Genomic DNA, 71,813 nt, shown 5'->3' on the forward strand with positions numbered 1-71,813 from the left:
CCATAAATTTGTTTTCTATGTTTGTGAGCTTCTTCCTTTTGACAGCCTTCCACTGTGTGCACTTCACAACTTGAGCCGATCTGACACATTTCCTGTGGTTCTGGGTGTCCTTCAGAGCAATAGCAGGAATTTGATCACCTCTGAATCTCTGGCATTGTGCCTGCCACATAGTATAAACTTAGTGGACATTTGTGAATTATTGAAGGTGTTTCACTGCCTGGACGCTGGGCCCTGGATGCTCACCATCATTTTGTCCTAACATCTCCACCTGTCACCCTTAGAAGACAATATCTGATGAACAACAGCTGTGGACTAATTGACCCTTCCCAGGATGGAAGTGTGTTTGCCTCTAAGGCATTGAAGGGGCCCACAGGGTACTTTATCTTGAGAAGGTGAATGTAGAACTCTTCCCTAAGTCTTTTTTGACTTAGAAAAAGAAGTCAATTTAGTTGAAAGATAAGAGTTGGCCAAAGTGTTTAGTTTGAAGTTAGAGACTGGGAGGTCTGCATACCTTGTCCTTAGAGATTTATCATGTTGGCAAGAGAGTCACTTTCATCACAGAACAATCTCAGAGGCTGGCAAATTCCATCCAGCCTCATTGCCAAGGCTCTGGATTTATGAATTCACCCATGAACTTGAGACTCCCCACTTTGTCTCCTCTGTTTGTGATAGCAAATCAGCAAATATACCACACCTGCAGCCACCTCCCTCAAATACATCTCCCTCATAGACAGCTCCATACAAAGAGGGGCAGAAAAGTCTTCTACCTTAAACTCCCTTAAGTGTCTCAAGAAGCGGAAGATGCTCTCTGGGAATTCCCTGGCTGTCCAGTGGTGGGAACTCTGTGCTTTCACTGGTTGGATTCCCTGATCAGGGAACTAGGATCCTACCAGTCAGGCAACACAGTGTAAAAGAAGAAGTGGAAGCTGCTTTCTGATTTCCTGATCAGAAGATGGGGGTCTGAAGCTCAAATACTTTACCACCTGATGCGAACAGCCAACTGATTGGAGAAAATCCTGATGCTAGGAAAGATTGAAGGCAGAAGGAAAAGGGTGTGGCAGAGGATGAGATGGTTGGAATGCATCACCAAGTCAATGGACATGAACTTGGGCAAACTCCAGGAGATGGTAAAGGATAGTGAAACCTGGCATGCTGCAGTCCATGGGGTTGCAAAGAGTCGGACATGACTTGGCGACTGAACAACAACACAGGTGAAGGTCTAGTTATGTAGCTCATTGTTAGGGAGTCGTGGATATGCATGTTTACTCAACAGATAGTATTTACTGAACCCCTCTGTCCCAGGCACGGGGTTAGGCAGTGCCTACCTAACTAGAAGATAGTTCTTAGTGGGCTTCTCCCATTTGTCACATCTTGTGAGTGAGGCACAGGCTGCCTTTTGTTCTGGACCATCTTTGCAAGGATGTTTATAGAGCAAACAGCCTCAGAGGATGGAGATAGTGCCTCCCTCCAGAGCAAAGGGTGGGTATGCATACTGCCCATTTTAAGGGATTTAGCCCAGCATTTGCTTTCAGAACTTAACTCACTCGTGCGGACATGCAGCTGTTTGGGACTACCCACATCTCCAGTCAGGACTGGGGGACAAAGAGAATGGATGTTCATGTCCTAGCTGTGTTCTGAGTGATGAAGCTCTCTGTCTCTGACCAAGGACTCATACCTTCTGTCTACACCTGCAGAGTTGTTATAGGCTGCCCATTAACTCGAAAGTAGGTAAAATTTCAGCGCCTTCATGGTTGCCAAGAAGCTTAACTCCTTATTGAATTTTATATTCAAAACACCAAAATGCAAATGTCTTTATCTTCATTTAATTCATTGAACAAAAACAGGGAAGTTAGTAACTCTTCCTGGGTCACAGAGCTAGTTCATGTCACAGGGGAGATTTTTGTTCAACTCTGATTCCAGAACCATACTCTCTCTACAATGTGTGGAGCTATTACACAGCAAACATGAAATTGCCTGTAGTTTCACTGTGGCCCTAGGGCAGTTAAAATCCCGTTGGCCCCTTAAATCACCCCTGTTGCCATGATGATAAAATATCCTCAGCAAGGAGGCAAAGAATTGAGCATCCTCTCCTCCAAAGGAACGTAAACAAGATAAAACATCAGTTCCTCCCATCGCAGAAGAAGTTTTGCTTTAATATTTACACAATTGGCTCCAAGCCCTGACCTACTGCCCTTTCTTCTAGGGAGCGGATGAGATCCATTTCCCACCGGCAGGATGGGTTGAGTCATGTGAAATCCAGACTAAACACCAGCGTAGCTGGCATGATGGGTGTGCTCAGGGTGAATGTCTCGGCCCCTGGGCCGTGTCCAGACCCCTTGATATGAGCTTGGAACCCTTGTGCATTTCCACAGTGCACTGTACTCATGTCCCATTGAATCTGCTCATTGCCACATTGCTATGATGGGGACTGACCTATTCCTTCATGGTTCTCTATTGCCCATGGGACAAAGGCCAGATTGCTTAGCCTGGGTCCCAAGGCCCTTGCTGATCCATTCTTGGTCTGTTGTGTGGCTGACCTATGCCCCGCTTCCCCTCTAAAACCTTTTCTATGTCATTTCCCCCCAGGGGAAATCGGCACCTTCCTACCTAGGGTCCACACTATCTGTATCACTTCTCTTACAGCCTCACTAACACTTTTCCATGTACACTTAGGTGCTTACCTCCTCCGCCAAACCACGTACCCCTTGAGGCAGGACCTATTATATCCAGCTCTGTCACCCCCACACTTTGATGGCTACCTCATGCATGCTTGTAGGTTGCAGCTATACTCTCAGACTTACACATACATATATGACCCATCTCTATCTCTGGGTCTGAAACGTTATCATTAAATATGCTCATTTTGGAACTGAATACTTTTTAAAAGCACAGATCATCCAAGCAGGGAGGGTATGAATAACATGATGTCATCTAGTTGATCATTTTCCTCTTTTTTTTTTGGTAATTAATTTATTTTTTATTGGAGGCAAATTATTTTACAATATTATATTGGTTGGTTTTGCCATACATTGACATAAATTCGCCCCAGGTTTACATAAGTTCCCCCTCCTGAACCCCCCTCCCACCTCCCTCCTCCGTTTATCCTCCCTCTGGGTCATCCCCGCATGCCAGCCCCGAGCATCCTATAACATGCATTGACCCTGAACTAGTGATTCGTTTCACATATGACAACATACGTGTTTCAATGCCATTCTCCCAAATCATCCCACCCTCACCCTCTCCCACAGAGTCCCAAAGACTGTTCTATACATCTGTGTCTCTTTTGCTGTCTCTTATACAGGGTTATCATTTGCATCTTTCTAAATTCCATATATACGCGTTAGTACATTTTCCTCTTGATAAGAGTGACTTTGGTTCAAGCTTCTGGAGTGTTTGAGGTGTAGGTGAGGTGTGATGGACCTGAAAGCACTGACTGTGTCTATCTTGTTAATTATCCCGCCCAGGACCAGCTCCTGTGGCTCAGAGCTGCTTCTGGCTTCAGCCAGTCCTCAGGAAGAATGAAGATGTTGACACAGGAGCCCAGGCCATGGCTGGCCATGCCTGTTGGGTGGCAGAGAGCTGGCCTGAGTGCCCCAACTCCCTGGCATTCCTGAGTCCTGCTGCTGCCTGCTTTGCTCCCAGGAAGAGCACCTGCTGATTCGCCTCAGCCTGTAGAGGGCAGGACCTCCCTTCTCCAGACTGCTGGTCAGACAGGCCCGTATTCAGATGCTTCCTTGGCTGTTAGAAGCTTTGTGACCGGCGGCAAGGCCTTCCTCGGTTTCTACAGGTGGAGAGAGAGGATGAAGCCATCCTCCCGTGGTGTTACTGTAAGGATGAAGGAGGACTATGTGCAACAAAGGTAGGGTTCACACAGAGCATGAACCCTAGCTCTTCTAGCTCTCTCCTCCACCCTTCCAACACCCCTCTCTTCCTTTCCCCTCCTCTTCCTCCTTCTGACTGAGCAGCCCTTGGAGACTTGGGGTGTGTGTACTTTCTCTTATTTGCCATGATAACATCTGTTGCAGGCCCAATGCAAGGATGCTCCAGTCCCTCATAGGAGGAGGAAGCAAAGATAAAGCAAGGATGCTCCCTGCCCAGTGGGAACACTATTCGTTTGCATACCCACGTGTACTGGATGCCACCTGCCCATGCATGGGCCCTTTCTGTCCCTAAATTGCTCTGTCCTTGTGTGGTTGCTTCACTTCTGCAGTCAACCTGTGACTGCTCCCTCCCAGATGGCATCTACACAGAGCTTCCTTGGCTAACCCAGCCTTGCACTTCCGTATCACTGAAATAGGAGGATGGGGAACAATCTCTAAAAGAATGACATAACCCTTAAGGACATGACATAAACTGGTTAGAGCCAGGTAGCTCCAAGGTGGTGGAAGGTTCGACTGCCAGTTGACTGTGAACCTCATTATATGCTCATTGTAATACATTAGCTAAATGACACACCCACAGGCATCATGACAGGTCTGAGGCTGACCATAAAAGGCCAAAACGTGGGTGTTGGCCCAATTCCTGGAAATCTTTGCCTCTTCCTCAAAACGGTTAGAATCCTCCTATTCATTAACCTATGAAATTACCCAGCCCATAAAAACTAACTCTCTATTTATGGGCCTCTCACCTTCCAAGGGGGAGAAGGCAATGGCAACCCACTCCAGTACTCTTGCCTGGAAAATACCGTGGGTGGAGGAGCCTGGTAGGCTGTAGTCCATGGGGTCGCGAAGAGTCGGATACGACTGAGCAACTTCACTTTCACTTTTCACTTTCATGCATTGGAGAAGGAAATGGCAGCCCACTCCAGTGTTCTTGCCTGGAGAATCCCAGGGACGGGGGAGCCTGGTGGGTTACCATCTATGGGGTTGCATAGAGTCAGACATGACTGAAGTGACTTAGCAGCAGCAGCAGCACCTTCTAAGGAGAGGCTTCACAGGTGGTGTTAGTGGTAAAGAACCTGCCTGCCAATTCAGGAAACATAAGAGACACGGGTTTGACCTCTGGGTTGGGAGGATCCCCTGGAACAGGGCATGGCAACCCAATCCAGTATTCTTACCTGGAGAATCCTATGGACAGAGGAGCCTGGTGGGCTATGGACCACCTGAGTCCATATGGTCGCAAGTCAGAAATGACTGAAGGAACTTAGCACACACACACCTTTTAAGGTGGCCCATACTCTATGGAGTGTCTTTCTCCCAGGGCTGCTCTCACCTTTTGAGATGGACAATATTCTGTCAATGGGATGTGTATTTCTCTAAATAAATCCACTTCTTGCCTATCACTTTTTCTCTCACTGAATTCTTTCTGTGACGAGACATTAAGAACTTAAGCGTCATTAAGTTCTGAGACCAGGTGTGATCTCAGTTAAGACAGTGGTTCTAATGCTCATCTGGGTTGTGGGGCTTCATCATTGCTTCTGATTCTGGCTGGGCCTGGGGCTCATTGGGCTGGGGAGGAAGATGTGCTTCCATAAAGTTTTCCAGGACACTAGGTAGGCCAGAAGGATGAGGCTAAGGGGAGGGGATTGAGAAAGTGACGGGCCAGGAACCCAGGTCCGATGGGCCAGTTCACGAAGTTGCAGTCAGTACAGGCTTCCTGGGACTGTGGAATGAGGGGTGATGAGGATTCCTCTTCCACACAAGCACCGGCCCTCATGGAGACCCACGGGCTCATTTTTTCCCTGGAACCTTTTTAAAGGAAGGCATTTCTGAAACCGAGCAGGACCCTGTGGGGCTCTTGAGCACAGATGCCTTTCTGTGTCCCCCATTTCTTGTTTGTAGGGAACACACTCCAGGCTCCATGACCTTCCCTGAGTTCCAAAGAGCAGGTTCAAACAGTTAATGATCAGGGGAGGGAAGGGATGTGGAGACAAAGAAAGAACAGCTAAGAGACAATAGTGCAGCCTTGGAGCAGGGTCCTGGTGCCACTTCAAGGGATACACATAACAATATCTTTGAGCTTTTATACAGAACTAAGACCCTCAACAAATGGAAGGTGAACTACTTGATGAAGCTTCTTCATTCTAGAGTGTAGGTCACAGTTTGATAACTGAGAGAACCATAGAAGCTCATCAAGACATCACCTGAGGCCAAATTAAGGCGTGCAGGCCCTGCACACACTCTGACCTTTATCAGCAAGTAGTCTTAAATCATTTCTATAAAACTCCTCACTAAATCCCTCTGGATTGGGACACAGTTTTCAAGGGCACGAGCCTGCTGTGTTTCCCTTTGCCTGGCAAAACAATAAAACTGTTCTTTCCTACTTCACCCAAATTTTGTCTCTGAGATTCAATTTGGCACTGGTGCACAGAGGCCAGGTTTTTGGCATCACTTATACGTGTGGGCTCTGGGTGCTTTTTCTGTGCCCACTGGATGGTGATCTGTGTTCACATTCCTTAAAGATGAGGCCATGTGCCCACATATTCTCAAAATCCTAAAGTGATGACACAATAGGAAGGGATATTGTTTCCTAAAAGTGTTCTAAGGAATTCTTGGTCCACAGTTTGCAAGAGGTATTCTGGGAAGAAATAGGGTTTCTGGCCAAATACATTTGGGCAGTGCTGCCTGACTCTCCCTGCCTGTCATGCATAGGCTGGAATACTGGAGATGACAAGAGGACTTGCACTAGTTTAGGCTTCTTTAAATAGACTATTTTCCATACCTTTTTGGTTTGGGCTATTTACAGCCACTTTGCCAAGGTGGTGTTTGGGACACGGACACAGCCAAACCCTTTATTATACAGAAGAGAATGTGGAGGGCCAGTGAGCTTGGGTCACCCAGGAAAAGGCCTCAGTTTCGGATCAAGTGTCTCCTATTTCTGCTTCTTTCTGTTGTGACTTCTAGCTTCCTTAGATGGTGGTCTTTCCTGCCTGGGCTTGGATCCCATTATTTCCCTAGGGAGAATCCTGCAAGATCTTTGTGCTGACTCCCTGTACAAAGATGACTCAGCCTTAAGAAACTTGAGCCCTGGGGAGTTCCTGGTTGCCTGGGCTGCAATCTTTTATCTTGGAGCTTCTAGTCTCTAAATGAGTGGATTGTTGAGCTGCTGGGACTCTTAGAAAGATCCTCATGCAAGAGGATGGTTAGTAACTTCACTTTAATTCATGGTTACTCCTGAGGAGTCACATCTACTTCTTCATTGACTACCCTAAAGCCTTTGACTGTGTGGATCACAAAAAACTATGCAAAATTCTTAAAGAGATGGGAATACCAGACCACCTTTACCTGTCTCCTGAGAAACCTGTATGCAAATCAAGAAGCAATAATTAGAACCAGACATGGGACAACTGACTGATTCAAAATTGGGAAAGGAGTACGTCAAGGCTGTATATTGTCACCCTGCTTATTTAACTTATATGCAGAGTACATCATGCAAAATGCCAGGCTGGATGAAGCACAAGCTGGAATCAGATAGCCAGAAGAAATATCAATGACCTCAGAAATGCAGATGACATCACCCTTCTGGCAGAAAGTGAAGAGGAACTAAACAGCCTCTTGATGAAGGTGAAAGGGGCAAGTGAAAAAGCTGGCTTTTCTCAGCATCCAAAAAATTAAGATCATAGCGTCCGGCCATCATCATCAATTGTTATCATGGGAAGGATGACGTGATACTATGACTCATAATAAATATATATTTGGTCATTCAGATAACCAAAATGTATTTCTCATATATTTTGGTCTTTGTCCACTGCTCCTGGCTTAGAGCTCCCCAAACCCTTGGAATTTCTTAAGTGTTGAGAGTGATAAAGGTGTCTTTTGTTGTTTGAATAAGGTGACTTTTGGAAGCCCCTAAGGTTGTGGGCTGTTTGCCAGGGGAACCAATCATACAATTAGAAGTTTGTAACTTTTAGTATTACCCCCTTGATTTCTGGAATGTGAATGGGTCTTGAGGTTGATGGTCAGTCACCACTGATGGATTTTTTTAAAAGCCATGATCGATGGATTTTTTAAAATTGAAATTTAGTTGATTTACAATGTTTTGCTAATTTCTGCTGTACAGCAAAATGATTCAGTTTAATATATATACATTTTTTTCATATTCTTTTCCGTTATAGTTTATCGTAGGATATTGAATATAGTTCTCTGTGTATAATGAGGATCTTGGTACTTATCCATCCTATATAATAGTTTGCAGTGTGGGTTCAATAACCTTTTATAATAAATCAGTAATCTCAGTAAATCATGGGTAAATGGATTTTCCCAAGTTCTGTGAGCCCTTCTAGCACATTAATTGAAACCAGGGAGGGAGTAGTTGGCACCTCCAGTTTGTAGCCAGTTGGTGGGAAGCACAGGTGACATCTGAGATGAGGGTGATCCTGGGGGACTGAGTCCTTTACCTGTGGAGTCTGATTCCATCTCTGGGTAGACAGGGTCAGAATGTTGCTGTGGGGAAGCCTTCCCACACACCTTGGAACTGGGCTTGGGAACGCTTTTCTGATGAGTTTCACTCATATTTTTAGTAGGTCCATTCTGTCTAATACTAGGCATTTGGGAACCAATGCTTCAGCCAATGCCATGGGGGCTGGGACAATCTATTTCTAGAGGGACACTGCACCCCTATATTTGTTTCTTGAAGCTGTGATCATGTGGGGAATATGCCTGCTGGTCACTGGTCCCTCCCTCCCTCATGGGGCCCAGAAGCCACCTCCATAGACTGTGTTCTCTGACAACTGTCCGGTGGAGCCAGGAGCTGTGTCCCAGCAATCAGCTCATGGAGTTCATCAGAGAATACAACAATCACAGTCATGTCATTTGACTCTGAATGCTCTGTTACATTTCAAATTTATTTCCAATCATTCAGAGCTGCATCTATGGGAGATAAGGGTACCCTGGAGCTCTGGCACCTGCTGTTCCCCCCAGACGTCAAGGGCTGACATTTGATACCATTGCCCCGTCAGCATGATGACAACTCACTCCTTGCTCCCCCAGGCCACCACCCCACTCACACCCAGTAAGGACTTCCACCCCCACGCAGATGGTAACCTGTACAGCCCTGGAGGACTCAGACCTCCTCCCTCTGGCTGAGCATGCCTGGGTCCTGGGAGAGGACTCTCCCGCTGGATTCCTCCTTCGATCCCCACCCCCACCCCGGGTGGCACCCAGTGTCCCACATGAGGTGCGTGTCTTGGTGTGTGGGGGGCGCTTGAGGGCTGCCCGGTGCTGCGGGTGGTGGGGCTCTCTTTCCTGGACGGGGAGGCATGGGGGGAGCTGAGTCCTGGTAAAGTCGTTCAGATAAAGTACTCCTTTTTGCTGCTGCCACCGTTGTCCTGGAGGGATGGGTCGTCCTGCAGGGCCACGTCTGCGCTCTCGGCAAACTCCGTGCCCTTGGCCTCGTTGGTGTGGTATGTACCCTTGTGCCGGTACATGTAGTGCAGCATGAGCAGGAGGAGGCAGACCAGCACGAAGGCCACAGCCGCGATCACGCCTGCAGGAGGGGAAGCACACAGCTCAGTGTGGGGGGCAGGGGCTGGGCTGGGGTGAGGGAGGGGCAGGCATGCCCGTGGGGGTGTACCAGGACTGACATGCTGCTGGACAAGCACCAAGCCTAGACAGGCTGACTCCTTTCTGCCTTACTGTTGCCCTGCCCAGTGCACTTGCGCCTCCCTTGTGCCCGTCTAAGTGACCCCTGACCTCCCCACTCCCTCCACTCAGCACCCTCAGACTGAGGCTGGAATCATCTCAGAACTGAGCCTGTTCTGAGGCCCTCCTGGTCACCGAGGAAGGCAGACCTCCAAGCATCATCCACAGAATTCAACTCATGGTTTTGCCTAAAACTGAGAAGTTCATGGGATTTGAAACTTTTATTTTTTTAAAGGGATAAATAAGTTTAATTTCAAAAATTAGGTGTTTTACATATAGATATTAAAAGAGTGAAAAAATTTATTTTATAAAGTCATGCTCATTTTGTAAAACCTGGCAAATATAGAGAAATATAAATGGAAATGAAAATGTCCTTAATCCTTCTGCTCAGAAATCACCAGTTAACAACCTGATATCTTTCCCTTCCAAGAAGCATTCATGTTTAATCAAAGTTCTCCTTCAATCTTCAGATGACTGCATGCACGCTGTCACTTCAGTCGTGTCTGACTCTATGTAACTCAATGGACCATAGCCTGCCAGGCTCCTCTGTCCGTGGGATTCTCCAGGCAATAATACTGGAGTGGGTTGCCACGCCCTTCTCCAGAGGATCTTCCTGACTCAGGGACTGAACCTGCGTCTCTTACGTCTCCAGCATTGGCAGGCGGGTTCTTTATCACTAGTATCTCAGATGAATGGCTCCCTCTAAAACCTTGTTACACGTCAGTATTAAGAATTTCCAATCATTTTCAAACTCTTCTTACCGGAGTCCATCTGGTTGATTTGTAATTCTCCAAACACTTTATTTGACCATTTTCCCATGTCTTTGCAAATGTTCTGTCTGCTGAAAATATTTTCCCCTCTTATCTTTCTGGTAAACTTGGATGCTGCCTTCTGAATCATGAGTCTCTACCACTTCCTCTAAGAAGATTATCCTTCCCCTGCAGAGTGCATCACTCCATCCCTCAGTATTTCTCTTATACTTTACAAATCTGAGAGTTCTCAGTTTTAAAAGCTGGACAGTCCCAACCGGGCATGGGACTCAAAGTGCATGGTGTTGGGAAGACCAGCTGAACTGGCTGTCCTCTGGGCAGGAGGAAGGAGAGGAGGCGAGGGCTGTCCACGGTGTTGGGAACAGGTTGGGTGAAATGTGGTTTGTGCTCCTCACCCCAATCCAGTTCCCCTGTGCTCCTGGGAGGCAGGTTCTGCGGGAGGGGTCTGGTGGTGCAGTTCCAGGGCTAGTCAGAAGGATCAGGTCACTCAGGGTCTCAGAGAGATAGGATGAGTGGGAAGGATGGAAGAGCTAGGGTCAGACTAATGGAGGCACTCTCACAGCTTGGGAAGGGGTTCAAGCTCAGGTGTTTGCTTTAAAGTGCAGAAGAAACCCTCTGCCTTGACTTCGAAGGTAGGTTTACTGAGGAAGGGGCTGTTGGAGAATATATAGAGGCTATAGCTGAACTCAGTCTCAGCTTTGTGGTACAATTTTCTCAACTTCCCGCTGTCTTTAGGCACTTCTGTCTGCATGATGTTAATGATATTATCTAAGAAAAAGAAGATTCAGCTGTCCAGTGAGTAGGAGAACACCAGCGTGATTGCCTGCTTTTATCTATTTATATTTAATCATGAAGTTCCCTGAGCTATGATGAAGTAGGGGAGATGTGTGAATGTCAGGACACCAAAAGCTGTATCTCACAGACTTAGCGGGTCCTGAAACAGTTTGGGGTCACAGCCGTGACCAGCAAGGGCCAGTATGGGGTTCAAAGCAAGGCTGGGGCAGGGTTAGAATGGAGGGACGGGAGTGTAAGACATCGCAAGGAAGAGTGTGGCTGGAGGGAGCTGGGGAAGAAGTCAGGGAGCCCTGGTCAGCCCCTCAAGCCCACCCAGACCCGCACATTCCTAACTGGAGTGGCTCTCCCTCCAGACTCCAACCCTGTGGATCTACCACCTGACAGGCCCTGATTTGGCTGTCTTGGCCCCTCATCCACCAGGATGCTGTGTTGGACATTTTCTTACACAGACTGAGTCCCCGGCCCACCTTCTAACCACATTTGAGGGAAGGAAGGTTAGGCCATGGCAGGCCCTCCCGTGAGTCTTTCCTCTGACCCTCCCGCCTGCTTGCAGGGCCCCAGGACCGCATACCTGCAATGACAGCGATGTCCATCTCACTCGAGGCCATCCGAGGGTCGGGCTCTGTAGACAGAACAGAAGAGCCCGAGGTGAGAAAGGATGGTGCTACCCACACCATGCAGTGTCTCCACTGAGCTTGTGCCCTCCACTCGCAGGTGCACTTGCCCTGGGTGCACAGGAGCCTGCACGGTCCATGGACAGGCCTCTGGCTGGGAGCATGCAGAGCAGTGCCCAGGCTCTGCTTGGCTGCTGACCATTGCTGTTGAGCACTGAGTGAACCCTAGGGCTGCCAGACGCCATTATGGCATCTCCAGGACGTGAGGGACCCCTGCTGCATCCCTACTGCACCTCTGACCCAGAGCCCTGCCTGTCCCTGCTCACCAGACACCTGTGGAGGGTGTGATGACAGGTCCAATTGGGTTTAGTGCAGCATCACCGGAGAAGGCAATGGCAAGCCACTCCAGTACTCTTGCCTAGAAAATCCCATGGATGGAGGAGGCTGGTAGGCTGCAGTCTGTGGGGTCGCTAAGGGTCGGACACGACTGAGCGACTTCACTTTCACTTTTCACTTTCACACATTGGAGAAGGAAATGCAACCCACTCCGGTGTTCTTGCCTGGAGAATCCCAGGGATGGGGGAGCCTGGTGGGCTTCCGTCTATGGGGTCACACAGAGTCAGACACGACTGAATTGACTTAGCAGCAGCAGCAGCAGCAGCATCACCGGAGAAGGCAATGGCAAGCCACTCCAGTACTCTTGCCTGGAAAATCCCATGGATGGAGGAGCCTGGTAGGCTGTAGTCCATGGGATCGCCACGAGTCAGACATGACTGAGCGACTTCACTTTCACTTTTCACTTTCACACATTGGAGAAGGAAATGGCAACCCACTCCAGTGTTCTTGCCTGGAGAATCCCAGGGACGGGGAAGCCTGGTGGGCTGCCGTCTATGGGGTCACACAGAGTCGGACACGACTGAAGTGACTTAGCAGCAGCAGCATCACCTGCCCCTGCAGGCCTTAGCTTTTCTCACGATGATGGTAAAAACAGACCACCTGTGGGGTGTCTGCATATGTCAGCTGTTGGTTTAGCTGCTGTCCATCTAGTACACCAGGTGCGTGGTATATTGGGGGCTTCCCAAGTGGTGCAGTAGGAAAGAATCTGCCTGCTAATTCAGGAGATGAACAGGAGATGAGGATTTGATCCCTGGGTCAAGAAGATCCCTGCAGGAGGAAATGTCAACCCAGTCCAGTATTCTTGCCTGGAGAATGTCACGGATAGAGAAGCCTGGTGGGCTGCAGTCCATGGGGTTGCAAAGAGTAGGACACGACTGAGTGACAGCACCACCACTTTATTAGCCCATTTCACAGGTGGGCCACTGAGGCTCAGAGAGTGATGTGCCCACCATCACATAACTGGTTGGTGGTCAGGCTTGAGGCCGGGACTCAGTCTGCCTTCTCTGAGGGGCCCTGTGTCTCATCTCTCTTGAAGATGCCCCTCCCAGAGATCCCTCTCTGAGACCCTACACAGGCCTCTGCATTCTTCTGTGGGAGAGGAACTCTGTGGGACTATCCAAGTTACTGAGTGTGTTTTTCCAAAGCTCAGTGATCTAGACAGAAGGCTAGGATGTGCAGGAGAGCAGGAACCTCCCCTCTGGGAGATGCATGAGAGGAAGGATTTATTAGAGCATGGAAACTTCAGTGTTCACATGGAAATCCCATGTTCCCATTTAAAGGGCGCCTCCTATTAAAACAGAGAAGGCTGCTTCGTAATAGTCATTTCCGTTCAGAGAGTCGTTTTAATTATAATGTGATGAGGTCATTCTCCCCAGAGAAGCTGCCAGATGTCTCTTTCTGATAAGAAGCTGGCTGGTGGTGGGAGGAAGCAGGGGTTCCAGGTTTGAGGCCCCCGGAGGAAGGAGGGCCAGGCTGAGGGCTCTGGGGCCAGCACAGAGCCTGGAGGTGGGGGAGAGGAGAAAACAAAGCCTCAAGTCAGCAAAGAGACAGAGCAGACGTCAGGGTGGAGGAGGGAGTCATAGACAAGGGATGGTCAAGTGGATGCTGGACTCCTCAATCCAGGGTGATCAAATGCAGCTTGGGACTTAGTATCTAGCACATAGTAGGCACTTAATAAACATTTACTGAATGCACGATTCCTAGGATAAAGGCATGCATACAAATGAATGCATTCAGAGGCCAGCATTCTAGAACTTACTAGATTACCGAGGCCCTCAGAGTTAAGAAAGGACAGAACCTTCCTTAAGTCAGCGTGGATGGGTATAGAAGCTCAAGTACCCAAGATTGCCGTGATGAATTTTTTGGGTGAAAGCAAGCCTTTCTTAAGTCAAGTTTGTCCAATGCAGCCAGGGTTAGAAAAGACTGTTATTTCTCTTTTAAAAACAATTGGCAATTGTTTGCCATTTGCCAGGAACCGTTCTTAACACTTAAGGTATTTTAATTCAAATAGTCCCTGTGACAATCCCATTCAGTACTAGTTACTATTATTCCCGTTTTACAGATTTGGAAGTTAAGCTCCAGAAAAGTGTACTCCAGTCCCTGGGTTGGAGTCTCTCCTGTGTGAGCCTGAGCAGCTTTGGGTCGGCATGCTTAAAACCCTGCAGGTCCTGCCCAGTGATGAGCCTAGGTGAGCTGGGTGAGGACCAGAGGTAAGGGCTTGGATCACTTTAGGGGCGAATTTCTTGGGTTATGTGTAAAGACCAGAGATTAATTTGTTCAAGTCACACCATGTGACTGACTCCACAGTACTGACACATCAGCCTGGCCAGACCTGCCACATAGGTCAGAACAGGCACAGAGGAGGATGCTCGGGGATGTCTGGGAAGGTGGGGATGGTGTAAGATGGTTCTCAAAGTGTGGTCCCTAAAACAGCAGGATTTCCTGGGAGCCTGTTAGAAATGCACATTCCTGGGCTCTACATTTTTGTGCCAGAAATGCTGGGGTTGGGGTCCAGGTGATTCTGATGCACATTCAGGGCTGAGAACTGCTGGTGTAAGAGAAGGCTTTCCAGAGAGCGTTTATCAAGATGGGCTCATGAAGGATGAATAGGAGTTTGCTGCACAGACAAGAGTATAAGCATTCCAGGCAAAGAGCTTAGCCCGTATAACAGTGCTCACTTCTCTCTAGTTCTGTTTTCTCCCCAAATAACTGCCTGCCATCCATGACACCAAGGGTCCTAAAACCTGGGCTTTGATCTCTTGTCTCTGGAGATGCTTCACTGAGAGTCCTCACTGGCTATACCACCCTGTGCTGTTTCAGCTGGCATCAAGGACATGGGATATCTGCAGAAGGCTAGTTGGAATAAGCTCAGACCCTGTGCAGGAAGTTGATGGTTAGTATGCAACTGGATTAGGAGCCTGGAATGAAAGGTCACACATTGCTGAGGCTCAAGAGTACATATGAGCTTGAAATTAGGATCACTGTGAACTCAGGATCTGGGGTAGGGGTTGATGGGTAACTTAAGGTAGTGGGGTAGGGGGTGTTTATGGTAAAGCAAAGTATTATTTATGGTCAGGGGTGGGTCTGAGATCAGAAGCAGACAGCAGTCTAGTCCTGAGACTGGACAAGTATGGGTGGCCTCCCCACTTTCTGTAGAGACCCAAAGTACCCTGTGTTTTTCCTTTCTAGCTCTCCTTGAGACTGCAACGCCTTCACCAGAGATGAGGGACTTCCCTGGTGGCTGAGCAGTGAAGAATACTCCTGCTAGTACAGGAGATGTGGATGCAATCTCTGAGTTGGGAAGATCCCCTGGAAAAGGAAATGGCAACCCACTCCAGTATTCTTGCCTGGAGAATCCCCATGGAGAGAGGAGCCTGGGGGCTACAGTCCATGGGGTCGCCAAGAGTCAGATGATTGACCAACTAACACACACATGTGGTACCTAGCTCAGAATAGGTATTTATCAGTTGTAGTCACTGGCTTGATTCTGAGTCTTATTATTGATATTACTCTGGGTTCATCACCTGCAGCTGGGATACTGTTTAGGGAGCTCTGACTTCTTGTGCACACACGCACTGTGAGCATATCGATCTGAGTCACAGTGTAAAGTGGGTTTCTTACTGAAGGTATCATTCACCGTGATGTTTATAGACTGTGATTTAGACAACTAAAGAGTCTCTTGATGAGGGTGAAAGAGGAGAATGAAAAAGCTAGCTTAAAATTCAACATTTTCCTATCACTTCATGGCAAATAGGTGGGGAAAAAGTGGAAAGAGACAGATTTTATTTTCTTGGACTTGAAAATCACTGCAGATGGTGACTATAGCCATGGAATTAAAACATGTTTGCTCCTTGGAATGAAAGCTATGACAAACCTAGACAATGTATTAAAATGCAGAGATATCACTTTTCCAACAAAAGGTGCGTATAGTCAAAGCTATGGTTTTTCCAGTAGTCACGTATGGATGTGAGAGCTGGACCATAAAGAAGGCTGAGTGCCAAAGAATTGATGCTTTTGAATTGTGGTACTGGAGAAGATTCTTGAGAGTCCCTTGAAGTGAAAGGAGATCAAGCCAATCAATCCTAAAGGAGATAAAATCAATCAATTCTAAAGGACATCAACCCTGAATGTTCTTGGATGGACTTCTGCTGAAGCTGAAGCTCCAATACTCTGGCCACCTAATACAAAGAGCTGACTCACTGGAAAAGACCCAGATGCTGGGAACGACTGACGGGAGGAGGAGAAGGGGGTGACTGAGGATGAGATGGTTGGTTATATGGCATTACTGACCCAATGAACATGAATTTGAGCAAACTTCGAGAGAGTGAAGGACAGGGAAACCTGGAGTGCTGCAGTACATGGGGTCACAAAGAGTTAGAAACGACTTAGCGACTAAACAACAACACGACAAAAAAGAATAAGCAAAACCCTTTGTCCTATAGTTCAAGTGCAGCCTGATCAAGAGATCAAGCGAAAAGCCGACAGAAGGAGAACAAAGCACAGCTGATTTCTACTTCACTTGCACCATATCTGTGAAAGCTCTTGTGTGTGATGGCTGTGGAATGGCCAAGCAGTCTGATACCTCTGGGCTTCTGAACCCCCTGTGTGGTCACCCAGCTGCAAAACTTGCCAGAGGGGGCCAGGTCAAGGGTGGGGACATCAGGTGTTTCCCGTAGCTGTGGATCCAGAGAGGAAGGGAAGGGCTGTTCCTGCCGCAGTTCTCATGTAGGGTGTCACCACCTCCCATGGAGGTGGGGTATGGGGTAGGGATCAGGGGAGGCTGATGCTCTAGTGAATCTTGGGAATTTTCAGGGGTGGGCACAATGTTCTAGGACTAGGGAAGTGCTGACACAGGTCGTGGGGGCTCAGCCTTGGGGTGGGGGTGGGGAGCAGGGGGAGGAGGTCTTACTAGGCAGAAGGCACTGTGTGAAGATGCCTCTTAGCTCTGAACAGCAAGCCAGCAAAAGGGAAGCCTTTGCCCCTTTTTGTGAATTACAGATAATAAAATGCATGCCCAGAGAGCTCAAGTAAGAGGTCAAAGTCTCACAGATGGAAGGAGCAGCGCCTGTGTTGTAACCTGGGATGCCACAACTCTAAAATGTGTTCTCTCTCCGCAGCTCCAGCTGCTGAAGTTGGAAATGGCCTTGCTCCTGCACCATATGTAATTTGGCTGCAGCCAACTCCCTGCTGATTTTCCAGGTCTGCAGGGTGGTCAGTCGCCTGTCCCCTGGTGGAAGGCAGCAGACCTGGGAGGCAGCAGGGTGCAGAGGTGCTGCTCCTCCACTTAGGCGACATTCTCCGTTCTGCCTGGCAGCTTGGACACAACTAACAGGGCACAGCCTTAAGCAGCAGCTGGATTCTCAGGGGTCCAGTGGTGTTTCTCAGATGTCGCAGTGCTTAGGCACGGGCCCCAGGGACACAAGTTGACCCTCCTGTCACCACCAAGGGCCTCACTCTCTTGTATTTTCCGATAAAGCTGTGCTGGGAAGTTCTTTTTCCTGCAAGGCTTTGGCTTCATACCTCCCCACCCACTTCTATTGATTTTTCCTCCTGCTTCAGAGGTCCTGGAAGAAGTACCCCATTCCTGTTTCCCACTGCCCACCTGGTCCAGCCAAGAAAAGAATTCGCACACAGGGCAGAGGACTCTGGGAAAAGAAAGATTATTTTAGGCTTAGAATCCTGAAGGGACACTTGGTGTGTCAAGAAGCCATGACAACGGTGTGGATGTCAGCAATGCAGTGGCAGCCACATCTGTTGCTTGATGGTATTGGGTCAGAAAAGTCACTTTACCCAGCGAATTCGGGGGAAAGGGGCGATGGCTTTGCGTCAGTCTGACTTGGGTCCAGGGGAAGGACAGGAACCTTTGTGGCTATAGATAATTCTCCTTTGCTTGCACTGGAGTGTCTCCTTCCTTTTCTACATTCTGGCCTCAAAGGCCTGATGCAAGTGAAGTAGAAATTAGCTGACAACTGATGTTTACTAACTGACTTTCCTTTGGGGTAAGAAAAAGGTCAAAGACACTTATTTACTTTTCTTTGGTCTGTTATTAATCTTGCCCTGAAAGGGAGTAGCACTCAAGCTAAAGCACTCCAAGGAAAGAAACGGATAGCTTGTTATCCACTTTCTGTTTCCTGCAAACCAGCATTTGCCCAGCCCCAGGCTTCATGGTATGTGGAAAGGATGAGGTCTGTCCCCAAGATACTTATGACATGGTTGAGACCAGATACATTTATGTGAAAAGTTAGACTCTGTGTCTTCGAGTGTCAGTATGAACAATAAAGACGTGCCTGGGAAACAGAGTCACAGATGCAGAGAAAAAACTTATGGTTGCCAAGGGGGAAAATGGGGGAGGGGAAATGGGGAGAAGGAAACATCGGGAGATTAGGATTGACACACACACATTATTATATATAAAACTGATAACTGATGAGAATCTACTGCATAGCACAGGGAACTTGACTAACATTCTGTAATGACTGTAAGGGAAAAGAATCTGAAAAACTGAATGTTTGTACAGGCATAACTGATTCACTTTGCTGTTTACCTGAAACTAATACCACACTGTAAATCAACTATACTCCAATAAAAATTAATAATAAATAAAAGACGTGCCTGGGGCTGCTCTAGAGCGAACTCAACCATCAGACTCAGCCCCAGGATGCCCAGGTTCTAGGACGTGAGGAAACTCCGGATTTTGTTTATTCATTCTTTCCTTTGGCAAACTCTCTTTAGCACATACTACATCCCAGCAAGATGGCAGATAGTGAAGGCAAGGTCCCTGCCTTCAAGGAGCAGATCCTACAGCAGAGACAAGGATGTCTATGGGAAACTTCAGAAAGGATAATTCTTTGGGTTCTCTCAAAGGCTTCCTAGAGGAGGTGGTCCCCAAGACTGGCCTTCTGAGATGCTGAGTGGGCAATGCCAGCAGCGGTGGTAAGAGAAGGATGCGAATGGAAAGGTCGTGATGGGAGGTGACGCTGGAGGACCTCCAGGTGGGTCTGCCTGTTGGGGTACCTGGTCATCGTGGGTCAGGGTCTGGGCTCCCGGGAGCTGCTGGTTGTATGCTGGAGGCGGGGAGTTACCTGCTTGCAACTGCCAGCGGGTCACCCTTCCTATCTGTGCAGAGAGCCTATGTCCACTTACCCAGGCTCCCAGATCAAATTCTCAGGACAAAGTACCTGGCCAGGTGAGGCCCTTGTGAATCTGATGTGCCTTGGTGATAATGTGTCTGCTAGTCTCAAGATCAAAATGATTGCCCTCATGGTCCCTTGTGTTCAGTTCCGTTCAGTCGCTCAGTTGTGTCCAACTCTTTGAGACCCCATGGACTGCAGAACGCCAGACTTCCCTGTCCATTACCAGCTCCTGGAGCCGTCTCAGACTCATGTCCATCACGTTGGTGATGCCATCCAACAATCTCATCCTCTATCGTCCCCTTCTCCTCCCGCCTTCAATTTTTCCCAGCATTAGGGTCTTTCCTAATGAGTCAGTTCTTCGCATCAAGTGGCCGAAGTATTGGAGTTTCAGCTTCAGCATCAGTCCTTCCAGGACTGATCAGACCCAGGACTGATGTCCTTTAGAATGGACTGGTTGGATCTCCTTGCAGTCCAAGGGACTCTCAAGAGTCTTCTCCAACACCACAGTTCAAAAGCATCAATTCTTCAGTGCTCAGTTTTCTTTATAGTCAACTCTCACATCCATAGATGACTACTGGAAAAACCATAGCTTTGACTAGACAGATCTTTGTTGGTAAAGTAATGTCTCTGCTTTTTAATATGCTGTCTAGGTTGGTCACAGCTTTTCTTCCAAGGAGCAAATGTCTTTTAATTTCATGGCTGCAGTCACCATCTACAGTCCCTTGTGTGTCACCTTATAAACAATCTCCCCAATCCCAGGGCTGCCAAATCGCCGTGCAATGTCATCACACTGCTCTGAAACCCCATCCAAAGATTCAGCCATATTTGCCTCCTCCTGACTGTGATCCAGCTTTCCCTGTTGCCCCGGTGCCTGCTTATACTGTATAAAAACAAGGACAGGTGTCTGGTGGGTACTGAAGCCTTGCAGGCTGCAACATACCAGCCATATCACTACACACGGGTGAAGCAATGGGACTTGGGATGGGGTGAAGAGTGGTGTGCTCCCTGCTCTGGAGAACAGAGCCATTCCTGGCATTGATAAACTGGACTTCTCCAGTTTATATGAAGACTGGGGGCAGATAAGGGGTCTTCCTGCCTCTGGATCCTTACTTGGGGAGTTTTCATATCCAGGCATTGCTGTTTCAGGGATGTGCTCAATGGAGGGGAACTGAAAGCTGAAGATGCTGTAACTCACAACCCAGAGCATCTGCCTTCCTCCAGCTATATTGCCCTGCTAGTATTCCTGAGGTTTTTTTTAATAGAGTCTTATTCCAATCCAGAAGTCACCACGGTCCACACGTGGACGCTCCTCTGAGAGGAGCCTTGTCAGCTTTGGGTTGTGTGGGGTTTGGGGTTTATTAAGGGGGCAGCAAATAGCCTCGAGGCAGAGGGAGGAAGGGAGCCACCGTTTCCTCTCCACACCGTACCCTTCTTCCTGCTGAAGATCTGAGGATTTCTAAGGCAATGGAATTTAAAAGAGACCAGAAGAAGGGGAGGAAAAGACCCTAGACTGCTACTGCGTGTGGTCCTGGGCAGGAGCCTGGAACTTGGTCTCCACCTGCTGCTCGGGCGAGGGCAGGGCCAGAGAAGTGTCTGGTCTAGCAAGCACCACCAGAATCTCAGAAAAGACAACACCAAGACCACCAAAAGGAGCTCAGAAGGTTTGCTCTTCCTGGGAGGAGAAGAAAGCCTATGCTCAAAACAGCTGGTGTGGCTTTAGCACGCTGGAAAAGGAGGGAGGAGAACCACCCATCATAGGATTAATATATGCATATTGTTGCTGTTCCCTTATACTGCAAGGAGATCCAACCAGTCCATTCTAAAGGAGATCAATCCTGGATGTTCATTGGAGGGACTGATGCTAAAGCTGAAACTGCAATACTTTGGCCACCTCATGCGACGAGTTGACTCACTGGAAAAGACTCTGATGCTGGGAAAGGTTGAGGGCGGGAGGAGAAGGGGACGACGGAGAATGAGATGGCTGGATGGCATCACCGACTCTCTGGACATGAGTTTGAGTGTACTCCGGGAGTTGGTGATGGACAGGGAGGCCTGGCGTGCTGTGATTCATGGGGTTGCAGAGAGTCGGACACGACTGAGCGACTGAACTGAACTGATTGTTGCTGTTCAGTCGTTCGGTTGTGTCTGACTCTGCGACCCCATGGACTGCCACACACCAGGCTTCCCAGTCCTTTACCATCTCCTGGAGCTTGCTCAAACTCACACCCACTGAGGCAGCAATGCCATCCAACCATCTCATCCTCTGTCGTCCCCTTCTCCTCCTGCCTTTAGTCTTTCCCAGTATCATTGTCTTTTCCAATGAGTCGGCTCGTCACAGCAGGTGGCCAAAGTATTGGAGCTTCAGCTTCAGCATCAGTCCTTCCAATGAATATTTAGGATTGCTTTCCTTTAGGACTGACTAGTTTGATCTCCTTGCAGTCCAAGGGACTCTCAAGAGTCTTCTCCAACACCACAATATATTGGCTGCACCTCATCCGCATGATGGAATCTTAGTTCTCCAGCCAAGAATGGATCCCCCACCCCACCCCCAGCCCCACGGCAGTAGAAGTTGGATTTTTAACCAACAGACCATCATAGAAGTCCTTTTTTTATTTTGTCCTCAAGGGGATGGCAACCCACTCCAGTACTCTTGCCTAGAAAATCCCATGGGCGGAGAAGTAGGCTGCAGTTCATGGGGTTGCTAAGAGTCGGACACGACTGAGCGACTTCACTTTCACTTTTCACTTTCATGCATTGGAGAAGGAAATGGCAACCCACTCCATTGTTCTTGCCTGGAGAATCCCAGGGACGGGGAAGCCTGTGGGCTGCCGTTTATGGGGTCGCACAGAGTCGGACATGACTGAAGTGACTTAGCAGCAGCAGCAGCAGCATAATATTTATAGGCTTCCCAGGTGGCGCTAGTGGTAAAGAATCTGTCTGCCAATGAAGGAGACACAAGAGATGCGGGTTCCATCCCTGGGTTGGGAAGATCCTCTGGAGAAGGGAATGGCAACCCACTCCAGTATTCTTGTCTGGGAAATTCCATGGACAGAGGAGCCTAGTGGACTACAGTCCATGGGGTCACAAGAGTCGGACACAACTTAGCGACTAAAGCACTACCATACACACATACATGTATGTATACACACATACATAAATATAAACATATATATGCATACACACATATATACACATGTATACATGTAAACATACATATATGTATGTATATACTATTTAAGTTCTGATTTACACAAGTCCCTTCATCAAGCCCAGTGATCTTCATGTTGAAAGAAGAGAAGGTGGATTCTGGCTGACAGTGAGACAGGGTCCCTGCTCTGACCAAGGTCAGGATTAGGCTCCAGAGCCCTGCAGCAATTGGGGGGAATTTGCCGAGTTGTGGATAAAGAAGGAACAGATGAATGTACTCACCATCCACTGAGTACAAGAAACAAGGCCCGAAGGAGGGGAGGCAGTAAATACCCTTAGGAATCTTACTAGTCTCCTCAAATGGTATGGTACTCCACCCTTCTCATCTAGAGGGATGATGACACCTGTGGTGTAGGAAAGAATTTTGCAGGCAAGCCACCCCATGTCTCATAGCCCCCTTTACTTATCTGTAACACAGAGATAGTAAATCCCCAGCCTAAAAGACTGACAGCTGAGGACCTGGTTCTCACACTTGAGTGTGCACGGGAAGTGCCTGGGGCACGGGATTTGTCACACCCTAGCTCCCTGGGTCACTGCCCCCACCACCCAGATTCTGAGTCAGCAGGGCCGGGTTGGACCTGAAACCCCGCATTTCTCACCTGTGACAGGTGATGCTGCTCTGGTCCAGGGGCCTCCCTCTGCAAACCACTGAACTCATGACCGTAAGTGCTACTGACAGCGCACAAGGCTCTGTTCAAACACTGTTACACACAGTCCTTTGAAAGGGGGACTGCAGGGGGGGCTGGTACCCTCTCAGCAATGCAAACAAGCAGCTACAGCCACAGCTGCCTGAGCTACAGCCTCAATGCCCTTTCCTTCAGGACCAGATGATGGAGCTGGAGATCTGGCACAGTGACACAGTCTGAGCATTTGTCACCTCTGCTGCCTCCCCTGCCTGTCTGGGTAAGGGGACAGGGGACACTGTACCGAGGTCTGGTCGCTACACATGCCCTCTGACCAATGACTAGTCAGGAGGCTGCAGCACTGTTCTCTCGAAATTCTGGATGGGTCCTCAGCTGGCCCTGGATGCCCGTGTGTGGGCTGAGTGAGTGTGGTGGCACGCAGGAAAGGAATGAGAGCCAAGGCTGATTCAGCTAAGTACACCCGGGCCCCGATGATGTAGCGGACGAGGGCGTCTCCAGAGGAAGTTGTCAGGGGCACCAAAATGTCAAAGGAATTGGGTTCTTGGAGATGCTCTGAAGAGCCAGAAAGCGACTGTGTGTCTCAATTAGCATGGCCTGGCTTCCCAACTCCCCACTCCTCCAGAGCCGGCTGGAGCCCGAAAGTCTCTGGATGTGCTTTTTCCAACCCTAGCTACATCTAGCCATGGGGATGATGAGGGTGTTAGAAAGCCCCACCTGCTAGATGGGAGCCCCCTGGGTACCTGTGAGCTGAGCATGATGACCTAGCATGGAGAGGACAGGGGACGGGAGACGAAGGGTGGTCCCGCAGGGTGACTTGAGCCCCCGCCCACCACCTAGACCACCCTGGGGAGTGCCGCGGCCTCTCCAACCTGTTCCTTGGTGTCAGCTGGAACGGTGCTACTCTGTAGTCACCATCTGTAGCCCTCTTATGAGTTAGACTAGCTATTGGAGTATTGGAGTATCACTTACTATCCTTGTCCAAAGTGTTGACACAGATTCGGTCAAAGTGGGGTTCTCACAGTGCCTCAGGATTTAATGAATCATGCCTGTGCAATGAAGTCTCCATAAAAATCTTAAAAGGAGAGAGTTCAGAGAGCTTCCAGGTTGGTGAAGTAGAATGCCTCCATGTGTTGTCATGCTGGGCTCCAAACCCCCAGAGGGCCGAAGTTCCTTTGTTTGGGAACTTGCCCTGTGAATCTCTTCACTGGCTGTTGATCTCTTCCTTGTCTTCATCTTTACCCTGGGGAGGCTGATCCTATTCTGCAACTCCTGAGCTTCCAGGCAGCTGGTTTCCATTTAAGTTGGGAGATGGCAGCAGGAAACTGGAGTTTTGGAGGACAGAGAGAGATGATTATGTTTTGTTTGCTGCCTCCATGACGACGACTCTTAACCAGATGGTCTTCCCTTCACAACTTCCGCTGTAACTCTGAACACACCATCCCCACCCTTGTTCCATCAGCCTCTTTTAACTATGGCTGAGAGAGACTAACAAGACCAAATTTACATGGCAGTGCTTGATCTCCTGCTGAAGCTTGAGTTCTTAACCACTTGAAACTGTATCTGCTTCTTTTCAAGAACAGAACAACTTCACGCAATGGAAGAAGTGGGTTGCCAACTCAGAAAACCAAGGGCTGAACTACTTTTGTTCTAGATACCAGTATATAGAAGAATGCACTATTTTAAACTTGTTGTGAAGATAAAATTAAGAATGTACTTTATAAAACATAAAGCGCTACAAAAATTTTCGTGATATTTCATGTATTTACATGCTATTGTCTAAAATACATGCTGTCTAGATTGCTTAAAAAAATGTGAGATTCTCAAAAATGGGCACCCTTCCTTCTCTCACACATTCTTTGGCAAATATTTCACCCCAAGGATCAAACTCCATTTCTAGTCATTGATGCTGGAGAAATCACCTGGAACAGCAACAAAAATTCATGCTTGGCAAAGTGTATTGCCATTGGGTTTAAGATGGAAAATACGAGAGGACTATCTAAATGTTTTGCGTCAAGAAATTGGTTCTGTAAATTATGATACACCGACAGGACAGACAGTTCTGCTGCACTTACTGAGGGACACATGGGAATTCTTAGTGACAGGGGGAAACGCTCAATGATTTAATTGAAAGGAACAGGACTCTAAATATAAACTATGTTAAACATTCTAGAAAACAGTCAGTAAAAGGAAAGAAAGGAAATACATTTTCTTGAGATGGTGACTTTTGGGTGGTTATGGGTTAGGGGGTAGGTTATGGGGGTATCTTTTTCTCCTAATATATAGATTTCACACACATCCTCATCCACACATACGTTCATGCATGCACCTGAGACCTGCAGCTCTATCAGTGGTCTCCCTGGGCTGATGCAAGTACTTCTCTAAGGCACGGTCCCCAGTCTTCACTGGTGGTGACGATTATGCCCCAGCCAGGGCCAAGCGTGTGGATAGTGGGCAGATCCAGTTATGATGGGGAAGACAGCTCTGAAAGGAGCAGCTGAACTGTGGAGGCCCAGGAAATGGGCCAGTGATGCTCCTCCCAGCCCTGATTTCAGGCTGGGGGACCAAAGGGGGGACCAAGGACCTGACCTCTCCAGCTTAGAAAAGAGCAGAGGCCAGGGTTATAAAGCTTCTCCTTGCTGGGGGTCGGGGAGAGACATCTAGCTGCTCTGAAGATTTATCTGAAGAGAATGTCTCCTCCCGCAGATCCGGCGAAAGCAGAACCAGCCCCCTCCACCCCCCACCCCCACCCCGTGACTCTGTGTGGCCTGCGTTTGTTCCCCCAGTCATACCCTGAGGTTGCTGCTGTTATGCGCCTGCCTGGCCTGTCAGTTAGATTTGGTCATAGACTTTCTTATCACAGGAAAGTCAGGCAGTAGGTGGAAGAACTTCCTTATCTTCACTTCTCCTTTCCTCCCCCTTTCCTGAAGACAGTGTGGCCCCATAAGGAGGATCAGGGGCATCCATGGACCACCTTGGGGGTGTGGGTACTGCAGGGACCTAAAGACCCAGGTGTAGAGGGAGCTCTCGCCTGGGGACCAAAGGGGAGTCTCCGTCACCGCTGCCTTCTCTGTCCCTCTAGAAACAATGGCATGAGACAGCTGTGGGCATCCCTACTTTAGAAATGTGGAGAGTGAGCCCAGAGAGATCCGGGATCTTACCCAAGGCCTCACAGCTAGAGAGCAGCAGGGCCAAAACCCCACCCCAGCTAGGCAGGCCCTGGCTCTCCCCCTGCCCCAGTGGTACTCAGCATGCCCCTCTCCTACTCCCACATCACCACCACCAGCAGCAAAGGCAAAGTATTTTGTTGACTAAAAAGTTCCTTCAGGTTCCCTCTATCTGAGGGAACCTCTACCACTTCCCCCAGTGACTACTGTCTCCCTTCCCACTCAAAAGCCCTCCTTTCTGGATATGCATAATGATATAATCACCACCACTTAGGGGCTCACTTTGTAAGTTCCTATATTGGTGCAATTTCTCAGGAGAACCACTGAACTGGATGCAATAATGCCCATCATTTTACAGTGGAGCAAACTACAACCTGCCTGAGGTCACACAACGGCAACATGGGAGGTGGGAATGGGGTCTGATTCCAAAGCTTCCTCCAGAATCATCCCTTCAGAGAAGGTTTACTGAGGGTCCATCACATCCCCTTCATTACAGTCTGAAGGTCTAACAGTGAACTGTGCTAAGTGAGACTCGCCCTTGGGGTTTTCCATTCTACGGTAGGGAGAGAAAAAAGGGAGTTAAAAGTAGGGGTTCATGATTTAAGGCCAGAGAGGTGATAAATCCTGAAGACATAAAGGAGAAAGGGAAAAAGAATAATTGAGGAGGTGAGCAGGGAGGTCACCCAGAGGAGGCAACTGTTGGGCTGTGCTAGACTAAATGCTTTTGGCCCTTCCGCTGCCCCCCACCCAATTTCATATGCTGAAACCTAACCTCCAGTGTGGTGGAATTAGGAGGCCATTGGAAGGTGACTAGGTCATGAAGGTGGAGTCCTCGTGAATGGGATTAGTGCCCTTATAAAAGAGACCCAGAGGGCTCCCTCAGTCCTTCTGCCACATGAGGACACAGAGAAAACGCCTGGCTATGAACCAGGAGGTGGCCCCCACCAGACATCAAACCTGCTGGCACTTTGATCTTGAACTTACTTCTCAGTGCCCAGAACTGTCAGAAATACATGTTTGTTCCTTTAGCCCAAATCTGTGGCATTAGGGTAGCCAGAAAGGACTAATACAGGCTGAAATATTGGAGCCTGTGAGCCCTACAGACAGTTGCATGAGGAATGTCCCAAGGAGACATTAGCCAGGTGATGTGTTCCCGGGTGAGCCAGGGACCTTGTGGCCACTGCAGAGTGAGTGAAGGGCAGAGTGCTAGGTGGCGCAGTGATGACAGGACAGGCTGGACCCTGCAGCACTCTGCGAGGGATGGGAGGCCAGGACGGGGGTCCAGCAGGAGCCGTATGAACTACATATGAGAGAGAATCATCACTCTGACTGCTGCGCTGAGGACAGACCCTGAGTAAAGTTGGGAGAGGCTGCGGCCATGGTTTAGGCAAGCGCCTGGATAAGAACCATGGTGGTACAGGTGATGAGAGACAGGGAAATTTGGGGTATATCTGGAATGTGGGGCAAATAGAACTTGCTGATGGATTAGATGTGGTGCGTGCAAAGAAAGAACAAAAAAAGAGTCAGAGTTTTGGCCTGAGCAAGGAGTTTACTACAAGGGGCGTGTGGTGTGGGGTAGGGAGGGGGACAGAAATCAGCGCTGGTTGAGGATGTTTTAAGCTCAGGGATATATTAGATGTGAAGCACAGGTGCAGCGCAGGCCATCGGAGAGAGGAGTCTGGAGCTCGGGGATAGGTGAGGGCTGAAGGGGTAGCTCGAGGTAGGGGGTTGCTCCAGCATCATGACAGTGCACACAGACATGGGCTGGGGCCACATCCCAGCAAGTGTAGATGAAGGAGAAGAGCCAGAGCTAAACCCTGGGCCTTGGACTCATGCAGCAGCACTGGAGCCCAGGACGAAGCAAGCAGTGAGCCAGGAGAAGCCCGGGGGTGGGCGCGAGCCATACCTGGGAGACTGGGCCAGGCTCCCCTGCAGTGGCTGGGCAGCCCTGTAACAACTTTCCTCCTGCTCAGTCTATGACTGCCCTGTGCTCCCCAGGGCCTGTGTGTGTACGAGACTCCACATCCCCACACACTATAAACGTCACCACTGAGACCTCCCCTCTCTCGCCTGCATCATCAAATCGGCCCCTCCCAGCAGATCACCCCTGACAGCACACAGTTCTGCAAACTGAAGAAAAGATAAACCTCCCTTCTTCACACCTTGTCTCCCTCCCACTCCTGGGCCCTTTCTCTGCTTCCCCTTACAGCAAAACTCCTCAAAAGGATTTCTATACCTTCTTTTGATGTTTCGGAGGTTTCTTTTTCAGTGAAATAAGCCTCCCTCATAATTGGTGCTTGGAGGGAAAACAGGCCGAGGGAGGAATTGGATGGAGAGGGGTAGGGCCTTGTTGGACAGAATTTGGACTGGGGATAACAGCACTGAGTAGGGGGGACCAGCCAATGTGAGGATGTGTGCGTGTGAATAGGGGGTGCTCTTAGCCAGGCTTGAGTTCAGCTGCACAGGATGGGGAAGAGCTACATTTACTGATCTAAACATGGGCGAGTAGGAAAAAAGGAGAAAAGGTTAAGAGAGGTTCATTCAACAAAATTCATCTGGGGACATAGCAGTTAAAAAAAAAATACAGCTGAAATTCTTCTCTTTCTGGAGTTTACAGTCAAGGGAAAGGATACAAACAATACAAAGGAGAAAAACACAAGCTATGGAGTATACTAGACAGTGTGGAGACAAAAACAAAGGACAAGGACCATGAGTAGGAGTTACAAATTTGAGTTAAGTGTGGCCAGGGAGAGGTGGCATTTGACTATAACCTGAAGAGGGTATGGGAGAAAATATCCCGTGGATATCTGGAGAAGACTATCTCAGACAGCAGGAACAGCAGGTGCAAAGGCCCTGGGGTGGAAGCAACTCCAGTGTATTTAAGGACCAGCCAGAAGGCCAATGTGGCTGGAGTGAAGTGAGCCTGGGATGAGCTGTAGAAGATGCAGTCAGAGAATTAACAGCAGAGGATAATGAAGGGTCTAGAGAGCCCTGGATGAGCTTCAGTTCTTACTCTGAGGTATACAGGGGAAATAGAAGGATTCTGAGCAGACGAGTGACGTGAACTGATTGTCATGCTGTCAGGATCGCTCTGGCCACTGTTCAGAGGAAGGGGACCAGGTGGGGGCCATGGTACAATCCGGAGAACAGAGGATGCTGGCTTGAACTTCAGTGGGAGAGATGAGAGGTGATGGGTTCGGAATGTATTTTCTAGGAGGTCTGATGATGGGCTGTAGGGTCTAAGATGCTCAGCGGGGAAGTGAGTAGACGGAAGGTAATGGACAGGGGAAATGGTCAGGTACTGGATTCAAGATGCCCACGTGTCTGAGGAATTGCTGGAGTGAAGATGTGGAATCAGCAGAGGCCTGAGCTGTCGGAGAGCAGGCCGCTTGAAATGAAGACTTTGGAAGTGCCCCGTGAATGTCTCGTTCTGGTTATGACTGCAGGAGCTGATGCCAAAGCGGCGAGCTGAGGTTGGTGTGTGTGTGTGTGTGTGTGTGTGTGTGTGTGTGTATGGACAGCTCACAGAATGATGCTGGTGAGACAGGTGAAATGCTGAGACAGCAGATGACTGCTTGGAGGAGGAGATCATGATATGTGTGTTCAGGAAGGAAGGAACAACAGCATCTCCTGTTTCCACACTGTGCCCAATTTTAAAGCCAGGTGTCCGCTGCAAGGGAGGGGAGGCGTGTTCAGCCAGGTTGGGGTAGGAGGCTGGGTGGTGCAACCTGTGGTCCCTGTGTTCTGAGATGTCAGGGAGATGAAGGGATCTGGGCACAGGGATAACTGGAAGGCCTGCGTGTCCAGGCGTTTGTATGCCTTCTTCTTTCCCTGCAGTTGCTTTCCTCTGCCACATCGTTCAGTCCCTGGGGTGGACCTACTGGTGATTCAAGGGCTAACATCCCTGGCATCGAGACCACAGGGGCATGAGAAGCTGAGTGGTCTGTCCCTCCCCATTGTCTCGGTGTTGGGGATCAGCCAGCCACATCCGGTCCTTTTGTTGTACAGTGGGACAGGTCCACATCCCACTGCCTGACATTTCAGAATCTCTGGACTTTCCCAGGCAAAAATCCTCTAAATTTATCCTTTATGGTTTCTTGTGTGTGGTGGACTGGTTGGCTAGAAAGAAGTTCCTGGGAGATGGAGATGCTGTACCGTGCTATTGACACTCCTGCTTAGCTATGAAGTTCAAGTCATGTCACCTCCTCTGAGAAGCCTTCCCTGATTTCTGCATAGGGCTCATCTGCTGCTTCCTCTATTCCTGCAGGAGCAGCAACCTTTCTCATAAATATTTTAGACTTTTCAGCCCTTATATGGTCTCTGTTGCATATTCTTCTCTGTTTTATCGGTTTTTCTGTTTTTTCAAACAATCCTTTAAAAATGTGTAAACCCTCAGCTAAACAGGCACAGACTGGGTTTAGTCTGAAGGCTGTAGTTTGCTGAACAACTTGTTCAAATCATCACTAAAATGCTTTGTGGTCATCTATCTCTAACTCATTTTTGAGCTATAAAGAGGAAGGATTGTATTTGACTCCTCGCTATCTGACACAATGTTGGGTTGTTGGATGAATAAGTGATGCTGCATAAAATATCCTCTGACATGTCCCAACTGACTCTTTTATCATTATTTTTTCTACACACCTGCCTCTCACATGTTAAATAATCTTTCTGAGAAACTCCAAGTGAGCCATTAAACAGTCGTCACTTCACAGAGGTACACGAAGCTCCCAGTGATATTAATGGCTTTCATTTATTAAGTTCCTGGTTTGTAGTAGATCACTGTAAAGGTGAAGCTGACATCTCGTGTGTGTGCAGTGCATGTATGTATGCCTGAGCATGTGTAGATACGTGCATATGTTCACGTGGTCACCCATGTGGTTCAAGTACTGGCCACTTGGCCTCTGTGCATCCCATAGTCATGCTGACATGCCTTCCACGGTCCCTGCTCTCCAGCTAGATCACGTGTGCTAATCCTTGCCACTTCTCCAAGGACTTAATTCACTTACAAAATCATATAATTGCATTTTCAGCACAATTAGGTACCTAATTACATGACTAAATGTCCTCAATCAGACTGCATGTGTAAATGATGATGATGTAGTTAGCCACGCTTTGTTATTGGGTTCCATAAGTTGGAGAACAGGAGACAGAAAATGCTTTTCTCTTCCCTTTGTGAGCTTTGAGAGGAAGGATCCACAGAGACCCATGTCAGGCCCGGAATGTGAAAAGGATGGTGGCAAGAGGTGGTAGGGGGACTTGTGCTGCCCTGGGATCTGGTCAAAGCCTCAGGGAGAGCCTGTCAGATGAAGAAGTTGGGTGCTTGCATTCTACAGACAGACACTAGCACTTGCTCTAGGATATACTAAGGGGAGTCCTGAGTGAAACAGAGATACAGGATTTTCAATTCATGAACTCAAAAGGTGAAAATGGAGGGGATGATCCTTGAAGGAAGGAAAGCACGTTCCCCCTCCATTCCCTGGAATTCTTCTCCTCTCAAGCCAGGGAGGGGGCTGCATCAAGGGACTCTGCCGTCTCCTTACCTTGGGTGGAGGCATGCTGGGCTCACTATTGCTGCGTGTGCCATGGGGTCATGAGAGAGCCTACTTCTGAGGGTATTTGTGAGGATGACATGAAATGATGCATATGATGGTGTCTGCACACACACACAGATGAGTCTGGGCACAATACATGTTAGCTGATACTATGAGTAATACCACTATAGATTTTTTTTTACCTGCTGGAATAGTGTTTGAAAAGCATGCTAGGAAAGAGAGGGTGCATTCTGATCTAAATACTGGGAATGTGTTGTTCGAGGCGGTAAAGAGAAAAGAGAATGCACATCAGCAAGCTGCTCTTTACAAATTGTCTGAAAGTGCTTCAAGGGAGCACCTTGAATGTGAAGGGAGGGTGGACTGCAATGCCAGAGAGAAATGGTCATGTATCATGGCTCCTCTACTATGACCATCTCCAACCCTCATCTCACTGATCTGTAAAGGATGCATCTGTATGGTTCCCAGGAGGTATGTATCCAACACATGACAGCTCTTCCTATCATTCCTACCTTTTTGAGAATAGCTCCTTCTTCTCCCTCTCTGTCTCTTTCACACACACACAAGCTTGGCTTCTGGATGTAGGGTGCCTGGGGGGGCAGGACAGAGGACCAGTTCCTGTGACTCAGGGGCCAGGGAGTGTCTGTCTCCTGGAAGACTTGGGCTTCCTAAGAACTTCCGCTGTGCTGTTAGCACCCTTTTTGGCCTCTGGCCATCAGGGCAGGAAAGGGGCTTCAGGAAGCCATCAGCTCATCTCTTCAGTTTGCATCAGCCAACGGAGCTAAGCAGTTGCCTGGCTCTAGTTCAAGCCCCTGCCTAGTCTTTGTGCTTGGGGAGGAAAAGCCATCTTTCTTCACTGCTCCCACCCCACCACCCCGGTGTCCCATCCTCGCTCTGTTTGCCTCCCTGATGAAGATACTTTACAGTATGTCTCAATCCATCACCCTGACACACTCCTGCTCTGTCTTTCCAGCATCTCTCTCCCCTAAAGGTCTTGTGATTTATGTTTCACTAACATTAATCTTTTAAAAGCAAAGAAGTTATAAACACACACATAACTCTTCCTCCTGTCAGTTGAAATTCCATGACACAAATCAACTGCCATCTAAATTAAATGTTTCTTTCACAGAAAGTGATAAATGCCCTGGAAACCTAATCAAATAAAGCCAACAAACTTAAACTTTGTTTCACTTCAGAATTTTGTAGGTGGTTTACTTAAAGTCCCACAACTGGTTAATGTCTAATGACCAACAGGAAGGGTGAACTTCACTCTCCTGTTATTTTAATGCAGCTAATATAAACAGAAGGGATTGTCCATATTGCCTCATCAGGGATCCCGGCACCTCAAAACTGGGTTTGAAATCTAACACATATTAGGGGGTTAAGGGTAAGTATAAACACAATTTACTATTCTTGGACAGGTGTACCGATTTCTTAAGCAAACCAAGTAAGAAAGCAAAAACAGAGTTAGCAAAAAAGACATTAGCCATCTACAGGGTTGGATCTATTTGAGTAATCAGGATTAGGGAGGGACTATCAGATAAGCCAGATGGTCTAAGACAATATAGATTTGAAATACTTTTATCCTTTTTAGTATGAATGATCTTACATGAAAACAAATGTGATGTTTAATTTTATACCTCCTATTTGGAATAGGAGAAGGAAGGGAAAAAATATCAATGACTAAATTCAGTACATGTTTTTAGTTTACTTTCCTTTCTTCCTTTTCCTTGTCTTATTACATCTTCCACCATCACTATCCCATTTGATATCATTAATAAACTTTATCACTCATCTGCTTCGTGAGTAATGAGTAATGAAGAGTCTTAAAGGTGAGGTTAGATAAACTGAGTCTTCTCTTGCAGGCAATGAGCAGATGAGAGATTATAGAAAAAGAAAATCTCTAGAAAGTTTGGAGTACAGGAATGGAGAGGAAAGTCTTCTCTCTTCTAAGTTTAGAAGAGCCCTTTGGAGATACCAAGAAAGCATCACCATGACACAATAAGAGACCAACAGGACTGAGGGTAATGGACATGGAGTGGAGGTGTAGGTGTGAGGTGGGGGTTCCAGGAAGGCACACTTGACAAGGCTGGGAGTCTTGAAGGTTAGAGAGTTTGAGGTTCTGGAAGGAGTGTGGTTAAAAGTTAGTGAAGGAGACATGTGTGTTGGGAGTGGTATAAGCATGATGAATAAGGATTTACTGCTTTGTATTTAAGTATATCCAGTCATTGAATCACTTCCACAATTACATCACTTAAAATATTAAAAATTAATTGGCTTCGGATTTTCAAATGTATACAAAAATAGGTTTTTTACATGCTGTGGGAGGCATCCATGAACTAGATGGAAAGGATGAATAAGAAGGAAATCTCAAAAGCTTCCCTAAAGATGTTTTTAAGAGTGGGAATGCTTCATATACTCAGTCTTTGCAGTTAGGGAGCTCGTCTGGGGCTTGAGACAGTGAGCTTGCTCAGAGCAGCAGGAGCCTCTGGCTCCTGGTCCTCAACTCTGACTGGACAGTAGCTTCTCATGAGAGCCTTTGAAAAACACTCATGTCTGATAAAATGCAGGATGCTAATTAAATTTGACTTCTAGATAAATAGCAACACAATTTTTAGTATGTCCCAAATAATGCATGCCAGCTCCATGGACTGTTCAGTTCTTTTGTAAACTTAACAGATGCACTGTAAGTTCCCTTATAGGGATCCACCCAGAGGGGACCACTGGGGGCTCCCAGGCCTAAACTCAGAGTGACGGCCACAAGCCAGTCCAAACTCCCACATTGTCATCTCATTCATTCACATCGTTCCTGTCCCCTCTGCCTGGAATGTCCACACCACCTGGCTTATCTGGTGCATGTCCACACATCAATCCATACTGGTCCAATGCCACATGTAGAGGGCATCTGTTCTGACCTTCTGGAAGAAAGTGACCTTCTGTTTCTATGGACAGACTCATCAAACACATCAAAAAACTCTGGGTCACAGTGAGGGCTCTGGCATCTTTCTTTTGGTGTGTGATATTTTGCCAGGTGACCCACACATGGTAGGTGACCATCTAGGTGATCATCAAAAGCTTATTGAGTAAAAGCTCCTCCCAGCAGTGCAGTGAAACACAGCAGGAAATTTATCCAGATAAGTAGTTACAGAAGCAGGAGCTGGCAGTGATCGCAAAACCCACTGTATCAAGCATCTACTAGCTGCTGGGTGTGAAGACCACCTCTCTTGCCTTTATCACTACAGAGAACATTTATACATGCTGGTCCTCTGGCTCTCAGGATTACACATGAGGCTTTGATTGATTCTAGGGGAGAGATTTGAGAGTCCTGCTGTTTCTTCTCTAGACACAGCTCATGAGAGCAGCCACCCTGGATGGTCCTATTGCTCTGCCCCTCAGCCTGCCTTTTCTCTGGCCTTGAGTATTTGTCAGCCTCAGTCATGGAAAGCTGGTTTCTTGATATATCAGGTTCCTCTGGTTCTTCTAATCTCAGGTCTCCAGCTTGGTGTCCATCTCAGGGCAAACCACCTGTGTGGTTCTGTTTTAGGGACTAAGAGTCAGGAGCTGCTGCTCCTCCCGGCTGTGCTGCCAGCCCTTTTTAAAAATGTATTATTTATTTGGCTGCATCAGGTCTTAGTTGTGGCATATGGACTCTCAAGTTGTGACCCCCAGGCTCCAGAGTGTGTGGGCTCAGGAGCTGTGGCACACAGGCTTAGTAGCTCTGAGGCATGTGGAATTTTAGCTCATTGACTAGGGACTGACCCCATGTCCCCTGCGTTACAAGGTGGATTCTTAACCACTGGACCACCAGTGAAGTCCACATGAGGTTTGCTTTGACAGCATTCCTGCAGGTCATCTGAAGACAGGCTGTACCCCTCTGCACCCACCCTGCAGGCCTCTTCGGTGGCTGCACATCCAGTCACTGGCTCAGGATGCCAAGTGGCCCTGTTGGACCTGCCTTGCATGGAAGCCTGTTGTCTCTGCTTGTCTTGGAGGGATCTTCAACCTCATATGTATCCATGTACCTAAGTGCCTGGAGCAGAGGGCAGCCAGCAGATCAGCTGGGCTCCTACTACTGCTTTTTATGGGTCTGCTCTGTGCTGGGGATTCACTCACATCATCTCACACTCAAGATGCTTCTCATTCAAAACCGTTCTCATGGGACAGCCACAAATCACAAGTAGCTCTCACGAACTGAACTCACGCAAACAACCTTGCCAGATTGGCATTTCCACCCCACCCCTGTTTTTTTTTTTTTTTTTTAAATTGGAGACAAATTACTTTAAAATATTATATTGGTTAGTTTTGCCATACATTGACATGAATCTGCCCCGGGTGTACATGTGTCCATCCCTGTTTTAAATATAAAAAGACTGGAGCTCAAAGACAGCGTCCAAGGACAGAGCCATGATTCAAACCCAGACTGAGGCTCTACTGTTGACCTTGCTGCTAGGCCCTGACCCTGTCTCCCAGTGTAGGGCAAAGCCTGGTGGTGGAACCCTGGTGACCAGGAGAGGCAAGATGCCCTCCACCTGTGAAATCCTGGGTACTCCCAGCAGGGCACTGGACATAGGGATGACCAACTCATTTTACAAATGGGACAAATAAGGTCAGAGAGGCCAAGTCACTTTTCTTTCTTTTTACATATATTATAATCAATTTTTATTGCTTAATACAGGAAAGGTATTTTCCTTTTTTAAAAATATATTTTTTTAGTTGGAGGATATTTGCTTTACAATGTTGTATTGACTTCTGTCATATAACAAAGCAAACCAGTCATAATTATATATGTGTATGCCCTAGCGCTGGAGCCTCCCTCCCCACTCCCATCCCCCGCCTTTAGGTCATCACAGAGCTCCAGGCTGGACTCCCCGTGTTATACAGCAGCTTCCCACGAGTCACCTATTTCACACATGATAGTGTATATGTGTCAATGCTACTCTCCCAGCTCGTCCCAGTCCCTTTCCCCCGCTGTGTCCACAACTCCATTCTCCATGTCTGTGTTTTCATTCCTTCCCCGCAAATAGGTGCGTCAGTGCTATTCTTCTAGATTCCACATGGCCAAGTCACAAAACAGTCAGCTAGCCCAGTCTGTCCTACCTCAAGGACAGGAAATTTAACAGTGACCCAAGCGTAAAGGCAAAGAAGTTAATGTTTGAAGGTAGAATTTCTGTCTTCAAATGGGGTGTGTGGGGGGTGGTGGGGTGGGGGGATGAGCTCTTTGATCTCCTTCAAACCAGAGCTCCCAGGAAGGGAGCAGGCAGCTTGAGCTTTTGGGTCTGGCAAACCTACTTCAAATGTGATCACGCCATGTTAGACCAAATGCCTTAACACCGTCCCTTCCCCAGTCTTGGGGTGTCTTATCCAGGACTAAGAACAGTAGGGCTTTGCAGGGAAGGGCTCAAACCACACACTTGATCCTGATACACCCCTGGGAGGAGTCAGCTCCCACTGTCCTGTCAGAGCCCCAAGGCCTCCTGGGGTCCTTTGTCCCATCAGCCTCATTGCCAAATCTCTGTCCCCAGTGGCTTCCTATCAGGTCCTGTTGCCTGTGGTCACCGGAAGTCAGCTCTATTGCCTAAGAAAGTAAAGCAGCTTCCTGGGTCTGGCAACCCCCACTTCTGATGGGGTCAGGCCCTGGGGGCAGGTTGAGAAAGCCACTGGTGATCTGGGTCCAGGCTCATTTTATCAGCACCAGGCCCGCCCAGTGCTGGCACCAGATCCACTGCTGCTGTCTGATAAGAGGCTCCACTCTGCTTTCTTGAAACCGCCTGGAGCTTATCAGAGGCAGGCCTGGGTGAAGGAGCCATTTCCATCAGTGTGAATAAAGGGAGGGAAGAAAAAAAACCCAGGAGAAATAGAACGCCTTTGCATGCAGACACAGTCAGGCTATATTCCTGATGCTGGTGCAAGGCAGATTCATGGGCACGGGCAACCCCCATCAGAAGCCGGCGGGACCTGAGCTGAAAGCAAAGAGGATGGCTCCCTGATAGTGCTGCCCGCCATGTTTCCTGTGTGTGTGAGGTGTGTGTGTGAGGTGTGTGTGTGTGTGTGTGTGTCGGTGGTGGTGGTTTGGTGGTTTAGTCATTAAGTCATGTCCGACCCTTGTGACCACATGGACTGTAACCTGCTAGGCTCCTCTGTCCATGGGATTGTTCAGGCAAGACTACGGGAGTGGGTTGCCATTTCCTTCTCCAAGTGTTGGGGGTGCAAACCAGGTTCAAGCATGAAGCATTTATCCCCTTAGATTTTAATTTTTTATTGAAGACTAGTTGATTTACAATGCTGTGTTGGTTCCAGGTATATAGAACAGTGATTCATTTACATATATAAATGTGCGCACACACACACACACACTCACGCGCGCGCATGCATGAGCTTCCTAGGTGGCACTAGCAATAAAGAACTCGCCTGCCAATGCAGGCAATGTAAGACACGTCGGTTTGATCCATGGTTTCGGAAGACCCCCAGGAGGAGGGCATGGCAACTCACTCCAGTATTCATGCCTGGAGAATTCCATGGACAGAGGAGCCTGTGGGCAACAGTCGATGGAGTTGCAAAGAATCAGACATGACTGAAGTGATTTAGCACACACATAAGCAGTGTGTATATATTAATCCTAAACTTCTAATTTATCCCTCCTTCCTTTCCCATTTGGTAACTATACATTTGTTTTCTGTTTGTGGGTCTATTTTGGTTTTGTAAATAAGTTCATGTATATCTTTGTTTTTAGATTCCATATATAAGCAATATCATACGGTAACTGTCCTTGTCTTACTTCAGTGTGATACTCTCTCGGTCTATCCATGTTGCTGCAAATGGTATTATTTTATACTGTTAACTGCTGAGTAAAAAATGTTTCCTAGGTTCATAGCACAAAAAGCACTCGGCATCATGGAGGAGGATACTGCTTGCCAGTAGGTAAGCCTGCGGGGTGCAGACATTATGGAACTGAGTGACAGCTGGACTGTGGGGTTGCCTCTTCCATTTGCTATCAGTGTGGCCTTGGTACAGTCATTTGTCTCTTTTCCAGGAACACTCAGGATACCGAGTTGTATGAGGACTCCAGACCCTTCATTTAAGTGGTGTCTAAGAGCACTCCCCTCCCTGGTGGGCACATGGACAGCCTGCCTGGCCCCTTGGCTTAGAGAGATCTCAGGGGAGGCTGACCCTCCCTCCACACCCTCTGGTCCGTCCCAGGCTGCGGGGAGGACCAGGCGAGATGAGAAACATGCCCATGCATTGGTATATGCGAGAGGTTCCAAGCACAAAGGGTGCTGAGGGGACCCGAAGCCCAGCAGACCTGTCCCGTGGAGATGAGGAGCCAGTCGCTTGAGGAGCACCTGGATTCGTGTGCAGGGATGATGTTATCTGAGGGCGGGAGGCAGCCAGGATGAGCTCCTGAGCCATATTTAATTGGTCCCCATCACTTAACCGGATGGTTTCCGGGGCAGCTCAGCAGATTAAACACAACAGTGTGTAAACAAAAAGCAGATGAAACCTCAACCTCTGTCCCCGCCTTATGAACCTGGCTGCTAGTGGGACCTGCCTCCGTCACCAGTTGCATTAATTTGTGCCTCTTACATGGAGGTGCAGAGAGACTCAGGTGGTAGAATCCTGGCTTCTAAGCTGAGCTGCAGGAGCACACACTGGTCTCATCACCCTTCTGATATCAAGGAGATGGAGCCTGTGTTTCTAGGCTGCTCTTTCACTCCACCAGGGACTCAAGCACATGTGTGCACACAGGCAGAGGTCAGCTTTCAGAAGCCTCTCTGGAATTGATGGTTGCGTCTTCTGTGTGAAGCTTCTGGGTGAGGCTGAGGGTGTTGTGGGGACCTCCTTTCCCAGGCAGGTGGCAGCTTGGACCCCAGGAGTCTTGGGCCTGAGAGCACCCTTGTCCACATCCTTTCCTGATTCTCTTCTCCACCCCTTCTGGGCCAGACCCTTCAGCCCTGGGGACTGCTCTGTGTCTTCTGTTGGACTGTTTCCCCAGGGCTTACGTGGACCCAGAGTTGTGAGGGAGAAGGCAATGTCTCCCTCTCTGGCCCTGCATGGGGCTCTGTCCCACATCGTAACACTCCTAGCTGGTCCCCGAGAGTCCTGAGTGCCTGTGAGGGCAGGTGCCAGGAGCCTCATACCCATATTCATTTCCTGTAGAGCTCAGCATGGCCCTGCAGAAAAACTCCACCCAGAAGATGCAACTAGTAATTTCAGAGAGGCTCTGAAAGCCAGCCTCTGTGTGTGTGCACGCACATGTGTGCCCGCAACTAAGGCATCTTTCAGGACATCAGAGAACAAATAGCAACCCACTCCAGTACTCTTGCCTGGGAAGTCCCATGGACAGAGGAGCCTGGTGGGGTATAGTCCGTGGGGTCTCAAGAGAATCAGACACGACTGAGCACACACTCATAAACACAAATGGGATGCCTGGTGAAGGCCTCCGTCACCACTGCATCTCAGGCATCACTCAGGAGTTCTCTGCCAACCTCTTCTCTCCTTCTTAGCTCCCAGTACGTGTCACGGCTGACTCAGAACCTTGCTAGAGCCTTAGCAGAGATGCTGAGGGGCTCCTCACTCGGGATGAGAAACCTTCTGGCAGGGAAGATTCAGGAAGGTGGTAGAATTCCAGCTGCTACAACGGGTGCTGGGAGACAGTCCCATTGACCCTCTGCTGCCTTACCTGCCTGACCTCATCTCCGTCACCACTCCCCACTCCTCTCCCCCTGCACTGCCTCCTATCAGTTCCTCGATCAGGCCAAGCCCAGTCCTGCTGCAGGAACCTCTGCATGTGCTGAGCTCTGTCTCTTGTGCCTCCTCTCAGATATTCAATCCCATGTTTGGCTCCCTGGCATCCTTTAGGTCTTTCTCAAATATCACCTTCCCCAGTGAAGATTCTCTGCCCACTCTCTTTAGAACGGCACCACCTCTTGTCCCATGGGCCTCTCTCCTTTCCTAGCTGATCTTCCTCCCCACACTTAGCATCATCTGACTTATTGAGCACTCTCCCTGCGGGTCTTGTGTCCATCTGTCCATCACCACTGAAATGTAAGCTCTCTTTTTGGATGACTGTTGGTTTGTGCACTGTCACCTCCCCAGGGTCTGACACACAGTGGGTGCTCAAAACACACTCATGGACTGGGCTAAAAAGCTTGCTGATGCCGGAGGCAGAGGCAGAGTAGGAGTGTAGACTCAGGAAATCTACTGTTAAAGTCAGGGTCTACTCTCTTATAACTGGTGAAATGTGGACATACTTTTTCCTCTGAGTCAACATATCCAATCTGAAAAGAGGGATAATAACTTCCTGAGATGGGGAAAGATGTCACTAAGTTGGGTAAAGAAAATGTGGTACTTATATACAATGGAATATTACTCAGCCATTAAAAGAACGAAATGATGCCATTTGTAGCAACGTGGATGGATCTAGAGTGTGTCACATTGAAGTAAGAGAAAGAGAACTAGCATATGATATTGCTTATGTGGAATTTTTAAAAAAGGATGCAAATGAACGTATTTACAAAACAGAAACAGACTCACAGACTTTGAGAACCGACTTATGGTTATCAGAGGGGAAGGGTTAGCAGGAGGGATAGACCAGAAGTGTGGAACTGACATGTACACGTTGTTACATTTGAAATGGACAGTCAACAAGGACCTACTATATAATATATAGCACAGGAACTCTGCTCAATATTATATAACAACCTAAATGGGAAGAGAATTTGAAAAAGAACAGATACATGTACATGTATAACTGAATCACTCTGCTGTTCAGCTGAAACTAACATATTATTGCTAATTAACCATTTGCCAATATAAAATAAAAAGTTAAACAAAGAAAAACAAAACCAGGTTCAGGACAATGCTCCTAGCCCAATGCCTGCTTGGGCCCTGGTGAGAAGCCCTGTTTTCTGAATGAGACGGGAGAGCTGGCTGGTCCAGGCACAGCCTATCTGATGTTTGGCTCTTTTTCCTATACTTGCCCAGTTGGGGTGAGGATTTTCTGCAAGGCAGTTGGAGAGCCCCGGCTGCCTGTGTTTATGGGGGCAGGGGTGGACAGGTGACAAGAGGGCAAAAGAAGGTAAAAGCCACAAGAGGCACCCTTCCCTTGGCAGCTTGGGTGGATCAGATCACAGGAATGAGTCATTCCATCTTCACCAAGGTGAGCCAGGCCTGGCCTGATGGGCCTCCCTGGCTGCTACCTGGTCTGTAGCCCCAACTGCAGGCCTTTCTTCTGTGGCTTCTCATCCATCCATGAGGATATGGCTTCCCCAGAGAGAAGTGCAGTGGGGCCAGGTGGGCTCCAGGCCTAGAATTCGAGCCACTGGAGATGCTCCTGTTGGTTTAAGACAGTGGTTGGGAAACTTTTTGACAAAGGGCCACACACTAAATAGTCTGTGCACCATGTGGTCTCCGCTACAACTCTGCTGTTGTCCCTTGAAGGAAGTTTGTTTATACAAACAAATGGGTGCAGCTGTGTTCCAATAAAGTGAAAGTCGCTAAGTTGTGTCCAACTCTTTGTGACCCCATGAACTATACAGTCCATGGAATTCTCCAGGACAGAATACTGGAGTGGGTAGCCTATCCCTTCTCCAGGGAATCTTCCCAATCCAGGAATCGAACTGGGGTCTCCTGCATTGCAGGCAGATTTTTTACCAGCTGAGCTACCAGGGAAGCCCATTCCAATAAAACTTTATTTGTAAAAACAGGCAGCCTATGGGCCTTAGTCTGCAGACCCTTGGCTTAAGTCTCAGTGTCACTGAGACTCTCTCTTCCCCCTCATACTAATATTTATTTGCATTGTGGTGGCTCCGTGCTAGGCCTGGGCCTTTCCTATATCTCATTTAAGGTGCCCATGAGGATGGAGCCTTGAGTGGCTAAGCTGCATCTTGAACCCAGGTCTGACATGCTTGCAGCCTATACTTTCAAATGGCCACCCTCTGCTCATTTTTTCTTGGGGACGGCCCTGCTCAAGGGAGCAAGGGGAACCATAGAGAGGACTCAGGCAGAAAGCAGGGCAGTGAGAGGTGCAAGTCGAATGATCATTAGCTATAAGAACACAGGACACCATCCATCGCTGTGGCCACTTAGCACAGATTCCAGAGTCTGGCTGCACCCATGGCTCACTGTGTCCTGAACACTCCATGAGTATGACAGGATGCAGGCACCAGGGCAGTGGAGGCCAGAGAGGGTGAGTCACCAACTCAAGTTCACCTACACTGGTTATCGGTGGGGTTAAAACAGTGGCTGATGAGATGGTATGGGAGTGGCAGGTCCCACCTCTGATTTAAACCTTACACAGGTTCAAGGCTATCTCTGCAGTGAAGGCTATGGCCTGCCCTTTCTGACTGGGGTCTGTGCACCTCCCCTGGCCAACTGCACTTATTAGAGAGGCTTCATTACAGAGGGTCCTTCCAGGGAATCTTGAATCCTGAGATGTCAGGTCCCAAACCAGAACAAATTGCTTATTCAAGTGGTCACAGCCTGGCTACACCAAGGAATTGCTCCAAGGAGGCCTGAGGAGGTCTGGGAAGCATTTGTACAAGTGTTCCTGAGTGGAGCTGGTTGGCTCAGGAGACGTCAGGAACCAAGGCCAAGGAGAATGACCATCCTCTGTTTATTTCTTCTTAGAGGAAGGCCCTACTCAAGGGAGCTCAAAGGAGAACCTTGGAGACCCCAGGCAGAAAGCAGGGCAGTGAGCGGTCAACCTTTTATCTGCGTAGACAGTCAGGTCTCTGTTTCTAGAGCCCCAGGGCAAAGAGGGCAGGAACCCAGATAATTGTGCCTCTGGGCAGTGTGACCCCGTGGCTTTTATCAAAGGAACAGAGGACAGTGAACAGTTGGCCAGAGACCAAAGCCTCAGGAAATAAACAGCCCGGAAACACAGTCTCACAGGGTGTTTGAACTTTGGAGGAAAACCATGGATTTCATCTGTCTTTGACTGCAATGTCTTCAAAGATGTATTCTGACTTTCTCTAGCATTGTGTGCCTTTTCAGTGAGTGACAAATGTCATTTCACTCGAATGAGTTCTTTAAAAATAGCATGTTCCAGAAGATCTTTTCAGAAGCTCCAAGATTCTTAAATAGGAAATGACCTAGGAGTAGCGACCAAAGCCTGATATAAATAAGCGTAGTTAAAAAGTCCATTGGAACCAACCTTCTTTCACTCCTGTGAAAGAGAATTTTGTTCTTTTTTGAAACTCTCCACTGTCTACACATACAAATGGTGATACTGAGCAGGGCTGAAAAGATGGCCTTGGGGTTGAAGCACTTGGGTTCATATCACAGCCCTGTCGCTCACAGCCTGTCCTACATCCAGAGGAAGGAGGCACCATCCACAGGCCCATCTCACAGAGGAGGGTGACAAGGAACAAATACTTTGAAACAACCTTTGCTCAGCACGTGTGACACGTCAGATCATCCACGCTCACAGCAGGTATCCCACACACTTGCACTATTTTCTGTATTTTAACATTCTTTCAACTTAACTTCAGTCATTCCCTGAGAGAGCATTCTCAACAATGAACATTGGTCTGTGAACTAAAATATTGCCTGCCACATCAGTAAGCAAAAGGTATTGTGGCTATCAAGCCATCTCATCATAGTCACTCAGATAGTAAACCCCGAGGGAACTTAGGATGGAAGCAGGATACCTGCCATTTAGCACTCTGCTGTGCAGCCACCCCTCTGAGAGCCAGGATTAGAAAGCACAGGCTACTGGCCCCACATAGCTAAGGTGCATATCAAAGAAATTATTTCAGTGAACCTAGATTCTTGCATCTTCCCAGACACAGAAAAGTGCTGAAGTCATTAACTTAAGATGTCTAGTTTTCTTTGATAAACAGTAATCTTTTGATTACTTGATATTCCAACTACTTGGTCTTTTGTTGCAAAAACGTCTATATATCCTGGCTTTCCCTTTGCCTCTTTGGAGCAGCCTTTCAGAGCTATCTGAGAGGCTGCATCTTGGGTTTAAGTGCTCAGATTTATCCACCAAATAAATAAAACATAATTCTCAACTTTTAGGATGGGCGTTGACAAGTTCTTCAAGGACAAAGTCTTAATTCAACAAGATAAACCTATGTCAAGTTAAGGAGAAATACACCATAATTTAATATTAGCTATCAATGTTAACTAATTTTAGATAGCAATTTATATTTGAGAAGTTAAATTAGTCTTTAACTTGCTAGATATCTATTTAGCTATAAAGAATCACAAGAAGCCACAGGCAATTCAATCTGGAACCTGAATTCAGTTGCTAAGAAATTTCTCAGTAAGGGGTTTGGATGTTTTTATTCCTGTCATGATGTGTGTCCTGCTGCACCAAGAAGTTCAACGATCCTCTGAGGACAAGGATCTTGTCTAGACTTTCTTTATCTCCTCCTACATCCCTAGGGCAGAGTGGATACATAGAAGTCTTCGAGTTTCTGTTGATGAACCAGGGGTGTATATGGTTGTTAGGAAACATTTGTGAATAAATTGCTTCCCTAATGGAATCATCCATCTATTGGGTTGGCTAAAAATTTCATTTGGGTTTAAAAACCTGAACGAAATTTTTGGCCAACCCAATAGTTTCTAACTTTTCCGATTTTCTTCATGGAGTCTCAAAGTTTGATAAGAACCTTTCTTGTGGATTAATTGGTAAAGTGATGGACAGCTGGGTGTATGCTGCAGTCTGGCTGTAGGCAAATAATTTAACCACGTATGTTCATGCATGCCAAGTCACTTCAGTCGTGTCCGATTCTTTGCGACCCCAAACTGCAGCCTGCCAGGCTCCTCTCCCCATGGGATTCTCCAGGCAAGATTACTGGAGTGAGTTGCCATGCCCTCCTCAATTTAACCACAGTGAGAGTATTTTATGGCTTCCTCTAATGAAAATGTCTGATATGGAAGGACCCTCCAAAAACCCCAAAACATCATCACTGACAACAAATAGTAATGAGACCTCAGGTGGCCATTCTGGGACGCACCAGCCAGGAGACTGAAAACCCAGGAGATTGGGTTACTGAAGCCCTCGGTGTCCAGCCATGACTTGAGAGTGACAATCACAAGGGAGTCCTGGAGTGGAGTTGCCAGGCTGCCCAGCTCCACTACACAGATGGGCTTTTTATCTCTTTCATATTTCCAGACTTCATCTCAGAATTTATTTTGTAGAAATGTCATTTCTCCTGAAAATAATAGCAATGGAGATTTGTAGCTGTGACATTATTTTTTAATGTGTGTTTTTCTGGGGTGGGGACCCCAGTTGGGAAGCCATTGCTTTTGGAGATTCGGGGATGGATGGCCTTCATTCCTTTTGGTGACTCTATAGTCCCAGCATCAGCTCCTCAAAATCATTACGTCATCCTGTCCCCACTTAAGAACCTGATGAGTGAATTTCTGTGGCAAAAACAGTGCATTCCCAAGGGAATCAGAGATATGCAACCCCACCTTGCTCCACATACCACATCTGGTTGTGTAACCCTCCTAACATTTCTGAGCTTCACTTTATTCACCCACCAGAGAAGGCAAGTAGTGCCTCCTTTTTTTATTTTTTTAAATTGAAGTATAGTTGATTACAATGTTGTGTTAATTACAGCTGGTATAGCAAAGTAATTCAGTTATACATATATATGCATCCCTTTTAAAATATTCTTTTCCATTCCAGTTTACCAGAAGATATTGAATATAGTTCTCTGTGCTATACAACAGAGAACAGACTGCTGGTTGCAAAGGTGAGAGGGACGGAGGGGAGATGGAGTGGGAAGTTGAGGTAAGCATATATGTAGGCTTCTATATACAGAATGGATAAACAAAAAGTAGTGACTCCTGAATGAAGAAAGCAAATAGATTTGAGTGCCTAGCAAAGAAGACGGAGAAGGCAATGGCACCCCACTCCAGTACTCTTGCCTGGAAAATCCCATGGACGGAGGAGCCTGGTAGGCTGCAGTCCATGGGTCGCTAAGAGTCAGATATGACTGAGCGACTTCACTTTCACTTTTCACTTTCATGTATTGGAGAAGGAAATGGCAACCCACTCCAGTGTTCTTGCCTGGAGAATCCCAGGGACGGGGTCGCACAGAGTCGGACACGACTGAAGCGACTTAGCAGCAGCAGCAGCAAAGAAGAACACAGTGCAGGAATGGTCCCACGGCTGGTGATATTTCAACCAAACACAACTCTGCCAACGCAGGGGTGCGTCTGTGGTGGAGGCATTCCAGGAATTGGCCAGGAATTGGTGGGGGCATTATTCTCTCTGGGTGCCCTTGCGGTGACCCTGAGAGGCAACTGCCCACTGCCTCCCTGAGGAAGAGAGGACCTGTGTGTGGGTTGGCCTCAGCTGGTACAACCGTCACAGCCCAGCCCTCGCAGGCCACAAGGAACATTTCATCAGCAGCTGCTCGGCTGCCAGGTGGGGGCTCACTGAGGCGGGCAAAGCCAGCACAACTGGCCCCGTGTGGGGTGGATAAAGAAAGGCCTTTCCTTCCAAGGTAGGAGAGTAAACTCACATGGAGATGAGCAGACCACTGGACTGCCAGGGTCATGGGCAACCCCCCCATGCCCCACCAGCATGCCGTCGGCCACATCCCAGAGGCAGATGGATACACTGGGCTGGCGGCCGGAGAGTACCAGTGATGCCCGGTGAGGCCCTGGGGGAATAGCCTGTTTGAACCTCAATTTCCATGTTTCTAAGCTGGAATTAATAAAACCTACATCTGGGGAGATGGTGAGGGACAGGAAGCCTGATGTGCTGCAGTCCGTAGGGTCACAAAGAGTCGGACACGATTGAGGGACTGAAAAACAACATCTGGGTAACATCTTCTGGTTGAACAGGGTACCCTGTGTATCCTCCCTGGGTGTGGCCAACTGCACTCCCCACCCTGCCTCTGCACCTGTGCTGAGATCCACCATCCACAGTGATCAGTATGAGCCCAGCAGGCTCTTCGTGGCTGCCCCCCTGGGCCCCTCACTGGGTGGCCTCCTTACACTGAGGTCCTCCATCTTTATCTCTGCCCAGTTTCTTTATGAACTGCCTTCATCCTGTCACCTGGCTATCCCGTAGGTATCTGAAAGTCACCTCTGCTCTAGAGAGACTCTTCCCACATCCTTCTTGATTTTTTATATAATTGTACAATGAACACAAATTGCTTCTTTCACAGTAAAACAGGACAAAACTTTTAAACTTAGATGTGAAGAATAACAGCCTAACTTCATGGCTGAAAAAGGCAAGAGGATAAGAGAAATACAGAGACAGAGATAGGACTTCCCTGACAGTCCAGCGGTTAAGACTCCGGGTTTTCACAGCAGGGGGCACGGGTTTGTTCCCTGATTGAGGAAATAAATTTTTTTGCCCCGCCAAAGTTTTTTTTTTTTTTTTCTTTTAAGGGAGTATTCTGGGTATCCTTAAGCACTTCCTTTTGATTCTGGCAATCTCCCAGCGTAGAGGCAAAGAGTAGGCATGAGGGAGCCACTGCAGCTGCCCAGCCCAGGAGCCCTGCCTTTGTTGGGGTGGGCAGGACTGCTGGGGAGTGGGAGAGAGGAAGGATTTGACATAGAAGCCCTGCAGAGGAGGGTCTGGGCTGTGGGCACTGGGCAGGGACCAGTGGGCACCAGGCCCTGGGGCCTGGATGGGCTGAACCAGGTGGCCTTTGTGGGCCTAGGTATTCTGCCTTCCTGGGTCCTTTCTCCCCACCCCCCATATTAACAATCATATTTTAGAGGGGGCATTGATATAAAGACAAATACAAGGTTTAGTCTTAAAAGTTCATTTTCCCCTTTTGATTGTAAAAGAAACACCTTTTTCTGTGGTTCTGTAAAAGCTCTAAGTGCTGTGCCTAATGTGTGAGGTGGCCCTGGCTGAGTCCCTCGTAGAAACACCTGCTGTGCACGAGCGAGGGGTTGGTGGCTCTCGGCAACTCACGTTGCCTCTTGAGTTTCTATATCATCACCTGCAAAATGGTGATAAAATGCTCACCGTAGGGCTGCTAGAGGGTGAAATGAGATAACTTAAGCAGAGTGCAACCAATTTTTTATGCTCTGAGTCAGGGAGACAGTTGGTCAGGACAGTTTATAGAATTTGTGGGAAAAGAGGGAAAAAAGAGATTGTAAAAAAAAAAAAAGACAACTCAGGATTTTCAAGCCAAAGCAGAACTGAAGTCACCAAATTGAGAACTTTGGCAGAAGCTGAAGGAAAGCTATTCAAATGACAAGTCAATCCCAGGGCACAACCAAAGGAGAGAAGGCCCAGCTTCCTCGCAGGAGTTCACGGGTTGGAGGCCGGAAGTGGTGAGAAGGGGGCCCACCAGGGAGAGAGGGGACACTAGCTCTGCACCCGCCCGATGGCAACATCAAGGGAAAGACACTGAGAGGTGGAGCAGCTGCAGGCCAGGTGGGAGGGAAGAGCCCTGTGCGCACACAGGTTGGGATGCACGAGGAGTGCTGGGAGGCGCAAGGCATCGGGCTGAGCTAGAGGCCATTGTGGGCCACTGAGGGGGCAGGGCTAACACAGGGCAGGGAAGATGCAGGTGAATATGGGGCCGACGGCACTCTCTGTGTGCAGAGTGACTTGTTTACACTGGTTGGACCTTCACATCTCCCCATCCCTCCACCCACGCAACCATCCATCTATCCATCCATCCCTCCATCCATTCGTTCATGTATGATTTTAAGGAGCCTACTGTTCCTCAAGACAGCCAAGACTCATTGTTAAGCGGGCAGTGAAGCTGAGGGAGCAAGGGTTGTTCTCCTTGGATGCTAGCTAAGAAGACTAAGCTGTAGAGGGTAAAAGGTTGGTTCAAAGTCACACAGCTGGTGGGAGAGAACACATGTTGTCTGCCCCACCTTGCCCACTCTCTGATAAATACTGGAAGAACAGACCCCTTGGAAGAAGCTGTCCTAGCACAGAAGGGCACAGAATCCCAGAGCTATTGCAAAGTGACTTCTGTGCTGGGTCTGAGGGCTTCATCTGGAGCCTTAGGACCAGGGCAGACTTTGCCTCCTGTCTTTGGTATTATTTTCAGTGGCTGATGAGCAAACAGAGGAGCCGTACAGTGGAGAGTGAGCTAGAACTCACTGAGGACACCGTAAAGCATTCAGGCAGGGACAGTGATAAATGCAGACCAGGCTTTATATCAGGAGTTTTACCCATAAGCTGAGAACAAGGGGGCCAGCACTATGTTCAAGGCCACAGTCAAGTCAGAGCCGATCCACATTCAAACCCAAATCCTGAACTCTAAAGCTAGTCTTCTAACCTCCTTGTCACTAGACAATTGAGGTCATGTGTATTTGCACTAAACAGCTTCACAAGGTACAGCAGAGGCACCTGAGCTTGAACTCCCTACTTGCTAAAGGCTGCGTGTATGCTGAGCATTCCAAGAGAAAGGACCTTTCACAGTCGGGGACTTTGCTGTCCACTGAACACAAAGGTCACAGATAGGAACTCAACACAAAAGGCAGATAGGCAGCACGATTTATCTAGTTTTCATCTGGCAAACCACAATCCCCTTCACTGTAAGACATGGCTGAAATACATGTCCACAGCTACAAATAAAACAAGACTCTCCATTCCAGGGTTCAAGGGGGATGTGCTGGGGCCCAGGGTCATCTGGTAGCTGCATAGTTGAACTCTCATAAAAGCGTGCATTGTATGAAGGATAAGGGGGATGGGGGTCCCAGCTGTGCTCTCTGCAAGTGATGTGCCAGTCAGTCCATTACAGTGGAGATAAAATACCTACAGTAGGTGTGCAGTGAGATGATGGGGAATCCTTGTCCAGAGCATGTTCCTCCCAAAGGCCCCAAATTAAAGCCTCCTTTCCTCAGAGACCCAGCAAGGGTCACAGGTGTGTCCACCGAGCAGCCGAGAGTATACCAACCACAATGCTTTGGCAATAAGAGAAGGGAGGTGTGTCAGATACAAGACAGACTATAATAAAAGTGTCATAAAGAGTTATTCATCACAGTCGTTTTAAATTCCCAGTGTGGTAATTCCCACATCTCTCATGTCTGGTTCTGGTGCTGGTCTGTATCTTCAAATTGTGTGTTTTGTCTTCTTGTATGTCTTGTAATTTTTCTTGGCAGCCAGATGTGATATATTGGGGAAAATGACCTATCGTGATGGGGTGGTGAAGGGTAGGGAAAGGGGAGCACCCTATGGTCTAATGAGGTCTATACTTTAGGGAGCCCATCTCTCTGGACTGTGAACTTCACAAGTGTCCCTCAGTGTTTTTCTCTCCTTGCAGGTAGGCACAGAAGGCTAGCATGGGCTGGAGGTGGGAGTTTCCCTTCCTCTAGGTCAGCTAGGGAGAAGGCAATGACAACCCACTCCAGTATTCTTGCCTGGAAAATCCCATGGGCAGAGTAGCCTGGTAGGCTGCAGTCCATGGGGTTGCTAAGAGTCGGACACCACGGAGCAACTTCGCTTTCACTTTTCACTTTCATGCATTGGAGAAGGAAATGGCAACGCACTCCAGCGTTCTTGCCTGGAGAATCCCAGGGACGGAGAGCCTGGTGGGCTGCCGTCTCTGGGGTTGCACAGAGTCGGACATGACTGAAGCAACTTAGCAGCAGCAGCAGGTCAATTAGGCTCTGACAGTATCACATCAGATCAGGCTCTGGTTTAGTTTCCCTGAGGCCAGACCTTGTTAAGAACAGGTGTACTTATACCCTCCTTCCTGTTGGAACCTCAAGATGACTTTTCTCCGATATTTACTGTAAGGACCTGGTCAAACTCCAGATAGTGGATCTCACCATATTGTGTGTGCAGGTTGGGGAGGTGGCTGTCAATGACTGGGCCCCTATTCCTGGGGTTTTTAACTCACAGAGTTATCCACACTGTTTAGCTGCTAAGTCATGTCCAACTCGTGGACTGTAGCCTGTCAGGCTCCCGTCCATGGGATTCTCCAGGCAAGAATACTGGAGTAGGTTGCCATTTCCTTCTCAGCACCGAGTCTTGAGCAATTTATCAATCCAGACATTACTTTGCCAACAAAGGTCCGTCTAGTCAAGGCTACGGTTTTTCCAGTGGTCATGTATGGATGTGAGAGTTGGACTGTGAAGAAAGCTGATCGCTGAAGAGTTGATGCTTTTGAACTGTGGTGTTGGAGAAGACTCTTGAGAGTCCCTTGGACTGCAAGGAGATCCAACCAGTCCATTCTAAAGGAGATCAGTCCTGGGTGTTCATTGGAGGGACTGATGCTAAAGCTGAAAATCCAATACTTTGGCCACATCATGCGAAGAGTTGACTCACTGGAAAAGACTCTGATGCTGAGAAGGATTAGGGGTGGGAGGAGAAGGGGACAACAGAGAATGAGATGGCTGGATGGCATCACCGACTCGATGGACATGAGTTTGAGTGAACTCCGGGAGTTGGTGATGGACAGGGAGGCCTGGCGTGCTGTGATTCATGGGGTCGCGGAGAGTCGGACACGACTGAGCGACTGAACTGAGCTGAAAGAGTCATGAATGAGAGCTGGAGACGATGTTGGGCCAAGAGTAAGGGCAGGGCTTCAGAGCAGGAAGATGGGCAGCCAGTGATGCTCTGATACAGATCACCCACCGGGCAAGGCAGGCCAGTGGCTGTCTTTGACCACAGGGAATGAGCACACAGGCTATCCTGTGGCCGGAGGGAGGGCGAGGGGAGTTGTGTGAGGTTCAGCCTGTGAAGGAGCCCAACATCTTGAGCTCATGCTCCCACTGGCCTGAGAGAGAGAACTGACCCTTGACAGTATCTGCCCTTGGCTAAGATTTTGCACACTAACATTTGTTCTGGAAGGATGTACCCAAATTAAAGTTTATAACAACTAAGGGCAGGAAGTGGTGTTCCCACAGAAGTTCAGATTACGTAATGCTCTGAAGGAAACCCTGTGCAAAAACAGGGGAGGGCAGGTGGGGGAGCAGAGGAGGCGAAATGAAATGCCAATCAGTGAATGCAGAGTAGAAGAGTTCGGTGGTGATGCCCGGGGCCCATTAGCGTGTTCTCAGAATTGGTTTTGGTTTGACTTTCTGTCCACTGCAATGTATTATTTACTGATGCCCAAGTTCTGGATTAGGACCTATTGAGCAGACGATTTTAAAAGGTGTTTTTGGCCCTTCGAATGGACATGGGCCCAGGAGTGTTGGCCCTTGGGTGGTCTGTGTAGTCACCTGTTCGTGTCTGAGTTGCTGGCTGAGCACTTTTCTGAGCTAGGCCCCAAGTGGTAGGGGGCAGTTGGGGTCACAGAGCTTCTTCGAAGTCAGAATTCCTGAAAACGTGACAGACCCAGAAATTCCTCAGGCTGCAAAGTGTCCTCAGGGCCCCAGTGAGTGGTGAGTGGTTTTCTAGTGTCAGGAGGGCCCAGGGAAGCCTTAACTGAATAGCAGGTATAGGTGTGTGTATGGGGGGCAGTACCCAGAGAGCCCAGAGGCCTACAGCAGGCAGGTGTTAGGGTGCAGTTGCAGGGACAGGGCGGTCCAGGCAGGAGGAAGGACCCTAGGGAATGGCCCAAGCTGGCTGTGGAGGGCAGCAGCTGGCCCAGTGTGGGTCAGGCCTGACAACAGAGAATGGGTGATGGCAAGCACTGGTGGACTGAGGTTGGACCACAGGCCTGGCTGAAAAGCTGTGGTGTGGTTGGCATGTTCTAAGCATCTGTGCAAAGGCACAGCCCTGGTTTCCTGGTCACCGTTCTCATGGCCTGTGGGAGGCAGAAGGCCCTGCCTGGCACACAGGCAGCAGGCCCACATTCACCCTAATGCCCCCCTCAGGTTAGCCTCTGTTGGCTCTGGGGTCTCATAGCCTGTGTCCACAGCCTGGCTGTACCCTGGGGACCAGGGAGCCCTGAGGATCATCATCCCCCAGCATCCAGTGTTTCATCTGCAAAACAGGGAGGAATATGCCTGTGAGGCCAGGCAGTGGAGGAATGACCCAGGCAAGGCTGGACCATGGGCCTAGGCATATAGGTACTGACATTGCTTCTGTTACATTATCAAAAGCAAACTCAACTGCTCTCTGCTAGGGAGACTCTGGAGATGATCAGCACCTGCAGGCTAAATTCTGTTAACAACAACATCTGCCAATACTACATCACTGGGCACAGCGCCAGACCCTTATTCTCTCATGTGATGACACGATTCCCAAGAAGTAACTGTTGTGATTCCCAGTGACAGATGAGAAAACTGAAGCTCCGAGGTCTCCTGTATCTCCTCAAAGTCAGTTAAGTGTTGGGGATGGTATCCAATCAAGTCTGACTCCCCAGCACAGCACTTGTGGGGCTCAGGTCCACCCTCTCACTCACCATGAGAGACAGGACACTTCATTTAACTTCTGGGGCATATTTCCTCATTGAGGGTAGGGAACCTGCTAGGAAGTGGGCAAAGGCCATACAAGGTACTTCTCAGCAAAAGAAACAGTATCTTACAGAAGTGCAAAAGCACGTGTAATTACAGAGGCACATTCAAAAGTGACAACATGGGTTACACATCAGATTGGCCAAGATAAAAACCACACAGTGTGAGTGAGGATGTGGGGAAACACCATTTTCATTAGCTGTCGGAAAGTGTTAGAAATTCATGTGACCTTTTGAAGGGCATTTTTCACTATCTAAAAACATTTTACATGTATATACTTTTTGTCCAAATTAAATTCTGAGGGAAAGTATCCTAAATGCACATAAACATATGCATATGAAACCCTACTTACAAGGGTTGTCATGGCAGCACTGTGTCTGGTTAAAAAAAGAAATCAAAGATTGTACACAACCCAAATGTCCATTTTTGGAGGAACTGGTTAAATAACCCATTCATATTCATACTATGCAGCCCCAAGAAGGATGGATCTATATACGGTGATAAAGTATACTCTGTAAAATATGGTCTTATTAAAAAAAAAAAGATGAAGTAGAATACATGTTTCATTTTGTAAATGAAAAAGTAATTGTATAGACATACAATACTTCTAGAAAGTTTCTCATAAATCTATAAAGTTCCTGCCCTGGAGGTGGGAAGAAAGTATCCTTTTCTATTATGAACTCTTCAAACATTGTTTAAACTTTCTTGTTTTGTTTGTAGCTTGTGCTTAAGAGTGCCTGTTATGTTTGCTCACCCTTTGGAAGGTGTTTAGGTTGGGGTCTCAGAAGGGCATTTGATAGACTATATACCTGCCACTCAAAGAGGCAAACTGACTTGACTTGCCAGCTTCTCCTTGCTGGTGAAGGGTCTCTCTCTCCCCATGGTAGATGGGCTGGTGAGCTCGCACTGCAAACACAGGACACCTCTTACCCCACACTCCTATTTCCCTGGAGGCACTGCAAGTCCCCAGAAATAACTGGCCAACTCTGGGCACCCTTGGAAGGTCCAGTTGCTGGCTGTGCCAAGGCCGTGTGACTCCCAAAAGCCAGGGATATCTGGAGGGGTTGAGCAACAGCTTTGATGGAATGTCATTTGGCACTGAACACAATCCTCCCTGCTTTTGCCAGAGGTAGCACATTCTATATAAAGCTGCCAGACCTGGCCATCTCCTCACTGAGCCTGCTCCCTCCCCATCAAGTGCAAGGCGATGGATTTCTGCACATAACTCCTCCACAAAAATTGTGGCCTTTGGGTTTATGCACCCAGTTGGGTAGCGGAGGCCTGGCTGGGAGGGAGCAGCAGGTCCTCTCGGTTCTAATATCTGGTTCTGGGGGTGAGGTAGTGATGTAAACGGAGACAGGAAGGATATAGACACATCCTGCCTGAGTTAGCAGCGGTGGTGAGAAATAGAGCCCCACGGTTCTCCCACGGCAGAGATCCTGCCAGAAAGTAAATCCTAAGGGTAATCTGGAATGGTATGCAAGTAAGGGCTGCATCTCCATCAGTTCTGGAAGAGAAGTGTTTGCAGTTGTTGGTCAAGGGTCAAGGTCTGAAACCTGAATCCTGGAGAACCGCTGTAGAGGGGCAGGGTGAGTGGATTGGTTGAGGGAGGGCAAGGCTCCCTGAGCATGCCCATCTTCTCCAGACTGGAAGGATTGTAGGCCTGCACTTCCTTTGTACTTGAATTGTAACAATCACAGTGCCCTGTCCCCTCAACACCGGCCCCGAGACACACATACACACTAAATAGTATCTGGCTCACAGACACACACTCACTAGTGTCTGACTCACACTTACAGACACAAAGGTAAACACTAACTCACAGGAGCTCTTGGATCCTCAGTATGATAAAGATGCTGGACATTTATTAAGCGCTTAACATGTGTTCACCTCCATGCTGAGCCACTGATGGGTGTCAACTCTCACAATCCAAACAGGCACACTATCCTATTATTCCCACAAAGAATGATGAAACTGCAGCTAAGGTTCCTGTAATAAGTTGCACACATAGTCCGAAAGCAGGCAGGAACTCGGAGCAACTCATGGGCACACACATGGCCATGTACACAGAGAGGCACTTGGTGCACAAAGACAATCCCAGCAGCGCTCACCCAGACTCAAGTTTGCTGCCTAAGGCCACACAACCATTTTTAAAAAGACAAACAAATGGAGTGTGTCTCCAGTACTCATAATCATGACCCTGTTAACTACTAAATGTATTACATTATAGACTCAGTCTCCTCTCCTCTCTGACAGTTTCTAAGAATCAGACCTAACCAGGATAGGGAGGAGTGATCAACACTGTTGTTTTTTTTTTTTTTTGGTCTGTTGGTTTGTTTTTTAAATGAAAATTTAACGTTTATTGCAAAAGCCCAACGGCGGGAGAGGGGGTGGAGTTGGGGGAGGCCCAGTAACATTTCAGAACATTGCTTTTGAAATTCAGAGAACCCCTGCGGGATTTCCTGTCCTTAAGAAAGCATGTGCTGGTTTTATAAAGGAAAAAAACAGGCTGTGAAGAATTGCAACCGCCCAAACGGTTAAGGCGAGCCGAGCCGATGATCCCTGCAACATCTGCGTGCGGCTGATTCCCGCCCGCCTTGGAGTGGAGAGGAGTCGGGAGTTAGCAGAGTTAACTCCCGAGTTTCTCAGTACGCGCCTCCACCTTCCTGCCAGAGCAGTTCGGAAAACAACTTGTTGTGCTTTCTCTCTGCGCTGCTTACCGGTCTGTCTCTCCCTCTTCATTCTCTTAAGGGAAAAGTTCTGGCCGCAGGCACTTCCCCACCACCACACAAAGAAACAGAAAGCCAGCCGATGGCCGCGGGGACGGAGGTGGCCTCTCCAGGCCCGGGCGCGCGGAGCCCGCGCACCAGGCTCGGGGGACACCGACCCCGCGATGCCCGGGGCGCTGCGACGCCTGGGTTCCCGCGGTGTTCGCTGACGCGGTCGTGTGGGTCCCTCGCCCACCAGGAGGCCGGGCGCCAGCCAGAGTCCCTGGGATCTTGGCCACAGTTCGGGCTCGCCCCCCCGCCCCGCTTCCCCCCGGTACCCGTCCCCCCTCCCCCCTCCCCCGGCGGGTGCTCACCTTGCTGGGTCGTGGTCAGCGGCGGCGGAGTGCTCATCGCTGACCGGTGCGGGGCACGGCCCGGGGGACCGTGGCAAGGGTCGCGATCGGCCGCTCCTGACCCTCAGCAGCCGGAGGAAGCGGCACCTGTGTCACACTCCTCGGCGCGGACCGAGGGGAGGGGCTCCGGCCCGAGATAGGCAGACTTCATTTAGTTTTTTCTGCAGACTTGGCTGATGGGGTTCCCACCCATTTTTTTTTTTTTTAAACACATACACCCGCCCACTTCTGAACTCTTCTGTGCTCCGAATTTACTGCGCGAGAATCACATTTTTCTAACTAGTTTCTGTTTCTATCTGCAGCTAACAGACAGAGGTTGTGTTTGAGAATTACCCTGTGTGTGTGCTGAAAAGCCCTCGGACATGACAAGATGGCCTTCCCCGCCGCCACGGTCCGGGACGGTGACCAAATAGAGCCAGACTTGGAGTCTTGGCAGCTCCTCTGAGGCCTCTCAGAGCCGCGGAGCCTAAGTGGCCTGCGGAGAGTTCCTGGCCTTCTCGTGCCTTAGGGGAACTGTCCCAGTCCATGGGCTTATGTTTGGGAAAGGTTCTTAGAAAAAAGGGTGCTGGGTAAAGACCCTGTGACTTGTTTGGATCACCTTTGTCTGAGGCTTTCAGACAGAGTGGAGTGTTTGGAGAATTCACTTTATTAGACAATTAAAAACTCGACAGGGATTTTGACACTCTGGTTAAATGAACTCTACCCATCTCAACCAAAAAGAATGTTGTGTGATATATAGCATTATATTCTTTTCACCCCTCAGAGAGAAAGGCAAGGAGCTTCAGAACACATCACCTTTATTTTAAATCCCTGTCCAAGGAAACACCCTGACCTTCTCCTGTCTTTTCTGTGGGGTTTTGGTTTTCACTGCTGTTTACCTGACAGTCCTCATCTCTGCTGCAATCTCAGGGCACTTTTCCAGCAGTCTGTGCAATGTGTATGCACTTGGGATTACTATCCAGATTGAACACAACTCAAGACTGCCCCCTGGAGGTGTGCGATGCAGATGCTCTGCCCCGTTTCTCCCAGCCTAGACGACTCCAGGTGTCTACTAGAGCTGCCTGTTTGACACAGTGGGATAGTATTTCTAATTCTTTTTAGTTAGATAATATTTATAGAGCTTTAATCAAAATTCCACACTCAACGTGTTGATGAGAAGTGAACTCTTCACAGAATGTCTTTGGCCAGGTGTGGAAATTTTGTCTCAGTTTCCCTATCTGTAAAATGGAGACAAGAACAATTACATTCCAGAGATTTAAAGAGGCAGTGTCTACATAATGATAGTGGGACAAAAAAAGCCTTTAATAGAAGCTGGCAGTGATTACCATAACAGTTTAACATTTTGTTTTGTAATACATGTAGGTTCATGTTGGATAATAGCGTCGCCTGTGTTCAGAGTTCATAAATAAAACAACTGCAATTATCTGAACGGCAGCTGGGGAGTTGAAGCCGAAGACCAGCCAGGCAAGCAAAGACTGGGTCCCCAGGTCATTGCACCTCGCTAATGGGAGGACGACCCAGAACCTCACTTACAGTTAACCGGTCTTTGGACATAAGCCTAAGATTTGCTTAATTAATTCCTTAGTGAAAGTGAAGTTGCTCTGTTCAACTCTGCGACCCCATGGACTGTAGCCTACCTAGCTCCTTCATCCGTGGGATTCTCCAGGCAAGAGTACTGGAGTCGATTGCCAGGTCAGTTCAGTTCAGTCGCTCAGTCGTGTCCGACTCTCCGCGACCCCATGAATCACAGCACGCCAGGCCTCCCTGTCCATCACCAACTCCCGTAGTACACTCAAACCCATGTCCACAGAGTCGGTGATGCCATCCAGCCATCTCATTCTCCGTCGTCCCCTTCTCCTCCCGCCCCCAACCTTTCCCAGCATCAGAGTCTTTTCCAGTGAGTCAACCCGTCGCATGAGGTGGCCAAAGTATTGCAGTTTCAGCTTTAGCATCAGTCCCTCCAATGAACATCCAGGATTGATCTCCTTTAGAATGGACTGTTTGGATCTCCTTGCAGACTCTCAAGAGTCTTCTCCAACACCACAGTTCAAAAGCATCGATTCTTCGGCGATCAGCCTTCTTCACAGTCCAACTCTCACATCCATACATGACCACAGGAAAAACCATAGCCTTGACTAGACGGACCTTGGTTGGCAAAGTAATGTCTCTGCTTTTTAATATACTATCAAGGTTGGTCATAACTTTCCTTCCAAGGAGCAAGCGTCTTTTAATTTCATGGCTGCAATCAGCATCTGCAGTGATTTTGGAGCCCAAAAAAATAAAGTCTGACTCTGTTTCCACTGTTTTTCCATCTATTTCCCATGAAGTGATGGGACCAGATTGCCAGGTAGGACAGGTTAAAAGCACCAAAAAAAACTGCCACAGACTCGTTATGGACAGGAAGCCCCAAACTAAGTAACTAAACAACTATACAGCAAGAGTAGAAAGCTGAACAGACAAACTGTTCAGATGAGATACAAGAACAAAGTAGCGTTCTAAAACATCTCGGCTCCATCCTTAAGGAGAGAATGTGACTGCATCCTGGGCTAGAGAGCTGAGGCTTTGGGACTCCATCTGGTTTTGTGCCTTGACTGCCTTCTAGCTAGAGAAGGAAATGGCAACCCACTCCAGTGTTCTTGCCTGGAGAATCCCAGGGACAGGGGAGCCTGGTGGGCTTCCGTCTGTGGGGTCACAGAGTCAGACACGATTGAAGTGACTTAGCAGCAGCAGCAGCTGGGTATCACTCAGCATTTTACTTGACTTCTCTGAGCCTCATATTTCTCATCTATGAAATTGAGGAGATCTGCAAAGCTTGGTTGTTACGAGTGATACATTAGCCAGTTAATCACAAAACAAATATGATGTCTTATTCAGCACATAGGAGTTAAAGTTATCTGTTCCCTTCTCCTTCACTGAAACACTTGGTTTATGGTAAGGACCCCAGGCAAATCTGAAAAGAAGGTAAATAGTATTTAATGGGGCCTCAAAGAGTGGGACATGACTGAGTGACTAAGCACACAGCACAGTATTTAATAGTGAGCAGTTCAGCTAATAGGGACATGATTGATATTTTAGAAGATTTAACCATGAAAGTGCCTAATATTAAAGAAATGAGGACTATTTTTAAAAGGTAAAATAATTATATGAGACATTAGATAATATGCAAGAGTCTGACATTAAATCACAGAAATGCATTACTAATGTGTCTTAATGTGTTAGATATTTATTAATGAGTAAAGAGCTCAGCTCTGTCTTGAAACAATAAAGCAGTTCTCATCTCACTTAATTCCCATGAATACCTTCAAACAGGATATTGTCAAGGGCCCATTTTATTTTATGTTTAAATTAATTTTTATTGGTGTATAGTTGCTTTACATCGTTGTGCTAGTTTTTACTGCACAGCAAAGGGAATCAGCTATACACATACATATATCCCCTCTTTTTTGGATTTCCTTCCCATTTAGATCACCACAGAGCACTGGGTAGAGATCCCTGTGCTGTACAGAAGGTTCTCATTAGTTATCTATTTTATCCATAGTATCAGTGGTACATATATGTCAATCCCAATCTCCCAATGCATCCCTAGCCCCTTTCCCTCCTGAAGGACACGTTTTAAAGGTGAGAAAACTGAGGTTGGGAACAGTGACAAGAATTTGATCACGGCAGTAGAACCAGGATTGAGTCTCAGCTCTGGCAGACTCTAACGCATGTAGGACAGGGTTGGTGTAACCCTCCTACAACCCTCCAAGGGATACGAGGGTGCGATGGAGGCCATGTTGGGAATTTTCTCTTCCTTCCAAGCACCATACAGGGTAGGAGTTGCCCACAAGAGGTGTATCCCTGCCTGCTTTATCCCCAGACTAACATGCACTTTCTGCTGGTCCTCTTCTTAGGAGAAGGCTATGAGTTCTTAGAGGCAGAGGTGGACAGATTTTACTTGAGTCCTTTAATTTTTTAATTTAAATGAATTAAGTTTAAAAATTCTAATAAAAGATTTGTCTTTCATCAAAGGAATAGAAGCTCTCTGTGTAAAAAAGCTAAATGGAGAGGGAAAAAAAAAAACCCAATTCTAAACTGCTTGTGAGCTCTGGTATCTCATGTATCAGGTGCTCAGTCGTGTCCGACTATTTGTGACCCCACAGACTGTAGCCTGCCAGGCTCCTCTGTCCATTGGATTTTTCAGGCAAGAATATACTGGAGTGGGTTGCCATGTTCCTCCTCTAGGGGATCTTTCCAACCCAGGAATTGAGCAGGTGTCTCCTGCATTGCAGGCAAATTCTTTACCTGCTGAGACATCAGGGAAGCCCTAATTTCAGGCATGTGAAGGTATTTTTATTTCTAGCTTTTTTTTTTTTTTTTGCATCTGTGGACCTTTGTTTTGTACTACTGAGATTTTCCTGACTAAAACTTCCCAGGTGGCACTTGCGGTAAAGAACCTGACTGCCAATGCAGGAGATATAAGAGATGCAGGTTTGATCCAGGATCAGGAAGATTCCTCTGGAGGAGAGCATGGCAACCCACTCCAGTATTCTTGCCTGGAGAATCTCATTGGCAGAGGAGCCTGGAAGGCTTACAGTCCATAGGGTCACAAAGAGTCGGACACTGCGAAATTGACTTAGCACACAGCACACGTGTTATTTTGAGTGCTGAGTTTTCACTGCCAAACATTATGTCACAACCATTTTTCCATATAGAAATATGAAAGAATTTTAATTCATTTTAATTGCTAAGTTGTTTCCTTTTCTTTGTTAAACACTGCTGTCATAAACCCTGTGAACATAAATATCTTCATTTCATGTATTTTTCCCTCTTAGCTAGTATTCCACAAGTGGAATTGCTGAATTAAAGAGTCAGAGTGTATTTAAGGCTTTTGATATATTCATGAGTTGTGCCTGTAACAATTTGTATTCCCCCCAATCAAGAGTGCCAGTGCTCATCTCAGAATTAAGCACTAGATTTTAAATCATTCTGTAGATTCTGTAGATGAGAAACATGTAGTTATCTGCGTTTGCATTTTCTTGATGACTTGTGAGGTTGAATATGCTGTCATAGGCACATTTACAAATTATGTGTTCTTTTAGGTGAGTATATTTTTCATGCTATTTCCAAATTCAGAGAGGGAGCTAATGTTTTTCTTATTGATTTATCTGAACTCTTAACACACAAAAGGCAGCGATACTTTTTCATGTATTTTGCAAATATTGCCTTCCTGGGTCATTTTCTGGTTCTTCCCCATTGGCATAGAAATAGTTTGACTTAGTTGATTGGCAAGTTGGCAGCTTTTCAGGAAAGCAGACTGTGGCTCTGTATATTTTAAGAGTAGTGGAGAGCAGGGTTTTGATTCAGTAATGCTGCCACAAGCTGTGAGTATTGAGGAGCATGGAGAGCAGGGTGGAAAAGGCAGTGCACAGAGAAGCACAGACAGACCTAGGGCAGTAAACCCCCCCACCACACATACTTCCCCAGTAAACTCACCTCTTCTCCAGTAGCACACAGGTCTTTCCCAGGAGGAGTTTTGGTGAGGAGGTATGAAGTCTGAGAGGGAGGAAAAATGATGTTGGTTGCTGATGCTGAGCTGCTAGCCCACTTTGATCTAGACTTTGCTGAAAGCTGGCTCTCAGCTTGCCAGGCAGAGAGGAGGGTATCAAAGTCAGTGAGGCTGTGAGACCTTGAGCCACAGTCCATGCTCCTGACTTACAGGGCACCTCATCCAAGGGCAGATCTTGAAGCATCTGTAATGGCCTGTCTCTGACAGTTTGTAAACTGAACCTAGGGGAAAAGGACTGCATAGAAACCCAGCAGAAACACCAGGTAGTCTGAGATAGTTTGAGGCTACCATAAGCAAAAATCTCATGCAGCAGGGCATAGCTCTAATGTCAATCTATTAGGAGCTAGAATGGAAATGAGCCAGGAAGCTTCATGCTGGGAACAAAAACAAACAATAACTGAACAGAAGCAAAATAAATAAACAAACCCGAAACCAAACAAACAGAAAGGAAGAGCACAGAAAAATGTGGGGGTGGAGCTGGCTTGAATCTTAGAAGAGCCTGGGTAAAGGGCACAGCCTAGAGGTCAGCCTGGGTGGTTCCCATACAGTAGGGAATGTGTGAATTTTCAGGGAAACACACTCCCCCCTCCACCCAACCTCTTAGTGTTGTACATTTGTTATCATCGATAAACCAGTATCAGTACATTTTTAATAAATAAGCTCATAATTTACTTAGAGTTTTACTCTTTGTGATGTACAGTTTTATGGATTTTGATAAATGAATAATGTTACTTATTTCTTGAGAGTCCCTTGGACTACAAGAAGATCCAACCAGTCCATTCTAAAGGAGATCAATCCTGGGTGTTCACTGGAAGGACTGATGCTAAAGCTGAAACTCCAATACTTTGGCCACCTCATGCGACGAGTTGACTCACTGGAAAAGACTCTGATGCTGGGAGGGATTGGGGGCAAGAGGAGAAGGGGACGACAGAGAATGAGATGGCTGGATGGCATCACCGACTCGATGGACATGAGTTTGAGTGAACTCCGGGAGTTGGTGATGGACAGGGAGGCCTGGCGTGCTGTGATTCATGGGGTCGCAAAGAGTCGGACACGACTGAGCAACCGAACTGAACTGAACTGAACTGAACTGACTGATCCACCATTATATTATCATACTGAAAATTTCTCTAACCTAAACATTTCTTGTTGTCCCCCTATTCATCATCCATGAACTCCTGACAGCTACTCATCCTTTTTGTCTCAGTAGTTTTGGCTTTTCCAGAATGTCATATGGTTGGGATCACACAACAGGTAGCCATTTCAGATTGGCTTCTTACTCTTAGCAATATACATTTAAGCTTCTACCATGTCTTCTCATGGCTTGAGAGCTCATTTCTTTTTTGTTATTGAATAATATTCAATTGTATGGATGTACCAGAGTATCCATTCATCTATGGAAGAATGTCTTAGTTACTTCCAGTTTTTGGAAATTAAGAATGAAAAAATGCTATAAACATTTGTGTGCAGAGTTTGTGTGAGTATAAATTTTTCAACTCAAATGTTAAATACCTAGGAGAGCTAGATGGTATAGTAAGACTATACTTGTGTGTGTGTGTGTGTGTGTGTGTGTGTGTGTGTATGTGTGTGTTAGTCACTCAGTCATGTCCAACTCTTTGTGATCCTATGAACTGTCCTCCAGGTTCCTCTGTCCATAGGATTCTCCAGGCAAGAAAACTGAAGTGGGTTGCCATGGGAATCTTCCTGACCCAGGGATCAAACCTGTGTCCCTTGCATCTCTTACATTGGCAGGTTGGTTCTTTACCACTAACACCATCTGGGAAGCCCTTCTAGATTTCAAATCTGTGTGTTAATAAATGATATTTGTTTTTCTGACTATTTCACTCTGTACAGTAAGCTCTGGAGAAGGCAATGGCACCCCACTCCAGTACCCTTGCCTGGAAAATCCCATGGACGGAGGAGCCTGGTAGGCTGCAGTACATGGGGTCGCGAAGAGTCGGACATGACTGGAGCGACTTAGCAGCAGCAGTAGCATAAGCTCTAGGTTCATCTACCTCATTAGAATGGACTCAAATGCATTCCTTTTAATGGCTGAATAATATTCCATTGTATATATGTAACATAACTTTTTGTCCATTCATTTGTCGATAAACATCTAGATTGCTTCCATGTCCTGCTCAGTCACTTCAGTCATGTCTGACTCTTTGCAACCCTGTGGACTGTAGCCCTTGAGGCTCCTCTGACCATGGAGATTCTCTAGGCAAGAACACTGGGGTGGGTTGCTATGACCTCCAGCAGGGGATCTTTCCAACCCGGAGATTGAACTCAAGTCTCCTGCATTATAGGCAGATTCTTTACTGACCGAGTCACTGGGAAGCTAGACATCTTTTATGTCTCCTGCACTGGCAGGTGGGTTATTTACCACTAGCACCGCCTGGGAAGCTGCTGCTTCCATGTCCTAGCTTTTGTAAATGGTGCTGCAGTGAGAACTGGGGGACATGTCTTTTTCAATTATGGTTTCTTCAGGGTACATGCCTAGTAGTGGGATTGCTGGGACATATGGTAGTATTATTTCTAGTTTTTTAAGGAATCTCCAAACTGTCTGCCACACTTGCTATGTAAATTTACATTCCCATCAACAGTGCAAAAGAGTTCCCTTTTCTCCACACCCTCTCCAGCATTTATTGTTTGTAGCTTTTTTGATGATGGCCGTTCTGACCCATGTGACCTGATAGATCACTGTGGTTTTGATTTGCATTTCTCTAATAATGAGTGATGTTGAGTACCTTTTCATATGTTTATTAGCCTTCTGTACGTTTCTTTGGGGATATGTTTGTTTAGGTCTTCTGCCCACTTTTTGATCTGGCTGTTTATTTTTCTGGTATTGAGCTGTATGAGCTGCTTGTGTATTTTGGAGATTAATCCTTTTGTCAGTTGATTCATATGCTATTATTTTCTCCCATTCTAAGGGTTGTCTTTTCACCTTATTTATAATTTCCTTCACTGTGTAAAAGCTTTTAAGCTTAATTAGGTTACACTTCTTTGTTTTTATTTCCATTATTCTAGGAGGTGTGTCATAGAATATCTTGCTGTGATTTATGTAAAGGAGTGTGCTGCCTATGTTATCCTCTAGGAGCTTTATAGTTTCTGGCCTTATCTCTAAGTCTTTAATCCATTTTGAGTTTATTTTTATGTTCACTTCAGTTCAGTTCAGTTCAGTCACTCAGTCGTGTCTGACTCTCTGCGACCCCATGAATCACAGCACGCCAGGCCTCCCTGTCCATCAGCAACTCCCAGAGTTCACTCAAACTCATGTCCACAGAGTCGGTGATGCCATCCAGCCATCTCATTCTCGGTCGTCCCCTTCTCCTCCCGCCCCCACCCTTTCCCAGCACCAGAGTCTTTTCCAGTGAGTCAACTCGTCGCATGAGGTGGCCAAAGTATTGCAGTTTCAGCTTTAGCATCAGTCCTTCCAATGAACACCCAGGATTGATCTCCTTTAGAATGGACTGGTTGGATCTCCTTGCAGTATAAGGGACTCTCAAGAGTCTTCTCCAACACCATAGTTCAAAAGCATCGATTCTTCGGCGATCAGCTTTCTTCACAGTCCAACTCTCACATCCATACATGACCACGGGAAAAACCATAGCCTTGACTAGACGGACCTTGGTTGCAAAGTAATGTCTTTGCTTTTTAATATACTATCAAGGTTGGTCATAACTTTCCTTCCAAGGAGTAAGTGTCTTTTAATTTCATGGGTGCAATCAGCATCTGCAGTGATTTTGGAGCCCCAAAAAATAAAGTCTGACACTGTTTCCACTGTTTTTCCATCTATTTCCCATGAAGTGATGGGACCAGATGCCATGATCTTTGTTTTATGAATGTTGAGCTTCAAGCCAACATTTTCACTCTCCTCTTTCACTTTCATCAAGAGGCTTTTGAGTTCCTCTTCACTTTCTGCCATAAGGGTGGTGTCATCTGCATATCTGAGGTTATTGATATTTCTCCCAGCAATCTTGATTTCAGCTTGTGCTTCTTCCAGCCCAGCATTCCTCATGATGTACTCTGCATATAAGTTAAATAAGCAAGGTGACAATATACAGCCTTGACGTACTCCTTTTCCTATTTGGAACCAGTCTGTTGTTCCATGTACAGTTCTGACTGTTGCTTCCTGACCTGCATATAGGTTTCTCAAGAGGCAGATCAAGTGGTCTGGTATTCCCATCTCTTTCAGAATGTTCCACAGTTTATTGTGATCCACACAGTCAAAAGCTTTGGCATAGTCAATGAAGCAGAAATACAGGTTTTTCTGAAACTCTCTTGCTCTCTCTATGATCCAGCGGATGTTGACAATTTGATCTCTGGTGCCTCTGCCTTTTCTAAAACCTGCTTGAACATCTGGGAGTTCATGGTTCACATATTGCTGAAGCCGGGCTTGGAGAATTTTGAGCATGACTTTACTAGCGTGTGAGATGAGTGCAATTGTGCGGTAGTTTGAACATTCCTTGGCATTGTCTTTCTTTGGGATTGGAATGAAGACTGACCTTTTCCAGTCCTGTGGCCACTGCTGAGTTTTCCAAATTTGCTGGCATATTGAGTGCAATACTTTCACAGCATCATCTTTCAGGATTTGAAATAGCTCAACTGGAATTCCATCACCTCCACTAGCTTTGTTCGTAGTGATGCTTTCTAAGGCCCACTTGACCTCACATTCCAAGATGTCTGGCTCTAGGTCAGTGATCACGTTATTGTGACTATCTTGGTCGTGAAGATCTTTTTTGTACAGTTCTTCTGTGTATTCTTGCCACCTCTTCTTAATATCTTCTGCTTCTGTTAGGTCCCTACCATTTCTGTCCTTTATCGAGCCCATCTTTGCATGAAATGTTCCCTTGGAATCTCTAATTTTCTTGAAGTGATCTCTTGTTTTTCCTATTCTGTTTTTTCCTCTATTAGGTCCATGAATCAAGGCAAATTGGAAGTGGTCAAACAGGAGATGGCAAGAGTGAACATAGACATTCTAGGAATCAGTGAATTAAAATGGACCGGAATGGGTATTTTTAACTCAGATGACCATTATATCTACTACTGTGGGCAGGAATGCCTTAGAAGAAATGGAGTAGCCATCATGGTCAACAAAAGAGTCCGAAATGCAGTACTTGGATGCAATCTTAAAAATGACAGAATGATTTCTGTTCCTTTTCCAAGGCAAACCATTCAGTATTACAGTAATCCAGGCCTATGCCCCAACCAGTAACGCTGAAGAAGCCAAAGTTGAACGGTTCTATGAAGACCTACAAGACTTTTTAGAATTAACAGCCAAAAAAGATGTCCTTTTCATTATAGGGGACTGGAATGCAAAAGTAGGAAGTCAAGAAACACCTGGAGTAACAGGCAAATTTGGCCTTGGAGCACAGAATGAAGCAGGGCAAAGGCTCATAGAGTTTTGTCAAGAGAACGCACTGGTTATAGCAGACACCCTCTTCCAACTACACAAGAGAAGACTCTACACATGGACATCACCAGATGGTCAACACCGAAATCAGATTGATTATATTCTTTGCAGCCAAAGATGGAGAATCTGTATACAGTCAGCAAAAACAAGACCAGGGCTGACTGTGGCTCAGATCATGAACTCCTTATTGCCAAATTCAGACTTAAAGTAGGGAAAACCATTAGACCATTCAGATATGACCTAAGTCAAATGCCTTATGATTATACAGTGGAAATGAGAAATAGTTTTAAGGGACTAGATCTGATAGATAGACTGCCTGATGAACTATGGATGGAGGTTCGTGACACTGTAGAGGAGACAGGGACCAAGACCATCCCCATGGAAAAGAAATGCAAAAAAGCAAAATGGCTGTCTGAGGAGGCCTTCCAAATAGCTGTGAAAAGAAGAGAAGCGAAAAGCAAAGGAGAAAAGGAAAGATAAAAGCATCTGAATGCAGAGTTCCAAAGAATAGCAAGGAGAGATAAGAAAGCCTTCCTCAGTGATCAATTTTTATGTTAGGAGGTGTTTTAGTTTCCTTCTTTTACCTGTTACTGTCCCATTTTCCCAGCACCACTTATTGAAGAGGCTGTCTTTTCTCCATTATGTATTCCTGCCTCCTTTGTCAAAGATAAGGTGCCAATTGGTATGTTGATTTGTCTCTGAGCTTTCTGGTGGTAATTTGCTGTATGATGCAGGGAGCGCAAACCCAGTGTTCTGTGACAACCTAGAGGAGTGGGAGGTGGGCGGGAGGTTCAAGAAGGAGGGGTCATGTGTATGTCTATGGCTGATTCATGTTGATGTATGGCAGAAACTAACACAATATTGTAAAGCAGTTATCCTCCAATTAAAAATAAAGTAAAAGAAAACAATAGATAATGTCTGTCCTCCACTCACAAGACTTCGGAGCCTTCTGCTGCTTGTGGAAGTTAGCCTAAACTCTTTGGCCTTGTGTCAGTGGTCACCATATCAGAAAGAGACAGAGCAACAGACACTGTGACATTGTGTCATCCCAAGAACAGGAGCAGCAGCAAACTTGACTACTGACCTACTAAACCTCAGGGTCTAATTCCTGAAGCTTACTCCTGTCTTGGGAAGTTCTGCCTTCTTCTGTCAGATCAGTTTTGTCCTCTGACTGGTTTCCACTGGATCCTCTGATGGATGTAGAAGTTCCAGGACAAACACATAAAATACCTTCCACTCAACAGTGTCTCAGAGAAGGCAATGGCAACCCACTCCAGTACTCTTGCCTGGAAAATCCCATGGATGGAGGGGCCTGGTGGGCTGCCATCTATGGGGTCGCACAGAGTCGGATACGACTGAAGTGACTTAGCAGCAGCAACAGCAACAGCAACAATATCTCTTTTGCTATTATACTGTTTCCTGAAGAGCCAGCTTTTAGCTTTCATTCCTTTGGATTAAGGAGTGGCTTCTTAACATGCAAATCAAAGCTTACATCAGACTAATACACTTTCACACTGATTAATTAGCTAGAGAAATTGCGAACAAGCACGGTAATATTAAGTAATTCTTAGTTATTATTACCTTAGTGTGATTCATTTTCTTTAAATGAAGAAAGTGCAGTTTAGAGAAGTTAAGTGATTTGACTAATGCCACTTGGCAATTTGATAACAGAGCTGTGCAATCAGTGCTTTTTAACTTTAAACACTGTGCATGCATGTGCATATTCTTTCATTTGTGTTTTCCTTTAGGTGTGTGGTTAATTTCACAGCTTGAGAAAGTGCTGGATACAGACCATGTAAATATCTTTTTGTCCGATGCAGGGAATTCCCTGTGACTGAAGCAGTGACCTCCTAAAGTTTGCTTCTAAAGCTACAAGGTCAGATAGATATCCTCAAGTTTAATTCTGCTTCCTTCACTTACTGATCTTTGGAAATGATTTACTTACTCTGAGCTTGTTTCCCTATCTGGTAAACAGGGATACTTTGTTCAGCCAGGTTGCTGAATCTTGACTTTATCGACCTTTTGGAATGGAAAATTTTTGTGGGTGAAGGGCAGGGGCTGTCTGGTATAGAATGTTTGGCAGCCTCCCTGATTTCTACCCATTAAATTCTGGTAGCATTCCCCCTTACCCAAAATTGTGACAACCAAAATATTGCCAAGCATTGCCAGCTGTTCCTTGCAGTATAAAGTCATCTCAGTTGAGAAAGATTGCAGCAAGCATCAGCTAACACATGTTTCAAGTCTTCACACAGTGCCTGACTCAGGACAACTGTTCAATGGTGTCAACATTCCTACCTTTCTGACTGCCACACCTGTCAGCTTCAGGACCAATTCCATCTGCCACCACTGTTCCCAGGCTTCCCTTGTGGCTCAGCTAGTAAAGAATGCACCTGCAATGCGGGAGACCTCAGTTCAATCCCTGGGTTGGGAAGATCCCTTGGAGGAGGGAAAGGCAATTCTGGCCTCGAGAATTCCATGGACCATGGGCTGGCAAAGAGTCGGATACAACTGAGTGACTTTCACCTTCATCACTCTTTCCATTTTGATGAGAACCTCTGTACTCATGCTTGTGGAAGGAGAGATTTGCTGGGTTTGAATCAGACAGTGGCTCAGCTTGCCGATTATGCTTCTTAGTCACACAAATTGGTTTAAATTGGAAAGTATACCTGGTGCTATAATTTTTGAAGCCATCTCAAACACAGTTTCTGCCTTTTTCTTCACATTTTCAATGAACTTATTCTCAAATTGCAGGCTCAGATAAAAATGACATGTATTATGCTTTTTAGCTGTGATTTTATTTGTGGGGAAGGCACTGACCTCTTTTTTTTTATAACCCAGAAGTAAATGTATGTTAAAATGTGGCTTTGGGTGCACCAGCATAGGGCCCAGTATGGAAGGATTTTGTAGCTCCTAATAACAGTTCAGTTCCCAAGAAATGAGGATGATGAAAGATAAATGTCCATGTATAGGTACTGGTTTTGGTTTAATAGTGGTGGTGGGAGAAAGACTCATCTTCAGGAGTGACTGAAGGTTGGGAGTGTCTGGAGAAGTGAGTGGTGCATGTGGTCAGACATAACGTGGTTTAGTGGGAAGCCCTTTGGACTTGGGAGTACTGGGCCAGCCTGCCTGGAAAAATGGGTCCTGGGTCTGGATAGGCATCTGGTTCTAGTCATCAAACAGAGGGATGGCTCTGGGCTTGTCTAGCATGTTCCATCTAGGCACAGGCAGATTCAAAGTGTAATTTAGAAAACCATGGCTATGTGGTTAAAACTGGAAGCCATTTGGGAGGAAAAGTGGGTGCACGGTTCCAATGTGGAGAGCTGTGTTTTTCTTAAGCTTTCCTGGATACTCATGGATGGTCTCTTTAGCTGCATGTGAATCTCAGGAGCATCACTGACTTAGAGTCTGTGTACTGAACAACTTCTGTGTGCAAGAGTCATCCAGCAGAAACCTTTGATGGCAACAACATCATCATGCTTCAAATATGTAATCCCAGCCTCTTTTTTAAAAGATGAACATGTATTTTCATGTACTGGACATTGAAATCATCTGTTGCCGTGTTGATTTCTGCTACTTTCTAGGACAGTG

The 71,813-nt window shown here is 47.3% G+C and overlaps 1 protein-coding gene across 1 annotated transcript; it reads right to left on the reverse strand.

Annotated features, from left to right (window-relative positions):
• Positions 1-8,763: 8,763 nt before the first annotated feature.
• On the reverse strand, positions 8,764-57,448 carry GYPC (glycophorin C (Gerbich blood group)). The gene is made up of 3 exons (XM_055397652.2): positions 57,226-57,448; positions 11,715-11,765; positions 8,764-9,423 (listed from the first exon to the last, which is right to left on the reverse strand). The coding sequence occupies exons 1-3, from the start codon at positions 57,260-57,262 to the stop codon at positions 9,227-9,229; spliced, it is 285 nt and encodes a 94-aa protein (XP_055253627.2). The 5' UTR covers positions 57,263-57,448; the 3' UTR covers positions 8,764-9,226.
• Positions 57,449-71,813: the final 14,365 nt, after the last annotated feature.

The sequence above is a fragment of the Moschus berezovskii genome, chromosome 2 (genome assembly GCF_049115385.1).
Source record: "Moschus berezovskii isolate FMDL1 chromosome 2, NW_MosBer_1.0, whole genome shotgun sequence".
NCBI classification, from domain to species: domain Eukaryota; kingdom Metazoa; phylum Chordata; class Mammalia; order Artiodactyla; family Moschidae; genus Moschus; species Moschus berezovskii.

Excerpts from the sequence above, each read along its gene's own strand:
- GYPC (XM_055397652.2), bottom strand. The coding sequence starts at position 57,262 with ATGAGCACTCCGCCGCCGCTGACCACGACCCAGCAAG. Across the intron at positions 11,766-57,225 it reads GCTGACCACGACCCAGCAAG|AGCCCGACCCTCGGATGGCC; the intron begins GTGAGCACCCGC and ends TTCTGTCTACAG. Across the intron at positions 9,424-11,714 it reads GGACATCGCTGTCATTGCAG|GCGTGATCGCGGCTGTGGCC; the intron begins GTATGCGGTCCT and ends CCCCTCCTGCAG.